At 44.5% G+C, this 72089-nt stretch overlaps 1 protein-coding gene across 3 annotated transcripts; it reads left to right on the top strand.

The window, feature by feature from the left end:
* Positions 1-14050: 14050 nt before the first annotated feature.
* On the top strand, positions 14051-65625 carry LOC140188300 (cathepsin L2-like). 3 transcript variants are annotated; one of them, XM_072244408.1, is made up of 8 exons: positions 14051-14347; positions 28376-28533; positions 33264-33386; positions 35636-35794; positions 36708-36932; positions 39814-39979; positions 54040-54145; positions 63500-63599. In XM_072244408.1, the coding sequence occupies exons 2-8, from the start codon at positions 28402-28404 to the stop codon at positions 63510-63512; spliced, it is 924 nt and encodes a 307-aa protein (XP_072100509.1). In that variant the 5' UTR covers positions 14051-14347; positions 28376-28401; the 3' UTR covers positions 63513-63599. The 3 variants fall into 3 exon arrangements, with proteins under 3 accessions (XP_072100509.1, XP_072100508.1, XP_072100507.1); XM_072244407.1 differs by lacking the exon at positions 63500-63599 and adding an exon at positions 55268-56654 and having other exon boundaries at positions 14053-14347; XM_072244406.1 differs by lacking the exon at positions 54040-54145 and adding an exon at positions 64732-65625 and having other exon boundaries at positions 14054-14347; positions 63500-63605.
* Positions 65626-72089: the final 6464 nt, after the last annotated feature.

Below are 72089 nucleotides of genomic sequence, written 5' to 3'. Positions count from 1 at the left end.
AGATTCTTGGATAATTGGGATCTCTTCTGGGGGAAGTATGACCTGTTCAAAAAGGACAGGTTACACCTGAACCCGAAGGGGACCAATATCCTGGCGGGAAAATTTAATAGAGCTGTTAGGGAGGGTTTAAACTAATTTGGCAGGGGGATGGGAACCGGAATGATAGAGCAGAAGAAGGGGAAAACAGAAATAAATCTAAGATAGTGAGCAGTAAAGATGTCAGGAAAGACAGGCAGGTGATGGGGCAAATGTGTAGCCATTGGGATGAGTTGCAGTGCAATAAAGTTGCAGTGAAATCAAAGCAAAAAGTATCAAATACTGGTCTTAAGGTGTTGTACTTAAATGCACGCAGCATAAGAAATAAGGTGGATGATCTTGTTGTACAGCTACAGATTGGCAGGTATGATATTATGGCCATCACTGAGACCTGGCTAAAGGATGCATGTCTCTGGGAGCTGAACGTCCAAGGATACACGGTGTATCGGAAGGATAGGAAGGTAGGCAGAGGGGGAGGCGTGGCTTTATTGGTAAGAAATGATATTAAATCATTAGAAAGTGGTGATATGGGATCGGAAGGTGCAGAATCTTTATGGGTTGAGCTAAGGAATAGCAGGGGTAAAAGGACCCTGATGGCAGTTATTTATAGGCCTCCAAACAGCTGCAGGGATGTGGACTACAAATTAGAAAAGGTTTGTCAGAAGGGCAGTGTTATGATAATTGTGGGGGATTTTAACATGCGAGTAGATTGGAAAAATCAGGTCAGCACTGGATCTCAAGAGAGAGAATTTGTAGAATGTCTACGAGATGGCTTTTTAGAACAGCTTGTTATTGAGCCCACTAGGGGATCGGCTGTACTGGATTGGGTATTGTATAATGAACTGGAGGTGACTGGAGAGATTGAGGTGAAGGAACCCTTAGGAGGCAGTGATCATAACATGATTGAGTTCACTGTGAAATTAGAAAAAGAGAAGCCGAAATCTGATGTGTCAGTGTTTCAGTGGAGTAAAGGAAACTACAGTGGCATGAGAGAAGAACTGGCCAAAGTTGACTAGAAAGGGACACTGGCAGGAAAGACACCAGAGCAGCAGTGGCTGGAGTTTATGCGAGAAGTGAGGAAGGTGCAAGACAGGTATATTCCAAAAAAGAAGAAATTTTCGAGTGGAAAAAGGATGCAACTGTGGCTGACAAGAGAAGTCAAAGCCAAAGTTAAAGCTAAGGAGAGGGTATACAAGGAAGCAAAAATTAGTGGGAAACATAGAAACATAGAAACATAGAAACATAGAAAATAGGTGCAGGAGTAGGCCATTCGGCCCTTCGAGCCTGCACCGCCATTTATTATGATCATGGCTGATCATCCAACTCAGAACCCTGCACCAGCCTTCCCTCCATACCCCCTGATCCCCATAGCCACAAGGGCCATATCTAACTCCCTCTTAAATATAGCCAATGAACTGGCCTCAACTGCTTCCTGTGGCAGAGAATTCCACAGATTCACCACTCTCTGTGTGAAGAAGTTTTTCCTAATCTCGGTCCTAAAAGGCTTCCCCTTTATCGTCAAACTGTGACCCCTCGTTCTGGACTTCCCCAACATCGGGAACAAACTTCCTGCATCCAGCCTGTCCAATCCCTTAAGGATTTTATACGTTTCAATCAGATCCCCCCTCAATCTTCTAAATTCCAACGAGTATAAGCCCAGTTCATCCAGTCTTTCTTCATATGAAAGTCCTGCCATCCCAGGAATCAATCTGGTGAACCTTCTTTGTACTCCCTGTATGGCAAGGATGTCTTTCCTCAGATTAGGGGACCAAAACTGCACACAATACTCCAGGTGTGGTCTCACCAAGGCCTTGTACAACTGCAGTAGTACCTCCCTGCTCCTGTACTTGAATCCTCTCGCTATAAATGCCAGCATACCATTCGCCTTTTTCACCGCCTGCTGTATCTGCATGCCCACTTTCAATGACTGGTGTATAATGACACCCAGGTCTCGTTGCACCTCCCCTTTTCCTAATCGGCCACTATTCAGATAATAATCTGTTTTCCTATTTTTGCCACCAAAGTGGATAACTTCACATTTATCCACATTAAATTGCATCTGCCATGAATTTGCCCACTCACCCAACCTATCCAAGTCACCCTGCATCCTCTTAGCATCCTCCTCACAGCTAACACTGCCGCCCAGCTTCGTGTCATCCGCAAACTTGGAGATGCTGCATTTAATTCCCTCATCCAAGTCATTAATATATATTGTAAACAACTGGGGTCCCAGCACTGAGCCTTACCTGCCATTCTGAAAAGGTCCCGTTCTTTCTCACTCTTTGCTTCCTGTCTGCTAACCAATTCTCTATCCACATCAATACCTTACCCCCAATACCGTGTGCTTTAAGTTTGCACACTAATCTCCTGTGTGGGACCTTGTCCAAAGCCTTTTGAAAATCCAAATATACCACATCCACTGGTTCTCCCCTATCCACTCTACTAGTTATATCCTCAAAAAATTCTATGAGATTCGTCAGACGTGATTTTCCTTTCACAAATCCATGCTGACTTTGTCCGATGATTTCACCGCTTTCCAAATGTGCTGTTATCACATCTTTGATAACTGACTCCAGCAGTTTCCCCACCACCGACGTTAGGCTAACTGGTCTATAATTCCCCGGTTTCTCTCTCCCTCCTTTTTTAAAAAGTGGGGTTACATTAGCCACCCTCCAATCCTCAGGAACTAGTCCAGAATCTAACGAGTTTTGAAAAATTATCACTAATGCATCCACTATTTCTTGGGCTACTTCCTTAAGCACTCTGGGATGCAGACCATCTGGCCCTGGGGATTTATCTGCCTTTAATCCCTTCAATTTACCCAACACCACTTCCCTACTAACATGTATTTCGCTCAGTTCCTCCATCTCACTGGACCCTCTGTCCCCTACTGTTTCTGGAAGATTATTTATGTCCTCCTTAGTGAAGACAGAACCAAAGTAATTATTCAATTGGTCTGCCATGCCCTTGCTCCCCGTAATCAATTCACCTACATTTGTCTTTACCAGTCTTTTCCTTTTTACATATCTATAAAAGCTTTTACAGTCAGTTTTTATGTTCCCTGCCAGTTTTCTCTCATAATCTTTTTTCCCCTTCCTAATTAATCCCTTTGCCCTCCTCTGCTGAACTCTGAATTTCTCCCAGTCCTCAGGTGAGCCACTTTTTCTGGCTAATTTGTATGCTTCTTCTTTGGAATTGATACTATCCCTAATTTCTCTTGTCAGCCACGGGTGCACTACCTTCCTTGATGTACTCTTTTGCCAAACTGGGATGAACAATTGTTGTAGTTCATCTATGCAACCTTTAAATGCTTGCCATTGCATATCCACCGTCAATCCTTTAAATGTCATTTGCCAGTCTATCTTAGCTAATTCACGTCTCATAACTTCAAAGTTACCCCTCTTTAAGTTCAGAACCTTTGTTTCTGAATTAACTATGTCACTCTCCATCTTAATGAAGAATTCCACCATATTATGGTCACTCTTACGCAAGGGGCCTCTCACGACAAGATTGCTAATTAACCCTTCCTCATTGCTCAAAACCCAGTCTAGAATAGCCTGCTCTCTAGTTGGTTCCTCGACACGTTGGTTCATAAAACCATCCCGCATACATTCCAAGAAATCCTCTTCCTCAGCACCTTTACCAATTTGGTTCACCCAATCTACATGTAGATTGAAGTCACCCATTATAACTGCCGTTCCTTTATTGCACACATTTCTAATTTCCTGTTTAATACCATCTCCGACCTCACTACTACTGTTAGGTGGCCTGTACACAACTCCCACCAGCGTCTTCTGTCCCTTAGTGTTACGCAGCTCTACCCATATTGATTCCACATCTTCCCGGCTTATGTCCTTCCTTTCTATTGCGTTAATCTCATCTTTAACCAGCAACGCCACCCCACCTCCTTTTCTTTCATGTCTATCCCTCCTGAATATTGAATATCCATGAACGTTGAGCTCCCATCCTTGGTCACCCTGGAGCCATGTCTCTGTGATCCCAACTATATCATAATCATTAATAACAATCTGCACTTTCAATTCATCCACCTTGTTACAAATGCTCCTTGCATTGACACACAAAGCCTTCAGGCGCTCTTTTACAACTCTCTTAGCCCTTATACAATTATGTTGAAAGACAGAGGATTGGGAAGTCTTTAAAACCTTACAAAAGGAAACCAAGAAGGTCATTAAGAGAGAAAAGATTAACTATGAAAGGAAACTAGCAAATAATATCGAAGAGGATACTAAAAGCTTTTTCAAGTATATAAAGAGTAAAAGACAGGTGAGAGTAGATATAGGACCGATAGAAAATGATACTGGAGAAATTGTAATGGGAGATGAGGAGATGGCAGAGGAACTGAACAAGTATTTTGCATCAGTCTTCACTGAGGAAGACAGCAGGATACCGGACACTCAAGGGTGGCAGGGAAGAGAGGTGTGTGCAGTCACAATTACGACAGAGAAAGTACTCAGGAAGCTGAATAAGCTAAAGGTCGATAAATCTCCTGGACCAGATGGAATGCACCTTCGTGTTCTGAAGGAAGTAGCTGTGGATATTGCGGAGGCATTAGCGATGATCTTTCAAAAGTCGATAGATTCTGGCATGGTTCCGGAGGACTGGAAGATTGTAAATGTCACTCCGCTACTTAAGAAGGGGGCAATGAAGCAAAAAGGAAATTATAGACCTGTTAGCTTGATGTCGATGGTTGGGAAGTTGTTGGAGTCGATTGTCAAGGATGAGGTTACAGAGTACCTGGAGGCATATGACAAGATAGGCAGAACTCAGCATGGATTCCTTAAAGGAAAGTCCTGCCTGACAAACCTATTATAATTTTTTGAGGAAATTACCAGTAGGCTAGACAAGGGAGATGCAGTGGATGTTGTATATTTGGATTTTCAGAAGGCCTTTGACAAGGTGCCACACATGAGGCTGCTTAACAAGATAAGAGCCCATGGAATTACAGGAAAGTTACATACGTGGATAGAGCGTTGGCTGATTGGCAGGAAACAGAGAGTGGGAATAAAGGGATCCTATTCTGGTTGGCTGCCAGTTACCAGTGGTGTTCCACAGGGGTCCGTGTTGGGGCCGCTTCTTTTTACATTGTACATCAACGATTTGGATTATGGAATAGAGGGCTTTGTGGCTAAGTTTGCTGACGATACGAAGATAGGTGGAGGGGCCGGTAGTGCTGAGGAAACAGAGAGTCTGCAGAGAGACTTGGATAGATTGGAAGAATGGGCAGAGAAGTGGCAAATGAAGTACAATGTTGGAAAGTGTATGGTTATGCACTTTGGCAGAAAAAATAAACGGGCAGACTATTATTTAAATGGGGAAAGAATTCAAAGTTCTGAGATACAACAGGACTTGGGAGTCCTCGTACAGGATTCCCTTAAAGTTAACTTCCAGGTTGAGTCGGTAGTGAGGAAGGGGAATGCAATGTTGGCATTCATTTCTAGAGGAATAGAGTATAGGAGCAGGGATGTGATGTTGAGGCTCTATAAGGCACTGGTGAGACCTCACTTGGAGTACTGTGGGCAGTTTTGGTCTCCTTATTTAAGAAAGGATGTGCTGACGTTGGAGAGGGTACAGAGAAGATTCGTTAGAATGATTCCGGGAATGAGAGGGTTAACATATGAGGAACGTTTGTCCGCTCTTGGACTGTATTCCTTGGAGTTTAGAAGAATGAGGGGAGACCTCATAGAAACATTTCGGATGTTAAATGGCATGGACAGAGTGGATGTGGCAAAGTTGTTTCCCATGATGGGGGAGTCTAGTACGAGAGGGCATGACTTCAGGATTGAAGGGCGCCCTTTCAGAACAGAAATGCGAAAAAGTTTTTTTAGTCAGAGGGTGGTGAATCTATGGAATTTGTTGCCACGGGCAGCAGTGGAGGCCAAGTCATTGGGTGTCTTTAAGGCAGAGATTGATAGGTATCTGAGTAGCCAGGGCATCAAAGGTTATGGTGAGAAGGCGGGGTAGTGGGACTAAATAGGATAAAATGGATCAGCTCATGATAAAATGGTGGAGCAGACTCAACGGGCTGAATGGCCTACTTCTGCTCCTTTGTCTTATGGTCTTATATAGGAAAGACTCCAATTGGAGTACTGTGCTCAGTTCTGGTCGCCTTGCTACAGGAAGTATGTGGAAACCATAGAAAGGGTGCAGAGGAGATTTACAAGGATGTTGCCTGGATTGGGGAGCATGCCTGATGAAAACAGGTTGAGTGAACTTGGCCTTTTTTCCTTGGAGCAACGGAGGATGAGAGGTGACCTGATAGAGGTGTATAAGATGATGAGAGGCATTGATCGTGTGGATAGTCAGAGGCTTTTTCCCAGAGCTGAAGTGGCTAGCATGAGAGGGCACAGTGTTAAGGCGCTGGGGAGTAGGTACAGAGGAGATGTCAGGGGTAAGTTTTTTACGCAGAGAGTGGTGAGTGCATGGAATAGGCTGCCGCCGGCGGTGGTGGAGGTGGATACGATAGGATCTTTTAAGAGACTCCTGGACAGTGGTACATGAAAAATAGAAGGCAATGGGTAACCTTAGGTAATTTCTAAGGTAAGGACATGCTTGGCACAGCTTTGTGGGCCGAAGGGCCTGTACTATGCTGTAGGTTTTCTATGTTTCTATGATCAGTCTTTTTCCCAGTGAGGAAATGTTAAATACTAGAGAGCAGAGCTTTAAGGTGAGAGGGTAAAGACTAAATAAGAATTGTGAGGGAAGTTTTTACGCAGAGTGTGGTGGGTGCCTGTAATATGCTACAATGGAAAAGTTGTGACAGGAACGTTTGAGAGGCAAATGAATAGACAGGGAATAGAGGGTTAAAGAGCGTGCACAGAGGGAATTCACCATGTCAGTACAGGGTGAAGGACCTGTCTCCGTGCTGTTCTCTGTTCTCTAACCTGAAAGATTAACGCTTTTTCTCTCACCACAGACACCACCTCACCCTGAATGCTTCTGGCATGTTCTGTTTTAATTTCCACTTTCTCGAAGTGACTTGAGGAGGAGTGAAGAAGTTGTGAGGTTCTAGCATGGTGGCAGCAGAAGCCAGGGTTGTCAGAAAAGGGTACTGGAATATGGAAGTGGCTAAACATTTAAGATTAGATTAGCTATGGTGACTAGAATGGGGAAATAACCTTCAAGCTAGTTACATTTCCCCTTCAAAATTACTTGCATTATATTTAGTAAAAGCTTAAAATATCTGCCAATGTAACCATTTAAAAGTTGTATCTAATTTTGCTTTCGGATGGAGAAGTAGACCCCGGTTTTCCCTAGTGCTGGGATGAATATTATCTACAGCTGAGAATACTGGTGTCGAGAACTTGAGTTCATCTATATGGACCTTGAGATGACACAGGGCACACTGAGAGACCTATTAGCAAACCAATTTGGTTCCATAGATAGAAACCTGTTATCTGACCATCTGGAAGGCCTGATGGCTGGGCCACTGGCTCAACAGGTAATGATTATGTAATCCTTTTCCACCATTTGTTCACAGGCCACCCTGAATCCCATACCCTCTGTCCACTTCCCAGGGCCCCAAATTTCCTGGCACTGTTTCCACATTGCCCTTAATCTTATCGGCTTCACTGAAACGTTACCGTGAAACCTCCTTAAACATAATTAAATGTGTGTAACATCATTAAAATCATAAACCTGAGATATTCCTCAGATGATGGAGGAAAAGCTGGAGGAACTCAGCAGGTCAGGCAGCATCTAGGGAAAAAAGTAAACAGTTGACGTTTTGGGCCGAGACCTTTCTTCAGCACTGGAAAGGGGTGGGAGGGGGGGGAAGGTGACAGAATGAAGAGAGAGAGGAAGAGGCCTAGCTAGATGATGATAGGTGAAGCTCGGTGGGTAGGAAAGGTAAAAGGCTGGAGAAGAAGGTATATCATTGGAGAGGAGAGTGGAACACATGAGATAGGGAAAGAGGAGAGATCTAGGTGGAGGTGATAGGCAGGTGAGAAGAGGTAAAAGGCCAGAGTGGGGGGTAGAAGTGGGGAGGGTGAGGGAAATTCTTTTTTAAATGAAGGAGAAATTGATAGTCATGCCATCAGGTTGACAGCAACCCAGATGGATCATAAGGCGTTGCTCCTCATCATGGCACTAGAGGAGGCCATGAACCAACATGTTGGAACTGAAATGGGAGTTGGAATGAAAATCTTTAGCCACCAGGAAGTTCCACTTTTGGCAGATGGAATGGAGGTGCTTGGTGAAGGAATCCTCCAATTTTCATTAAAAGTATGTTGCAGATTTAATTGAATAACATTTAATAGCCCAGAAAAATCCACTAGTCCATCACCATCAAAGTCTCAATTCTGCCAGATTAATGGAGTTTTACATTACTGAATATAAATTGGGTAAGTTATTGTGAATCTTCATAAAGGTCTGGTAGAGCACAAGGAGTGTATTGTGACAAGTTTTGGTCTCCACACTTGTGGGAAAATGTGAAGGTCTTTGAAAGGTGCAGAGGAAATCTACTCCAATGGTTCCAGAGGTGAGTGATATCAGTTACAGGGTTACACTAGAGGAGCAAAGGAGATGGGGGTGAGATTTGATAGATGATAGATTTAGGTGAAGGAGACAGAGAAAAGCTGTGCCATAGAAGCGCACAGGACAGACAGTTTTGGGCAAAGAGATGCAGAGAGGTTTGACGAAGAACTTCAACCACCTTGAAGAATCGAACCTGTAATTGTGATGGAGCAGGAGAAAAGGGCTGATGGGATTGCTCATAGAGAGCTGTCACGATCTGGTCTTATTCCGTGCCCTGATGACTCATCAGGTGGAGCCTCCTCACATGATCCAAGGCTGGAGAAGTGGTTTCACTTCTGTCACAAAGCTGACTTTGGAACAGGAAATGGTAGTTTGAATCAGCAATAAAAACTGATCGGTGACAAAATTTCTGGATCTGGTAAGGCAGAAAATCAGCAAAGGGCATAAACTATCTTGATTTGTTATCTTCAAGTTCCTCTCATTTTAAGCAAGACACCCACAAGACCTAAGATTGATTCTTTATTAGCTTGAAACATAGTTGGGAGAAGTGCAAGAGTCAAATAACAGGAAATGCCTACCATTGGTAGAGCTTTATGCAAGGTAGTTGCAAAAGGAAATTGAAAACAAGCTCAGTAGATCAATTTCACAAACAAGAGAAAATCTGTTTAATTTGATTAGTATCATCGAAATCTACTGCATATTACAGGCCCTTCAGCCCACAATGTGATGCTGACCATGTAATCTACTTGAAAAACTGCCTAGAGTTTCCCTACCGCATAGCCCTCTATTTTTCTAAGCTCCATGTACCTATCTAAGTGCCTCTTAAAAGACCCTATTGTATCCGCTTCCACCACTGTCACTGGCAGTGCTTTCCACGCACCCACCATTCTTCTGTGTGAAATACTTACCTCTAACATCCCCTTTGTACCTACTTCCAAGTACCTCAAAACTGTGCCCTCTCGTGTTAGCCATTTCAACCCTGGGAAAAAGCCTCTGGCTATCCACATGATCAATGCCTCTCATCATCTTATACACCTCAATCAGGTCACCTCTCATCCTCCGTTGCTCCAAGGAGAAAAGGCCAAGTTCACTCAATCTATTCTCATAAGGCATGCTCTACAATCCAGGCAACATCCTTGTAAATCTCCTCTGCACTCTCTCTCTATATTATCCACATCCTTCCTGTAGTGAGGTGACCAGAACTGAACACAGTACTCCAAATGGGGTCTAACTAGGGTCCTATATAGCTTTAACATTACCTCACGGCTCTTGAACTCAATCCCATGGTTGGTAAAGGCCATCACACCATACGCCTTCTTAACAACACTGTTAACCTGCACAGAAGCTTTTAGTGTCCTATAGACACAGGCCCCAAGATCTCGCTGATCCTCCACACTGCCAAGAGTCTTACCATTAATATTATATTCTGTCTTCAAATTTGACCTACTGAAATGAACCACTTCACACTTATCTGGGTTGAACTCCATCAGCCACTTCTCAGCCCAGTTCTGCATCCTATCAATGTCCAGCTGTAACCTCTGACAACCCTTCAGACTATCCACAACACCCATAACCTTTGTGTCATCTAGTCTACTCTTATACTTCCTCATCCAGGTCATTTATAAAAATCAGAAAGAGGAGGGGTCCCAGAACAGATCTCTGTGGAACACCACTCATCACCTCCTCTATGTAGAATACAAATAATCTACAACCACCCTTTACCTTCTGTGGACAAGCCAATTCTGGATCTATAAAACAAGGTCTCCTTGGATCCCATGCCTCATTATTTTCTGAATAAGCCTTGCATGGAGAACCTTATGAAATGCCTTACTGAAATCCTATAGACTACATCTACTGCTCTACCTTCATCAATGTATTTTGTTACGTCCTCAAAGAATTCAGTCAGGCTCGTAAGGCATGACCAGCCCCTGACAAAGCCATGCTGACTATCCTTAATCAGATTATGTCACTCCAAATGCTCATAAATCCTGTCTCTTAGGATCTTTTCTAACAACTTGCCCACCACTGAACTAAGACTGATTGGTCTATAATTTCCTTGGTTATCTCTACTCCCTTTCTTGAACAAGGGAACAACATTTGCAACCTTCCAATCCTTCGGTACTGCTCCCATCCCTATTGATGATACAAAGATTATCGCCAGAGGCTCAGTAATCTCCTCCCTTGCCTCCCACAGTAGCCTGGGGTATATTTCACCCAGTCCCGGCAACTTATCTAACTTAATACCTTTCAACATTTCCAGCACATCCTCTTTCTAAATGTTTATACACTGAAGCATTTCAGTCCGCTGTAAGTCATCCGACAAGATGTTATCTTGTTGGACTTTCTATATGGAAAGGTGGAGGGAAAGAAAGGAAGAGGAAGGCAAGGAACAACGTGGATGGACTACATCAAGGATTGGACCAAGCTGGACAAGACTAGGGATGTTGTGGACAAGTGTCGGGACAGAGCGGCGTGGAGGGAAATCGTCTGCCAACTGGAAATCCCAGAAGCGACCTAATGATGATGACGACGTAAGTCATCCCCACAATTGCCAAGGTCTTTTTCCCTGGTGAATACTGAAGCAAAGTATTCATTAAGTACCTCCGCTACCTCCTCCAGCTCCATGCATGTTTCCTCTATCACACCTGATTGGTCCTATTCTCACACGGCTCATCCTCTTGCTCTTCACATACTTGTAGAATGCCTTGGGGTTTTCCTTAATCTTGCTCGCCAAGGCTTTCTCATGTCCCCTTCTAGCTGTCCTAATTTCATTCTTGAGCTCCTTCCTAGCACCTATAATTTTCTGGAGCTCTAACAGTACCTAGTTTCTTGATCCTTTCATAACTTTTCTTTTCTTCTTAACTAGATTTTCTACATCCTTTTTACACTTGGTTCTTTTACCCTACCATCCTTTCCCTGCCTCAATGGAACATACCTATGCAAATGTTCCCTGAACATTTGCCACACTTCTGCCATGCAATTGCCTGAGAACATCTGCTCCCAATTTATATTTCCAAGTTCCTGCCTAATAGCATCATATTCCCCCACCCCAATTATATGTTTTCCTAAATTGTCTGCTCCTATCCATCTCCAGCACTATGGTAAAGGAGATAGAATTGTGGTCACTGCCTCCAAAATACTCTTCCACCAAAAAATCTAACACCTGACCAAGTTCATTTCCCAATACCAGACAAAGTATAGCCTCTCCTCTAGTTGCCTTATCTACATATTCGGTTAGGAAGCCTTCCTGAAAACACCTAACAGACTCCACCCCATCTAAACTCCTTGCTCTAAGGAGATACCAGTCAATACCAGGAGATATTAGTGGTTTGGATTCAGCTAATATAAAGATCCAAGAGACTGGATCAAATCTAATATCAAGAATGGTCAGAAAATTTGCCAGTGTATTGGTGATTGTCTTACAGAACAGCACTGGTTTCTACTGACTCTCACTGAAAGGAACTTGACAGTGAAGGTTACACACTTTTTAGAGTATGGTTCAGGTACATATACAAGAAAAAGGAAGAAAACGAACAAAGGATTTGAATGACTTGCAATGATTTTTGGGTTGTTGTAGCCCAGGTGACACTGTAAGTTCAAAGCACAAAGTAAGTTATTAATTAAGTACATATATGCCACCCATAGGGGTGGCGCAGTAGCATAGGGACGACATGGTACTGTAGTGGTTAGCGTACCGCTTTACAATGGCAGTGACTCGGGTACAATTCCCACTTCTGCCTGTAAGGAGTCTGCGCATTCTCCTCGTGACCACATGGATTTCCTTCAGGTGCTCCGGTTACCTCCAATGTACCAACGATGTTTGGGTTAGTAGGTTAATTGGTCACATGGGGTAACAGGCTGTCATGGGCTCGTTGGCCAGAGCGGCCTGTTTCTGTGCTGCTTCTCTAAGACTAATGTCACGATGCACTACCCTGAAGTTCATTTTCTTGTCAGCATTCACAGTAAATACAGAGAAGCACAATAAAATCAATGAAAAACTGCACAGAACAAAGACAACCAATGTGCAAAAGACAACAAATGGTGCAAATGCAAAAAAGAAAAAAAACCCAAAATAATAATAATAATAAATAAATAATTATTATTGAGAGCATGAGTTGTAGAGTCATTGGAAGTGAGTCCATAGGTCCATAGTAGACAACACTCCTTGTTGATGTGCTCAGTGATGGGGAAGGCTTTTCCTGTGATGGACTGGGATGTATCCACTACATTTTATTGTATTTTCTGTTCAAGGGCCTTGGTGTTTCCATACAAGGCCATGATGCAAACAGTCAGTATACTCTCCACTGCTGAGGACTGGGTCATGGACCTCCGGCTTCCTTCACCTGTAGTCAATAATCAGCTCTTTGGTTTTGCTGATGTTGAGTGAGAGGTTATTGTTGCTGTGGCTGCACTCAGCCAGGTTTTCAATCTCTCTCCTATACGCTGATTTGTCACCACCTTTGATTCGGCCAACAGCAGTGGTGTCGTCAGCATTCCAAGAGCCGGCAATCTTCAGCCACTCGGTACCCTCCTACACAAGTTTCAGCATGAAATTGCTCGTTAATTAATGCATAAAGTTCAATTCCATTTGTTATTCACAATTTCCCTTCTCAGTCAAATAACATTGCGGGTCTTTGAAGAGACTCCTGGACAGGTACATGGAGCTCAGAAAAATAGAGGGCTATGGTTAACCCTAGGTAATTTCTAAAGTAAGTACATGTTTGGCACAGCTTTGTGGGCTGAAGGGCCGGTATTGTGCTGTAGGTTTTCTATGTTTCCATATTTCTATCAATGTCAGTTGCTGCTCCTCCCTGCCTGCAACTTACTCTGTGAGAGCAAAGACTGTTGGAGTCCACGCATGGGGCCAGCACTGTCTTCACAAGGGAAGCAAAATACTATGGAGGCTTGTGGACTTAATCAGAAAAGGGTGGGGTGGGGGAAGTTGTGGAGAAATACTCAGCTGGAATGCTGTGTTTGGTGAATTTTGTTTGCTTCAGCTGTCGTCTGGTGAGGATGTTGGAAGCTATGGGTGAAAGATGGACATGTGGTAAATTTTACTGGGGCCTCTGCTCTTTTCTCCGTCTGTGCAATAGCCCAGGAACTAGAAAGTGCTGTTGAGAAGCCTTTTTTTAAATGAGAGATACACTGAACAGATGACTGGGTGAGGGAAGTGCCCTGTCACTCATGCTGTCCAATCAATGATTCCTTGTCTGTTTGGTGGGATCAGGAGCTAGGTAATTCAGTCGTCTGGGTAAAAACTCTTGAAAATCACGGGTGGGTTCCCTGCAGGTTAGTTGCTCAAACAACAAGGCAAGTGATCGGCGACTCAACAGAACCACCCACATAAATACTACCGTGGGTATAGCAGGGAGAGAGCTGTTTCTACCCCCTCAGATGCCGACTGTCCTGCTGAGAACTCACGACATTTTCTGTTATTGTTTTATATTCACCAAGCAGTTCCTGGGAACTCCTGCACTGGTTTAATGAGTCATTGCTCGAGGTTAGCTAATGGGAACACGTCCGAACACGGGGGAGGAAGTTCAGCAGGTATTGGTTTGTTGAGAACGTTTCCTAAAAGAGAAATCTGACGGCCATCGCATGAAGTGTGGAGAGGGGGAGGAGTCAGGCCAGTAATATTCCCCCAGAGGGGTGGAACATCGCCTCATCCTCACAGCCGTCCAGACCGCGTAAAGGGCTTCAAGGCTTCGGATCTAACTCCAATTACTCTTTGAAGTTTTGGGGCTGGGCATTGGATCTGAGATCCACCGGGAAGACGAGAGGAACCTGCCTGCATCGTGAGGAACTCGGGGGTCGGGAGGTGAGCGGAGCTCGGAATAAGTATTACCTTTCACTCAGGCTGCTGAATTTCGAGTCGATAAACTGCGCGGGTTGCTTCAGTAATCCGGTTCCAGGAGCCCGCGGCAGGTTTGGCGAGGCAGGAGCTCTTAGTTTCAGTTTAATATGGGCTCACGGTCGAAATGTAAATTCCTAATTCAAATTCTTGCTTGCAGTCGGATCCCCTTGAATCCACAGGTCGTCTCCGTGAATTGATCGCTGCATTGGGGGTTGGACACCTCCTCTCACTCTGGGCGCTTTAGGGTGGAGAGAGGGGGGAAGAGTGAAACCTCACTCGGGCATCGAAAATCTGCGCTGTTCACTAGACCGGTTCATTGGTATCTACAGTCTGGGCTGGATCATTGTAGGCTTTTACAGCCTGGGCTGGTTCACTGGTATCTATACTCTTTGGTTCAACGGTTGTTTACCGTCCCGGCTGCCTTGCAGTACATCCTTATCTGATTTACAACTGTTCTGATCCCTAAGGGCCGGTAGATCTACACATTTTGATAATTTCTGTTAGTTTTACTTTGCGACATGTTGAGGTCCACTGAATGGGCACAAACTCCTGGATATGGGCTGTGCATTAACCCCCGCAACACACACACAAAGCTGGTGAACGGAGCAGGCCAGGCAGCATCTCTAGGAAGAGGTACAGTCGACGTTTCGGGCCGAGACCCTTCGTCAGGACTAACTGAAGGAAGAGTGAGTAAGAGATTTGAAAGTTGGAGGGGGAGGGAGAGATCCAAAATGATAGGAGAAGACAGGAGGGGGAGGGATGGAGCCAAGAGCTGGACAGGTGATTGTCAAAAGGGATAGGAGGCTGGAGAAGGGAGAGGATCATGGGACTGGAGGCCTGGGGAGAAAGAAAAGGGGAGGGAAGCACCAGAGGATGGGCAAGGAGTTATACTGAGAGAGAGAGAGAGAGAAGGGGAGGGGGAGAAAAAGAGAGAGAAAACAAGATAATAATAAATAAATAACAGATGGGGTACGAGGGGGAGGTGGGGCATTAGCGGAAGTTTGAGAAGTCAATGTTCATACCATCAGCTTGGAGGCTACCCAGACAGAATATAAGGTGTTGTTCCTCCAACCTGAGTGTGGCTTCATCTTTACAGTAGAGGAAGCCGTGGATAGACATGTCAGAATGGGAATGGGATGTGGAATTAAAATGTGTGGCCACTGGGAGATCCTACTTTCTCTGGTGGACAAAGCGTAGGTGTTCAGCAAAGCGGTCTCCCAGTCTGCGCCGGGTCTCGCCAATATATAGAAGGCCACATCGGGAGCACCGGACGCAGTATATCACCCCAGCCGACTCGCAGGTGAAGTGTCACCTCACCTGGAAGGACTGTCTGGGGCCCTGAATGGTGGTGAGGGAGGAAGTGTAAGGGCATGTGTAGCACTTGTTCCACTTACAAGGATAAGTGCCAGGATCAGTGGGGAGGGATGGGGGGGACGAATGGACAAGGGAGTTACGTAGGGAGCGATCCCTGTGGAAAGCAGGGAGAGGGGAAGGAGGGAAAGATGTGCTTGGTGGTGGGATCCCGTTGGAGGTGGCGGAAATTGCAGAGAATTATATGTTGGACCCGGAGGCTGGTGGGGTGGTAGGTGAGGACAAGGGGAACCCTATTCCTAGTGGGGTGATGGGAGGATGGAGTGAGAGCAGATGTGCGTGAAATGGGAGAGATGCGTTTGAGAGCAGAGTTGATGGTGGAGGAAGGGAAGCCCCTTTCTTTAAAAAAGGAGGACATCTCCCTCATCCTGGAATGAAAAGCATCCTGAGAGCAGATGCGGTGGAGACGGAGGAATTATGAGAAGGGGATGGCATTTTTGCAAGAGACAGGGTGAGAAGAGGAATAGTCCAGGTAGCTGTGACAGAGCTGTATAGTAGACATCAGAAGATAAGCTGTCTCTAAAGATAGAGACAGAAAGATCAAGAAAGGGGAGGGAGGTGTCAGAAATGGACCAGGTAAACTTGAGGGCAGGGTGAAAGTTGGAGGCAAAGTTAATAAAGTCAACGAGCTCAGCATGCGTGCAGGAAGAAGCGCCAATGCAGTCGTCGATGTAGCAAAGGAAAAGTGGGGGACAGATACCAGTATAGGCTTGGAACATGGATTGTTCCACAAAGCCAACAAAAAGGCAGGCATAGCTAGGACCCATACGGGCGCCCATGGCTACACCTTTAGTTTGGAGGAAGTGGGAGGAGCCAAAGGAGAAATTATTAAGAGTAAGAACTAATTCCGCTAGACGGAGGAGAGTGGTGGTAGAGGGGAACCGGTTAGGTCTGGAACATCTGCTCTCACCCCATCCTCCCACCATGAGGGTTTCAGTGAGATCCCCCTCATCTTCTAAACTCCAGTAGGTGCAGGCTCAGAGCCAAAAAAAAAAAAATCCTCATACATTAACTCTTTCATTCCCAGGATCACTCTCATAAACATTCTCTGGACCTTCACCAATGCCAGCACATCCTTTCTTAGATATTCTTTGGATATTGGACCAAAATGATGCTGGAGAGGTAGTAATGGGGGACAAGGAAATAGCGGATGATCTGAATATGTATTTTGCATCAGTCTTCATTGTGGAAGACACTAGCAGTATGGTGGAAGTTCCAGGTGTCAGGGGTCATGAAGTGTGTGACCTTACCATTACTAGAGAGAAGGTTCTTAGGAAACTGGAAGGTCAGAAGGTCAGAACTGGACCAGATGATGTGGCTGAAGAGATTGTGGAAGCATTAGTAATGATCTTTCAAGAATCACTAGATTCTGGAATGGTTATGGAGGACTGGAAAATTGCAAATTTCAAGAAGAGAGGCAGAAGAAAGGAAATTATAGGCCAGCTAGTCTGACTTCAGTGGCTGGGAAGATGTTGTAGTCACTTCTTAAGGGTGTGGTTTCAGGATACTTGGAAGCACATGATAAAATAATTCGTAGTCAGCATGGTTTCAGATCATAGTCAGCATAGTTTCTTCAAGGAAGAACCTTGCCTAGCAAACCTGTTAGAATTCTTTGAAGAAAGAACAAGCAGGATAAACAAAGGGGATTCAGTTGATGTTGTGCACTTGGATTTTGAGAAGGCTTTTGACAAGGTGCCACCCATGAGGCTGCTCAACAAGCTGTGAACATAGTATTACAGGAAAGATTTCAGCATGGATGAAGCAGTGGCTGATTGACAGGAAGCAAAGACTGGGAACAAAGGGAGCTTTTTATGGTTGGCTGCCGGTGACTAGTGCTGTTCCATAGAGGTCCGTGCTGGGACTGATTCTTTCTACGGCATATGTCAATGATATAGATGATGGAGTTGATGGCTTTCTTGTAAGGTTTGCAGACGATATGAAGAAAAGTGGAGGGGTGGTACTTTTAAGGAAATAAAGAGGCTACAGAAGGACTTAGACAGATTAGGAGAATGGGCAAAGATGGAATACAGTGTCAGGAAATGTATGGTAATGCACTTTGGTAGAAGAAATGTAAGGGGAGAGAAAATACTTTTCTAAGCGGAGAGAAAATACAGAAATCTGAGGTGCAAAGGGATTTGGGAGTCCTTGTGCAGGATTCCCTAAAGGTTAATTTGCAGGTTGAGTCTGTGGTGAGGAAGACAAATGCTATGTTAGTATTCATTTCAAGAGGACTAGAATATAAGAACAAGGACGTAATGTTGAGACTTTATAAAGGACTGGTGAGGCCTCACTTGAGGTATTGTAGCAGTTTTGGGCCCCTTAGAAAGGATGTGCTGACACTGGAGAAGGTTAAAGGAGGTTCACAAAAATGATTCCAGGATTAAACAGCTTGTTGTATAAAAACCATTTGATGGCTCTGGGTCTGTATTTGCTGGACTTCAGAAGAATGAGGGATGACCTAATTGAAACCTGTTGAAAGGTGAAAGGCCTTGGTAGAGTGAATGTGGAGAGGATATTTCCTATGGTGGGAGAACTAAGACCAGAGAACACAGCCTCAGAATAGAGGGGTATCCTTTTTGAATGGAGATGAGGAGGAATTTCTTTAGCCAGAAAGTGGTGAATCTGTGGAATTCTTTGCCACAGGCATCTGTGAAGGCCAAATCTTAATGAATATTTAAGGCAAAGGTTGATAGATTCTTGATTGATCAGGGCATGAAGGGAGAAGGCAGAAGCTTGGGGCTGAGAGTAACATAGAAACACAGAAAACCTACAGCATTATACAGGCCCTTCGGCCCACAAAGCTGTGCCGAACATGTCCTTACCTTAGCAATTACCTAGGGTTACCCATAGCTCTCTGTTTTTCATATACCTATCCAGGAGTTTCTTAAAAGACCCTATCGTATCCACCTCCACCATCGTCGCCGGCAACCCATTCCACACACTCACCACTCTCTGTGTAAAAAAACTTAACCCATGACATCTCCTCTGTACCTACTCCCAAGCACCTTAAACCTGTGTCCTCTTGTGCTAGCCATTTCAGCCCTGAGAAAAAGCCTCTGACTATTCACACGATCAATGCCTCTCATCATCTTATACACCTCTATCAGGTCACCACTCATCCTCCGTCGCTCCAAGGAGAAAAGGCCGAGTTCACTCAACCTATTCTCATAAGGCATGCTCCCCAATCCAGGAAACATCCTTGTAAATCTCCTCTGCACCCTTTCTATGGCTGCCACATCCTTCATGTAGTGAGGCGAACAGAACTGAGCACAGTACTCCAAGTGGGGTCTGACCAGGGTCCTGTACAACTTTAACATTACCTCTCGGCTCTTGAACTTCACTCCCATGATTGATGAAGGCCAATGCACTATAAGCCTTCTTAACCACAGAGTCAACCTGTGCAGCAGCTTTGAGTGTCCTATGGACTCGGACCCCAAGATCCCTTTGATCCTCCACACTGACAAGAGTCTTACTATATAGGATACAGAATACTATATTCTGCCAACATATTTGACCTACCAAAATGAACAACCTCACACTTTTCTAGGTTGAACTCCATCTGTAACCTCTGACAGCCCTCCACACAATCCACAGCACCTCCAACTTTTCAGTCATCAGTAAATTTACTAACCCATTCCTCCACTTCTTCATCCAGGTCATTTATAAAAATCACAAAGAGTAGGGGTCCCAGAATAGATCCCTGAGGCACACCACTGGTCACCGAACTCCATGCAGAATATGATCCATCTACAACCACTCTTTGCCTTCTGTGAGCAAGCCAGTTCCGGATCCACAAAGCAAAGTCCCCTTGGATCCCATGCCTCTTTACTTTATCAATAAGCCTTGCATACTGTACCTTATCAAATGCTTTGCTGAAATCTATATACACTACATCTACTGCTCTACCTTCATCAATGTGTTTAGTCACATCCTCAAAAAATTCACTCAGGCCTGTAAGGCATGATCTGCCTTTGACAAAGCCATCCTGACTATTCTTAATCATATTATGCCTCTCCAATTGTTTGTAAATCCTGCCTCTTAGTATCTTCTCCATCAACTTATCAACCACTGAAGTAAGTCTCACTGGTCTATAATATCCTGGGCTATCCCTACTCCCTTTCTTGAATAAGGGAACAACATCGGCAGCCTTCCAATGCTCCGGATCCTCTCCCGTCCCCATTAATGATGCAAAGATCATCGCCAGAGGCTCAGCAATCTCCTCCCTTGCCTCCCACAGCAGCCTGGGGTACATCTCATCCGGTCCCAGCGACTTATTTAACTTGATGCTTTCCAAAGTCTCCAGCACATCCTCTTCTTTAATATCTACATGCTCAAGCTTTTCAGTCTGCTGTAAGTCACCCCTACAATCGCCAAGATCCTTTTCCATAGTGAATACTGAAGCAAAGTATGATTAAGTATCTCTGCTATCTGCACTGGTTCCATAAACACTTTTCCACTGTCACACTTGATTGTTCCTATTCCCTCATGTCTTACCCTCTTGCTCTTCGCGTACTTGTAGAATGACTTGGGGTTTTCCTTAATCCTGTACACCGAGGCCTTCTCTTTTCCTCTTCTGGCTCTCCTAATTTCATCTTTAAGCTCCTTCCTGCCAGCCTTATAATCTTCTAGATCTCTATCACTGCCTAGATTTTTGATCCTTTCATAAGCTCTTCTTTTCCTCTTGACTAGATTTACATCAACCTTTGTACACCACGGTTCCTGTACCTTACCATCCTTTCCCTGTCTCATTGGAATGTACCTATGCAAAACTCTATGCAAATATCCCCTGAACATTTGCCACATCTCTTCCGTACATTTCCCTGAGAACATCTGTTTCCATTTTATGCTTCCAAGTTCCTGCCTGAAAGCCTCATATTTCCTTTCTCAATCTTTTTATTAATATCAAATTCTTAAACATTACAAAGAATTGATAAAAAGCTATTGGGATTACATTGTTATATATAAATATAAACACAGTTAACACACAGATATTAAGCTCCCAAAATCTTACAGAGTACAAATATACTGTAATATATAGAAAAAAAATACAAAAATATCATGGAAAAAGAAAAAAAGAAAAAAATATATACCCCAATAAGAAAGAGAAAAATACCTTAATCTAATTCAACCTAATCAACTAAACTAAAAAAAGAAAAAGAAATGGGCTGTTATGTTACATCAGACAAAACCAATAGTGTCAATAGCTCCACTCCTCTCTCCATAGTAGCAGAATAGAATTGGAGAGGGTCAAATTACATCATACTGAATAAATGGCCTCCAAGTCTCTTCAAATTAGCCTCATATTTCCCCTTACTCCAATTAAACACTTTCCTAACTTGTCTGTTCCTATCCCTCTCCAATGCTATGGTAAAGGAGACAGAATTGTAATCACTATCTCCAAAATGCTCTCCCACTGAGAGATCTGATACCTGACCAGGTTCATTTCCCAATACCAGATCAAGTACAGCCTCTCCTCTTGTAGGCTTATCTACATATTGTGTCAGGAAACCTTCCTGAACACACCTAACAAACTCCACCCCATTTAAACCCCTTGTTCTAGGGACATGCCAATTGATATTTTGGAAATTAAAATCTCCCACCACAACAACCCTGTACTATTTTGAGGGAATTAAATGCAGCATCTCCAAGTTTGCGGATGACATGAAGCTGGGTGGCAGTGTTAGCTGTGAGGAGGATGCTAAGAGGATGCAGGGTGACTTGGATAGGTTGGGTGAGTGGGCAAATTCATGGCAGATGCAATTTAATGTGGATAAATGTGAAGTTATCCACTTTGGTGGCAAAAATAGGAAAACAGATTATTATCTGAATGGTGGCCGATTAGGAAAAGGGGAGGTGCAACGAGACCTGGGTGTCATTATACACCAGTCATTGAAAGTGGGCATGCAGGTACAGCAGGCGGTGAAAAAGGTGAATGGTATGCTGGCATTTATAGCGAGAGGATTTGAGTACAGGAGCAGGGAGGTACTACTGCAGTTGTACAAGGCCTTGGTGAGACCACACCTGGAGTATTGTGTGCAGTCTTGGTCCCCTAATCTGAGGAAAGACATCCTTGCCATAGAGGGAGTACAGAGAAGGTTCACCAGATTGATTCCTGGGATGGCAGGACTTTCATATGAAGAAAGACTGGATGAACTGGGCTTGTACTCGTTGGAATTTAGAAGATTGAGGGGGGATCTGATTGAAACGTATAAGATCCTAAGGGGATTGGACAGGCTAGATGCAGGAAGATTGTTCCCGATGTTGGGGAAGTCCAGAACGAGGGGTCACAGTTTGAGGATAGAGGGGAAGCCTTTTAGGACTGAGATTAGGAAAAACTTCTTCACACAGAGAGTGGTGAATCTGTGGAATTCTCTGCCACAGGAAACAGTTGAGACCAGTTCATTGGCTATATTTAAGAGGGAGTTCGATATGGCCCTTGTGGCTACGGGGGTCAGGGGGTATGGAGGGAAGGCTGGGGCGGGGTTCTGAGTTGGATGATCAGCCATGATCATAATAAATGGCGGCGCAGGCTCGAAGGGCCGAATGGCCTACTCCTGCACCTATTTTCTATGTTTCTATGTTTCTATTATACCTTTCCAGAATCTGTCACCCTATCTGCTCCTTGATGTCCCTGTTACTATTGGATGGTCTATAAAAAACACCCAGTAGAGTTATTGACCCCTTCCTGTTTCTAACTTCCATCCACAGAGACTCCATAGACAATCCCTCCATGACTTCCTCCTTTTCTGCAGCCGTGACACTATCGCTGATCGACATTGCCATGCTCCCACCTCTTTTGCCTCCCTCCCTGTCCTTTCTGAAACATCTAAAGCCTGGCACCCGAAGTAACCATTCCTGCCCCTGAGCCATCCAAGTCTCTGTAATGGCCACAATGTCATAGCTCCAAGTATTGATCCATGCTCTAAGCTCATCCAGTTTGTTCGTAATACTCCTTGCATTAAAATAGACACATCTCAAACCACCAGTCTGAGCGTGTCCCTGCTCGATCAACTGCCTATTCTCCCTCTCGCACTGTCTCCAAGCTTTCTCTATTTGTGAGCCAACCTCCTCTTCCTCCATCTCTTCAGTTTGGTCCCCACCCCCCAGCAATTCTAGTTTAAACTCTCCCCGATAGCCTTAGCAAACTTCTCCACCAGGATATTGGTCCCCCTGGGATTCAAGTGCAACCCGTCCTTTTTGTACAGTAACACCTGCCCCAAGACAGGTCCCAATGATCCAGAAATCTGAATCCCTGCTATCTGCTCCAATCTCTCAGCCACACATTCATCCTCCACATCATTCTATTCTTACACTCACTGTTGTATGGCACAGGCAATAATCCCGAGATTACTACCTTTGAGGTTCTGCTACTCAACTTCCTTCCTAACTCCTGGTAGTAAAAATGGATCAGCTGTGATGAAATGTCAGAGCAGACTTGATAGGCGAATGGCCTAACTTTGCTTCTATGTTTTATGGTCTAATGGTCTTATATAGGCCCCAAAGTGCTCACAATACTCCGGATGTGATCTGACCAATGCCTTATGAAGTTTCAGAATTACATCCTTTCTTTTATATTCTGGTCATCTTTAAATGAATGTTAATATTGCTTTTGTCTTCCTTACTACCGACTCAACCCGCAAATTAAGATTTAGAGAATCCCAGATTAGGACTCCCAATTCCCTTTGCACCTCTGGTTTCTGAATTCACTCTCAATTTAGAGAATAGTTTATGCCTTTAGTCTTACCAAAGTGTATGACCATACACTTCTCCATACTATATTCCATCTGTCAATTATTTCCCCATTCTCCTAATCTGTCCAAGTCTTTCTGCAGACCCCTTTCTTCCTCAACTCTACCTGCCCCTCCACCTATCCTTGTATTGTCCACAAACTTGCCCTCAAAACCATCAATTTCATCATTCAGATTATTAACATATTATTATTGTTGTTACTAGATTGAGGAAAGCTTTAAACATCTATGAAGAACTTGAATAAAGTCAGATTTCTGTAATTTATGTCATTTCTAACTTGGGAAGCCACTGTATAGATGAGTGATTTAAATTAAACCTTAATATGGGAGCAGATAAGGTTGCACATCATATAGAAATTAAGCACGAGTTTGACAGTGAGGAAAGCTATAGACTGCAGTGAGGTATTGATGGTCGGGACCATTGGGCAGATGGCATTTAATCATGTGAAGTGCAAGGTCATGCAATCAGAGAGGTGCAACAGGCAAGGGAATTAATTAAAGTATTAACTAAGGGTCTCGACCCAAAACGTTGACTGTACTTCTTCCTATAGGTGCTGCCTGGTCTGCTGCATTCCACCAGCATTTTGTATGTGTTCCTTGAATTTCCAGCATCTGCAGATTTTCTTGTGTTTGCATAAAAATCCATACAGAATGTTTTTCTGGTGGAACAGTCTATTAACTGAACCATAGAATCTAAAAGCAGGAAACATTGCTAGAACTAGTTAGGAAATTGAAAAAGGATCTAGTGTTTTCCTGGCACGTATGACTCTTCACAGGCTTCTAGCCTGGTACAGACGTCCATTTTAACTGACCATTTCGATGACAAACTCCGCCATCTTTATCAGGGATGATGCCTAGGCATGTCTAGTCCAGAGTATATGTACTTAATTCTGATTGTCCATCCCTCCTGATTGGTTAGTCCCCAACCAAAATTAGGTTTCTGCTGTCCCACCTTGTTTAAAATTGTATTCCTGACCTTGCTTAGAGTGAGACCTTTGTCTTTGTTAAAATTTTTATTCTCTAGTCTTATTTCAATGGTTTCCTTCACCAGGCAGTCCCAAAGGCCATTGGTGCAGAACAGTGGTTTTGTGCCATCAAAGTCAATAGTTAGGAAATTCTGAGTACTGCATAAAGTTTCAGTCACCAGATTACAGGAATAGTCTGGATGTAGAGGATATTTGCAAAGATATTGCTGGGGATATGAGAAAAGTTTGGATAAATTTGTATTGTTTTCTTTGTGTTGTATATGCACTTAATTGTGTATATAATTATGAAAGATTTAGATGGTATAAATCCCTCAGCAGGATGGTCTATGGTAATTTGTAGAAGGATTGAAGAAGGATAATCAAGAATCTTTTCATGCAGAGGTGGTGTGAGTGTGTAACTCACTGCTGAAAAGCTGATGGATACAGAAAGCCATGTCACACTTAAGCAGTCTTTGGGTGTGCACTGAAATAGTGACTTGTAGGAAGTGGCCACTTTTTTTCCGTCCCAGTGCATAGCTTAATCATCCAAAGTGAATCTCTTAACAGGTAAAAAAATAATCCATTATTGATCTATCCCACAGGCTGGAAACTTCCTACTCTTTTACTGCTCTGCTCCACCTTGCTGTACTTGCTCCTGTACCTCCTTTAATTCCCTGATTTCTTCCAATTTGTAGATGTAGCTGTCTCTTTGTGGGATGCTCAGGACAGTCCTTGCTTCAGGCTTGCCCAAGGCTCTTTCATTATCCCTTTTTCCAATACATTGATGTAGATCTCACACAGAACTCCGAAGTTTTATCACCTTTTCTTTTGTTTGTCCCTCCATCTCTGATACTTCTCTATCTCTGCCTCTATCTCAGGAGGTCCAGACTCTACATTAAAACACGACAGACTTCCACAGTTATGTTGACTACATCTTCTCCCACCCTTGACTCCATTCCATTCCCCCGATCCTCTATGCCGGTGTTTTGATGATGCCACCTTCCACAGCTGTACTTTCAATGAGTTTTCCTCTTCCCCTAACTGTGCATTCTCCTCAATAATAACTGATAACAATTTTTGTTCTTACCCCCTCTGCTCCTGCCCCAGAGCAAGGACAAGGTTCCCTTTGTCCTCACTCCCACCCACCAGTCTCCGTGTCAGATGGACCATCTTCTTTAACCAGGTACAGGAACGGGCAGAGCATGGAGGGATATAGACAATCTGCAGGCAGATAGGATTAGTTTAATTTAGCATCATGGTTGGCATGGATATCGTGGGCTGAAGGGCCTGTTCCTGTTCTTTGTAATTACTAGCATGTTCAATGTGATAACATCACCAGATATATTTTCCCCTTTGCTCTCCTCTTGTTGTCCTGAAGGGACTTTATCTGCTGTGGCTCCCTGCTTCAATCTAACATCTCTGTCAACAGCCACTGCCCTTCCAACATAAGCACAGGAGAAAATCCTTCTCACCGTCCAGGGCCTCAAGCGCCACTTTCACAGGTAAATCAGTGGTTCACCTGTACTTTTCCTGATGGAGTACACACCATTTAATGCTCATAGTGTGGTCCCCTGTGGAGAAACCATATGTGGAATAAATCACCACTTTGCTGGACATCTCTGTCCAGCCCACAGGGCTGCCCCTACTTTTACTCAGCCTCATCCCACTCCCACTCTGACCACTCATCCTGTCCCAATGAATCCCAGAATAAACATGCTGGAAAAACTGTAGCTGACCTTCAGCAGCTGATCCCCTCCGTCCCCTCCGTCCCCTCCGTCCCAGACTGTTGTCCCTTCCGTCCCCTCCGTCCCCTCTGTCCCAGACTGTCAACCCCTCCATCCCAGACTGTCGTCCTCTCTGTCCCAGACTGTCGTCCCCTCCGTCCCAGACTGTCATCCCCTCCATCCCAGACTGTCATCCCCTCCGTCCCCTCCATCCCAGACTGTCGTCCTCTCCATCCCAGACTGTCGTCCCCTCCGTCCCCTCCGTCCCAGACTGTTGTTCCCTCCGTCCCCTCTGTCCCAGACTGTCGTCCTCTCCATCCCAGACTGTCGTCCCCTCCGTCCCAGACTGTCATCCTCTCCGTCCCCTCCGTCCCAGACTGTCAACCCCTCCATACCAGACTGTCGTCCCCTCTGTCCCAGACTGTCGTCCCCTCCGTCCCCTCCGTCCCAAACTGTTGTTCCCTCCGTCCCCTCTGTCCCAGACTGTCGTCCTCTCCATCCCAGACTGTCGTCCCCTCCGTCCCAGACTGTCAACCCCTCCATCCCAGACTGTCATCCTCTCCGTCCCAGACTGTCGTCCCCTCCGTCCCCTCCGTCCCAGACTGTCGTCCTCTCTGTCCCAGACTGTCAACCCCTTCATCCCAGACTGTCATCCTCTCCGTCCCAGACTGTCGTCCCCTCCGTCCCCTCCGTCCCAGACTGTCGTCCCCTCCGTCCCAGACTGTCAACCCCTCCATCCCAGACTGTCGTCCTCTCAGTCCCCTCTGTCCCAGACTGTCGTCCCCTCCATCCCAGACTGTCGTCCCCTCCGTCCCAGACTGTCAACCCCTCAGTCCCAGACTGACATCCTTGGGAATTTAACAATTTCAGAAAAGTTGCCTTTTGTGTCAGAAATATGTTGTCAGCCTGTAAAGTAAAGTTAGTTTCTCTCTCTACCTGACCTACTGGGAATTTCCCACATTCTCTCTTCTTTCAGATCTTTAGTGACTGTATCCCATCATTTCCTCTGTCCACATTCAAACTCTTTTCATACAGATAACAATGCTGGGAAATCTCAGCATGTCAGGCAACATCTCCAGAGACAAAAGGTATCTGTTGGCATTTTGGATTGGGCCTCTGTGCTGATGCACAATCTGAACCCACTCTTCGAGGTACGACCATGCACACCAGTTTGTGGGAAGCAGGGGAGAGATCTCTAGGTGACCCTGTTCCAGGGTGAAGGGAGTTTAGTGAGAGCAAATGAAAGAGTCTCATTTAGGGTGAAGCAATCAGCTCTGTGACACTTGTTCTCCCATTCTCAGACACTTCCTCTGTTCCTTCCACCCCTCCCCCTTCCCTGTCCCATCACCCCTGTTATTCCTGACCTACAATGACTGTCCACCAAAATGTAAGAAATCCTAACCCTTGGGTCTATGGCTTTCATACTCTGGTTCTCTTTGATCTTCAGCAGCTGCTGCTGCCCCACTCAAACTGTGCAACCCCACACTCATGCACCACTGGCAGCCGAGCCTTCAGGCCTCCAGGTCTCTTACCCTCTCCTCCTCTAAGCTGCTGCTTAGAAACCTCTTGATGAAGTGTTTGGTCGAACTTAGTGGTCTCAGTTTTTTTTTAAACATAGTCCTGTGCAGTGCCTGGGAGTGTTAAAGGGCAAATTCAGGCTGCTGGAAACTTTCAAACTGTTGTAAACTAAGCCTATATGTCACCTGCAGACAATTTGGTTTCCTGCTGTAATAATGGATGTATGGTGTTTAAGCAGTGTTACACCGCAGTGTATATCTTACGATAAGTGAGAGTCGAGATATCCTACAGTGAGCCAGCCTCTAGTGTAATTTGTTCAAACCTTTGCAGAGGAAATGAGTATCTGAGAGGTTTCTTTCCTTGCTATCTTGTGTTAAGATCACCTTTGAAAGAAATCACCAGTGGTAAAAATGACGTGGCTTTTAATAACTCCTGTGGTTAAACTGAAGCTAGTTTAAATAGAATAAAGCCAGCAGTGGCAGGAATCAAACTCTGACCTTCCAGCTGGCACTGTAAACCAATGCACTAACCGTGAGAGCGCCACCCATGCTACAAGTGCAGAAGACAGGTCTTTGACCTCTTCTCTGCAACCATGAAGAAGTGTGTGTGGCCTCATCTCAGGTACATAATTCCAGTGAGTTGCTCATCATTCTTCATTGACCCTAGGTTGTTCATTCGTTGGGTGCTACAGGATGACATTTTCGTTCATTTCCGTCTGCGTGCTGGCGCCCTTTCTGGCTGCTGTCTTTGCGCACGTGCACGATCCTGCGTTGGATGAGGCCTGGCTCAACTGGAAGTCGTTTCACAGGAAGGAGTATGTGGGGGTAAGTTGTTGAAGCAAGCAAACTCAGGTCAAACCCGAGTCGGTAAATGTCCACGTCCCCACTTGTAACCATTAACTGTGTACAGCTCCCATTGTTTCTTACACAGCCATTGATGGTATCAGCTTCTATATAAACCTGTATATTCTGCTTATGTTGTTTTAGATTATTATTTTAGGTATGTCCAAGTTTCCTATGGCTGAGAGAGTATCCGTGTGGATACAATATCCTTTGGGCCAAACCAGTTCCCAACTGTGGGAATCCAATTTCGTTGTTCTCATTCAGAGAATTGGTGTGCCATCGTACATTTGATAAGCTTTCCACACAGCTAGGCTTTGTGTGGCCCACTCTAGTATCTGTCAGTAAATACACATGGAAGAGAATTACCGCCTTTAACACTCTGTACAAGTCACAAGCAAGAGAAAATCCACAGATACTCGAAATCCAAGCAACACACACAAAATGAGTTCTGATGAAGGGTCTCGGCCTGAAAGGTCGACTGTACTCGTTTCCATAGATGCTGCCTGGTCTGCTGAGTTCCTCCAGCATTTTGTGTGTGTTACTCTCTAGAAATTTATAGCTTTAGTCTTTCTCTCGCTCTGGAGGATAATATAAGGAATTCAGACCTTGCCATAGCAGTCTTTAATTCTCAGTTCTTTAAAGGGAATGCAACCTTACCATGGCACTTTATCAAACCAACCTGTAATTCTGCTGTGACAATTGATCACAATGATATTAATAAAAATTCATTTATCCTGGATACTGGCAATTGTTTCAGCACATATCTGCAAGATTTAAGTTAGTTCATCTAATTGACATGTTGCATTTGGTAGGGTACACATTGTTTTTTCTAAAGGCAATGTGGTTTTAAATTTAGGTTGCTTTATGGATCTCACAGATCTCATCCACTCATTGGAAACTCGCCTTTTGAATTTTATTGATTCCTGCGGGAGATTTAACCAAATATTGAACACCCTATTTCTCCGAGTTGCCTAACTGCTGCTCAAATTATACAGGACTATACAGTCCTGAATAGAATCAATTGCCTTCCCCAGCTCAGGTCACCTATTGCCTGTAAGAGATCGGGTTCTAAAATTTGTTACATCTGGCAAGAAGATTTATGCCAATAGGCCTTTGAGTAACTCATGTACCTTGGGAAACCCTGAACTTGATCTTTTCACAAGACTGCAGGAGAAGGAATAAATCCTTGTTGGCCAAGAAACTCATAAAGCAACTTCTCTAGTTACAGCCATGATCTTGTTGGCGTAAGTAAACTTCATGTCACATTGATACTTGCGGCCCACGGAATGCATGCTTGTCCTTTGCGATGCCAGTGTCAGTTCATTATTGTCTGTTAATTCTCAGGATGCACTGAGAAGACAAGTTTTTATTGGCAGTTCCTAGTTGAAGCAGCTGAATTACTACCCAGTACAGACCCAGGCTGTAAAAATAGTGGACAAGCTCTCCTCTACAGTCACTCTGAGCACTGGTGCCCCACAAGGCTGTGTACTCAGCCCCCTGCTGTACTCACTGTGCATGATTGTGTAGCCAAGTTTCCATTGAACTCAATGTATAAGTTTGCTGATGACACCACAATTGTAGGCCGTATCTCGGGTAATGATGAGTTTGAGTACAGAGAGGAAATTAAGAACCTGGTGGCATGGTGCGAAGACAATAACCTATCCTACAACGTCAACAAGACGAAGGAATTGGTTGTTGACTTCAGAAGGAGTAGCGGACCGCACATTTACCTTGGTGGTGCGCAAGTGGAACAGGGCAAAAGCTTTAAGTTCCTCAGGGTCAATATCACAAATGACCTGACTTGAACCAACCAAGCAGAGTTCACTGCCAAGAAGGCCCACCAGTGCCTTTACTTCCTGAGAAAATTAAAGAAATTTGGCCTGTCCCCTAAAACCATCACTAATTTTTATAGATGCACTGTAGAAAGCATTCTTCTAGGGTGCATCACAACCTGGTATGGAAGTTGTCCTGTCCAAGACCGAAAGAAGCTGCAGAAGATCGTGAACATGGCGCAGCACTTCACACAAACCAATCTTCCATCCTTGGACTCACTTCACACCGCATGTTGTCGGAGCAGTGCTGCCAGGATAATCAAGGACATGACCCAGCCAGCCAACACACTTTTCATCCCTCTTCCCTCGGGAGAAGGCTCAGGAGCTTGCAGACTCGTACAACCAATTTTGGAAGCAGCTTCTTTCCAACTGTGATAAGACTGCTGAACGGATCCTGACCCGGATCTGGACCGTACCCTCCAAATATCCGGACATGCCTCTCGGTTTTTTTGCACTACCTTACTTTCCCTTTTCTATTTTCTATTTGTGATTTATAATTTAAATTTTTAATATTTACTATCAATTTGTACTCCAGGGAGCATGAAGCGCAGAATCAAATATCACTGTGATGATTGTACGCTCTAGTATCAATTGTTTGGCGACAATAAAGTATAAAGTATAAAGTACAGTGGTTGAAGACCAACCCCCTCCCCCCGCTTCTTGGGAGACTAATGCCATACAGGCCAGTTATTTCTGTTCCTTAAGAGTGTAGTGGTTTTTACTGCAGTCCAATCCAAAATGGAACTCAAGTTCTTAAAATACCATGTGAAGAGTTAAACTCACATTCTCACAGCCATTTATTGAATGCAGTGTCTAGTAAACTACCACGAAGCTACTGTAGTTGTGTCAATATATAATATACCAATAATCTTCTGAAATTAATACATTGTATCCACCTATTTGCTTTCATTATATGTCTGAGGAAACATGAACGGTGACGGGGAGGGGATGTTCCTCCTCGGGTATTGGATTTTGGATAAGGTGACAGAGATTTGTTATCTGGGTTTGCTGTCCCGCCAATTGCCCTGGGCTGTCCTTCAACAAGTACTTGAGTGTCCCATCCCTCTTCTGCCTCCGTCACTGCAACATGGGGGCTGCACCCAGGAGCCCAGCAATGCCTCATCCCAGATCCACGATCTTTGCTACCAAGGTGAGGGTAACAGGTCTGTGGAGATAACACCACCAACAGAAGACATTCTGATTCAGAAATGTATCCTGGTTCCTTCGTTGTTGTTGGTACCTAGCTCTGGAGCTCGCTCCCCGCAGTGGCACTGCTGGAACAGCCACCACTGCACAGTTCAGTCCTGATCGCCAGTGCTGTCTGTGTGGAGTTTGCATGTTTTTTTTGTGGAGTTACCTCAGGTTCTTCCGATTCCTCATCCCAGAGTCGTGCAGTTTGGTAGGTTAATTGGCTACTGTAAATTGCCTGCAAGTTGTAGGACAAGGTGGGGGGTGGGGGTGGGACAGAATATGACAACATTAATGCAGATGGGTGGTTGCTGGTCGGTGAGCACTCTGTGGGCCGACAGGCCCGTCTCCATTCTGTATCTCTGATCTGTGGTTCGGGACGACAATAAAGGCATTGAACGCTGGCTTCTCAGCAAGGCAACTGAGAAAAAAGTCCTTGCACTACTCCTATGAACAGTACCTGAACTAAAAGGTGTCAGAGTGTTTTTGTGTGAATCACTGTTTGCTCCTGTTTGCCCATGGTCGATGACAAATGACCAGCATAATCACGTCATCTTCTGAGCAGTTTCGCTTACCTATACCCAGCTGGGTTTGGGCCACAGAACTCCTGATGTATGTTTCAAGCTCCCCACAACTGGGGCACTGCCAAAAAGAACAATGTTTGTGTGTTCAGAATAAAGTGAATTGCTGCCTTTTTTCCCTTCTCTGCCGGTGAAGCCTCCTGATGACTCAGGCTGGGATCCGAATGCTGACAGTGATTAGCATACAATGAGGACTAGTGAGTCCTGTGTTCCCAGGACAGCGTGCCAGTTAAGAGTGCTCAGCCTGTGCCAGCTTCCAGAGCAGTGGGTAGTACATGTCAGTAGGGGAATGGGTGTGAAAAGGAAGATATTAAAAGTTAAAATAACATGTCAGAGTGCAGTGCCAAGCAGGAAGTTGGCACTGAACTGGCACCTCACCCTGCCAGTCCTGAGAGTGGTATCAGCCAATCCTTCCTCAGTGATAGAATGACTGCAGGCAATGATTGTGATCATGTTCAATAGTTGCTTTTAATCAGACTTTATGAGCAAACCCTTTGATGTAGCAGCAGCGTTTGTATGTCTGTGCGCAGGATGCCACGTTTGAAACTTGCTCTAGGCTGATCAGATTTCTGGAATATCAACCCTAGGTTGTGGTATCTTTCAAAATCTTATGCTACTGTATCTGGGAGCAGGAATCCAGGTTGTCCTTGGCCTTGGGAGGAGTCTAATGCCAGTGTCCATTAGGCTAATTTATAAACCAGAAGCTGGACTGAGCTAACGAGTCCCTCCAGCGTTCAGTAAGATCTCAGGTGATCTGATCGACACCTTGAGTATATTTCTACCTTTCACCCCTTGCTCAACAAGAACCTCCACTTTAAAGATATTCACAGACTTTTCCACTGCCCGAGTTCTAGAGACTCTCCATCCTCAAAAAGAAGAAATTTTGCCACATTTCTGTCCTAAATAGAATGGTGTCTACCTCTGTGTCATCTTACCCAAGGAAGTGTCCTTTCCACGCCCCCCCTCCACCTCAGGATTTTACAATGTTCTGTCAGCTTCTTTCCTTTCTTCATAAACAGTGGCCGTTCCAAAAATGGTAATGGTAATTTTCAAGATGTTTACATGTGACATGTAATATGTGTCTAATTTGTGTTCTTTCTCTCTCTCTAAGGATGAAGGCAATTACAGGAGGACGGTGTGGGAGAAAAACTTGAAATTAATCGAGCTCCACAACCTGGAATATTCCATGGGAAAGCACTCATTTCAGATGGGAATGAATCACTTTGGGGACCTTGTGAGTGGGATGAAGTGTTGTTGACAGTTCAAACCATGCTCTGTTGTGGGTACCTGAGGGTCAGTATAGATTCAGTGGGCTGAAGGGCCTGTTCCTACACTGTGTGCAAGCTCCATGTTAGACTAAACTTCCAATCATCTTCTATCTGATCACTTGGAAACCCTGGTTTAAATTCACCAGAGTTTTTTTCCCATGCTCCATAAGACCATAAGACATAGGTGCAGAATTAGGCCATTCAACCCATCGAGTCTGCTGTGCCATTCCATCACTGCTGATCCCAGATCCCATTCAACCCCTTACACCTGCCTTCTCGCCATATCATTTGATGCTTTGAACAACCAGGAAATGACCAACTTCTGCCGTAAATATACGCATGGACTTGGCCTCCACTGCAGTCTGTGGCAGGGTATTCTACAGATTCACTACTCTCTGGCTAAAAAAGAATCCTTCTTACCTCTGTTCTAAAGGGTCACCCTCAGTCTTGAGGCTGTGCTCTCTAATCCTGGATACCCCCACTCTAGGAAACATCCTCTCTATATCCACTCCATCTCATCCTTTCAACATTCAGTACGTTTCAATGAGATCCCCCTGCATTCTTCTAAATTCCAGTGAGTACAGGCCCAAAGCTGCCAAACACTCCTCATATGTTAACCCCTTCATTCCCAGAATCATCCTCAGGACCCTCTCAAATGACAACGTATCCTTTCTGAGATATGGGGCCCAAAACTGTTGACAATACTCCAAGTGTGGCCTGACTAGTGTCTTATAAAGCCTCAGTCTTATCTCCTTGCTTTTATATTCTATTCTCGTTGAAATAAATGCCACTCTCCTTGTAAGTTAACCAGAGACTGATACTCACATTCCTTATAAACATGTGAGTCCCAGTTTCCAACATTTGTATAAATTCACCATTGCTCCTTATAATCCCAGCAGGGCCCCATTTTGCACTCCTTCAAACTCGTTAAATTTCTTCTCCATCTATAGCATTGAATCAGGTTCATAGGTCTGGTGAGTGAGACAGAAACACTGACTGCCAATAAGTATATTAATCATTTATTTTCATAGTAAAAATTCGATCAGACATTCATGTGCCCCAGGCTACAGAAACTACAAAGCTGAATGTTCAACAAGCATACTTAGAAGCATGTGCAGAGTAGACCTTCGCAATGGGTATGTGCATTGTGCCTTAGGCAAAAGGGAGAGAGAGAGATTCCTTGTGTGATTTTATACAGTACCCGGATATTTGAAACTGGACACCAGGCTGCTAACCTATGGGAGAAGTAGCTGCAATTTCTAAACTTACCAATCACAAGAGACGCAGCTTTCGACAAACAGAATAAGCCACAGTCCCCGCGGGACACCTTCACTCTGTTTAACCTCACTAGGGTCACTGAATAACTTACTGTATTCCTGCATAGCATCTTTGAAAAAGTGAATTAAATGTGTGTTGGGTACAAGTAGGGATATGTCTGATAGTCCAGTCGAAAGTCCCAGGGCTGTAGGGCTATCAGAGTTTTACTAAATGTGGTGTTCAGGACCAAACCACAATCTAAACTTGTTAGGGAGGTTAAGGGCCTGGTGTAATTGACCTCAAGGGTCCTTGGGCTCAGCAAGATAGAAATCCAACTGATCCACTAGCCAGTGATCCCTCTAAAGAGTGCCCATGTTTGGCACCCACCTGAGTGTTGATCTGCTTGGTGCTGGTGTTGACTGACCTCGTGGTTTGACTGTATTTAGATACAGCTGCCGTGCTGGTGGATGCAGAGTTTGACTGCGGTGGGAGTGCGCTGCTATTCTGTGACAGAACAGGTGGCTGACACAGGAAGGAGTTGACAAGTGAAGTGGAACAGTCAGCCACTGAAGTGAAACTCACAGAAGTTTTAAAACATGCTCAAAAACTCGAGGGAGTAAAGAGAAACTTCTCTTACCCTTCCTCGACTGCAGCTGAGACTTCAGTATCAGGCATGAACTTTGAAATGGAACAAAAGTGGGAAATCTAGTGCTGGGGAGAATGGCAGCCGCCTCCCTCATTCCAACAGCTGAATGTGGATGAAGTGGTTCTAGGTTTTATCCAGCCTGGCATTCCTGTTCCAGTTCCTGTTGCCAGACCAACCACAAGCCGAGAAACCATAACAGATTTTTCTGTTTTTAATTTTATGACTTGGTTTGTAGGAGTAAGGACTTTTCTGGGAAGGGTGGTGTGGGTGAAGTGGTTGGTCCTAGTATTAATTATCTGCTGCTTGTTACAGACAGCCGAGGAGTTCAGTGAACTTTGGAAACAATTCCGCACATTTGAAATGAAGAACTCATCTGGGAAAGAGCCGGCTTCAGGTGGACCCAATCTTTTCAAACTCCCTCAGAGTGTTGACTGGAGGACCAAAGGTTATGTGACAAAAGTAAAAAATCAGGTAAGGTGATAGATAGATACTTCATTGTACAGTGTCAAAGTGGCATTACAAGTGCACAGGTACACAAACATTAGAAGAGAAGTAGGAAAATATAAAAAAATAAGTTACCTCAAGTAGTCTAACAGGTGGGGACGGGGGGGTCATCACTTCCCCGGCTATAGGTGACTCATTATAGAGCCTAATGGGTGAGGGTAAGAATGACCTCATATAGCACAGTTTGGAGCAGTGCAGTTGACTTAGTCTGTTACTAAAAATGCTCTTCTTTTCAGTCAAGGTGATGAGAACAGTGGTTAAGGTATCCAAAGAAACCATCAACAGTGCAGTAAACCAGGGATCTGAAACAGCATTTGTTGATGATTTGCTTTTCCTTGCGGGGACTGGAACTCAGCTCCGAAGTTACTGATTCCTCCTCTTCAAGTCGGGCCTCCCCTGAAAATAAACCATCACAGCCCCCAAAACCATAAAGGCGTAGAATAATATAGCATAGAGACAGGCCATTTGGCCCAACTCACCCGTGCCGACCAAAATGCTCATTTAAGCTAGTCCCATTTTCTCGCCTTTTGGTGTGTATCGCTCTAAACCATTCTATTTATGTACTTACCCACAGCCACACACTTATCCACAAAAGAACCTGTCACCAATCCAATGACTCAGCACCAGCTCTGCAATTAGTTTTTCTCTGCCCCTCAGCCCCTAACTTTCTCTAGGAGCATCTTTGTCCCAATGTGCCTGAGATTCTGGCTAAAACAAATGTCAGATGAATTCCCACTGACGCTTGTCGGTTCTTGTATTTATTACCTTAGAGTCTTTCAATAGCTTATTATTTCAGACTATATAATTGCCATAAATCCCCGTCAAGCTGGACGTGTGGTGGAAGTGTTACTCTATTAACACCAGTTGTTGTCACACCTAGGGTCACTGTGGTTCCTGCTGGGCTTTCAGTGCCGTCGGTTCCCTTGAAGGACAAACATTCAGGAAGACAGGAAAACTCATCTCGTTGAGCGAGCAGAACTTGGTTGATTGCTCCAACTCCGAAGGGAACCATGGATGCAATGGTGGACTGATGCACTTGGCATTCAATTACGTACAATCTAACAATGGGATTGACACTGAGGAATCTTATCCATATACTGCTCATGTAAGTTTAATTTTTCACAATGCTGTCTTCTGCTGAATGTATTTCTTGATGTTAAAGTCCAGTTCCTTGGCTGTTAGCTGACCATTAGTTTGGTAATTCCAGATAGCAATAGCATTAGGGTGGCCCTATTAGTTTTTCATCATTTACCCCATTCAAGCTAAAACGCAGCAGAGTCAAGTTTGTTCCTTGAATTGGAGTCAAGCAAGGACTTATGGCTGCTTCACTCTCAGTAGCCCAGATAAAGTAGGAGGCAGTAGCAGAACCCATCATTTTGCCAGCTTGGCCAAGGAAAAACAATACGGGCAAAGGTCCTATCAGATCTGTATGGGTCTGTGTGAATCAGTAACACATGACATGATTCAATGGTTTACTGACTTTAAGATCCACAACTCCTCCAAAATAGTAGAGCAAAGAAATCCAACAAAAATCCTCACTCAGAGCTCATATACTAGGACTTATGGTTTTATAGGAGTAGTTTTAACTGAAGCAGTGTCATTGTCATAGAATTGTACAGCACAGAAATGTGCCCTGTGGTTCACAAAGTCCACGCCAACCTGCTTGCCCAACTAGAGAGTCCCATTTGTTGTGCCAGGCTGCATAGTAGATAATGTTGTCCAGAAACTGAGAACGTAGGCAACACCCACAAAATGCCGAAGGAACACAGCAGGCAAGGCAGCATTTATGGAGTAAATGTAAACTGTCGATGTTTTGGGCTGAGAGTAGAGCCTTCATCAGGACTAGAAAGGAAAATGCAGAATCCGGATAGAGGTGGGTAGAGGGGAAGGGGCAGGTGATAGATGAGACAGGTGAGACAGGTGAGGGGGTAAGGTGGGCGGGTGAGGGAGGATGTATGATGTAAGAAGCTGAGAGGTGACAGGTGGAAGAGTTAAGGGGCTGAAAAAAGGAATCTAATAGAAGAGAACTGCAGACAGTGCAAGAAAAGGAAGGGAAAGGGCACCAGAGGGAGCTAAAGGGCAGATGAAGTGAAGAGAAGAGAAGAGAAGAGAACTAGAATAGGGAATGGAAAAAGAGAGAAGGGAGAGGGGAGAGAAACTACTGGAAGTTAGAGAAATCGATGTTCATGCCATCAGGTTGGAGGCTGCTCAGATGGAATATGAGGCGTTGCTCCTCCAAACTGGCTTTGGCCTTGTCATGGGAGTAGAGGAGGTCACGGACAGAGAATTCAGTTTAGGAATGGGAAGATAATGGGAGATCCTGCCTTTTGCAGTCACCCAATGAAGCAGTCCCCAGTCTACGTCACAACACAGCAATGTAGAGGAGGCTGTACCAGGAGCACTGGATACAATTGGAGACCCTGACAGAGTCACTTGGAAGGACTCTTTCGGGCCCTGAATGATGATGAGGGAGGAGGTGTTGCGGTAGCATGTCACACTTGCAGAGATAAGTGGCGGGAGGGAGCTCGGTGAGGGGAGCTGAGTGGACAAGGGAGTCGCGTAGAGAACAATCCCTGTGGAAAGTGGAGAATAGGGGGAAAGAAAGGATGTGCTTTGTGATAAGATCCTGTTTAGAAGGTGGCAGTAACAGAGAGTCATGGAGGCTGGTGCAGTGGTAGGTAAGGACAAGGGGAGCACTATCCCTGTTATGGCGGCAGGAGGATGGGGCGAGGCAGATGTGTGGGAATAGGAGGAGATATGGGTGAGGGCAGCATCGAAGGTGGTAAATTGAGAACACAAGGAGGGAGAGAGTGGGTCTGTGGAGTTGAGTAGAGTAGCCATTCCTCTCAGTTTCAAAGGTTTCAATAAGTACACTTAATGCCAGAGAAATATACATCCTGAAATGCTTTTTCTTTGCAAACATCCACGAAAACAGAGGAGTGCTCCAAAGAACGAATGACAATTAAATGTTAGACCCCCAAAGCCCCTCTAGCTCCCCCACCTGCGCAAGGGCAGCAGCAGCAAGGCAATGACCCCCCCAATAGCAAAAAAGCATCAGCGCCCCCCACTGAACACTCAAGTGTGCAGCAAAGTATCAATAAAGACACAGACTTGCAGTACCCCAAAGACTACTCGTTCACCTGGTATTCGACATACCATAGACCCTCTCTCTCCCTCATAAGGGAAAAAGAGATGTCCCCATTTTACAGCGAGCGGGGAGACATAACAAACAACTCGCTGACTTACGATGTTAAAATTCTGTTGTGTTGCTTTTTCTGAGCTCTGTGCCCAAATAACTCGGGTCTCTGGGCACTCAGCCAGCAGCCAGCTTGCTGCTTTCAACCTTCCATCTCCTACGATACACCGATTTCCTGCAGAGACGCCAACCTTGAGTCCGCCCACCTCCAAATCCCAGAATTCCAAAGGTGAGCTAATCTTGTAGACCGCGTCCTTGGTATATTGAATAACGGCCAGTCGTGAGACCCTGCGAGCGGGTCCCATTCCCGCAAAGAACCGAAGTCAGCGTGTAACTCCAGGTCAGGGTCTTCAAAAGAACCCTGAAAGGGAAAAATAACGATATTAAAGAAAGAAATAGAGTTGTTTCTGAAGATGCAAGGAGAGGGGTCGCCGTTAGGGGCCACTGTCTCCTTAGAGCCTTAGATCTCCAGTTTCCACGCATTTCCCAAAGACAGGAGGCTTGGTAGCTTAACTGGCCACTCTGTGGGGTAGAATCTGGGTGGAATTGATGGGGAGAGGAAAAGGAATTGGCGTAGATTAGTGTGTAGCATAATTAGCTGTCATTTTTACTTGTTTTGTTATTTTTAAAATAATGCATTTAAACATGGTATCAGTCCTCAGTTGACAGTTGTACTCTGCCCTCAGTGACCAGTGGCTTTATCAGTCTTGTTACCACAAGCCAAAACTCTGAGATTCAAAAATCATGACTGCAAAGTTATATGTTTTCTTTATAATTTCCTCTCTTGTAGGAAGGCACCTGTAAATATAATGCCGAATGGCGTGGGACTACTTGCTCTGGTTATAGGTTTTTAAGCCATGGTAACGAGACCGCACTGGCAGAGGCTGTGGCCACAGTTGGACCAATTTCCGTTGCTATTGATGCAAGACATTCATCGTTCCAGTTTTATCGATCAGGTAAAAAAAGATGATCAATGATCTGACATTTTACATCTGTCTATCTCTTACTTCCCAGCTGCATTACCCCTGGCAACATTATCCAAAGACATGGAGTCTGGTTCACATGTCTGGCAAAGATAGAACTGGAGAAATAGAGGTCATCATTTAAAATAAGACTGAGAAGAGGCAAAGTTTATTCCCGCCAAGTGTTCAGTTTTTATATCTCTCTCCAATGACAGCGGAAGTGGAATGACTATGTTTAAGGTAGAGGTAGAGAGATTCATGATGTGTGAAGAGTGAGTGGAAGGGTACTTGGACTAGGCAGGACTGTGGAGATGAGGTTCCAATCTGAGCATGCTTTAAGGATTGAGTGCCTTACTCTTACTCTTTATTGTCTGTGAGGAATGGCTCAGACTTCCTGCCTCAGGACCACAGCTATGGGGATGGGCCTTCAACAATTTTGTGAACTGCAGCGGAATCCCATCACTCATCACTTCTTCCTCTCCTCTCTGCTCTGGGCAGGGGTCGCTCTGTCTGTGTGACTCACTGGGCTGCTCATCCCTCTCCACACACCCCTCCCTGACACCTGACACTTCCTCCCACAACTGTAACGTTTGTTTCTACACCTCCTCCCTCGCCGCTATCCAACCTAAAAGCTCTCAAAGCTGATTCATGTGCACCTTCTCCAACCTCATCTACTGTATTTGGTGAGGCCTCCTCCACATCAGCGAGACCAGGCACTGGCTGGGTCACCAGTTTGCAGGACCCTGCCCTTTGTCTGTGGCAGCCATCCTGAGCTCCTGGCTTCATGATATTTCAGCCCCTCTTCCCATTCCCACACTGACATCTCCAACCGACTATCTCCACCTCCAGGACGAGACCAAAAGTGAAATAGAATAAAACCCCATAGTCTGGCTAGGTAGCGTTGGCCAGAAAGAATTGCAATCAGTGAATAGGAATGAAGGCAGCCATTTTATGAAACTGTCCTTGCAGCCACCATTTGGTTTGATGAGCTGAATCTTGCTCTGGGATAACTTAATCAGAGCCATTGGATTTCTGTGAATGATCTATTAAACTTGAAACTGTTTTCAGATAAGAAGCTATTTATTTGGGAACCTGGCAGGGTTTGTAGAAGTAATCTTGTCATCTGGGCCCAGTAACTAGGTAACCCAGTTTGAACCAGTCAGAGCTGAACAGAAAAAAACAAAGTCAAGTCAGACATGGAGCTGAAGGTGAAGGCCATACAACAATACTGCTTGTAGCTGTGGGCTACATCCAATGGGAATCTGACACATTTCAATCACATGACCTCAAGCCAACAAAATTGAAACACCATAGATTGACCTGACGAGGAAAAGGATAAAGATAGAGGATTTTGGGAGCTCATACAGCAACAACGGTCTGGAGTCCAATCATTGTGGATGTGTCAGACATGTGGAGATCATATTGGGATCACAGGCCAGCATGACACTTCTTCCCACGTTTTACCTTTTCTGTTCTTTGACTGTTCGTGGAGAGTCAGAGAAACTCAGAAGGTGTGCACTCGGGCATCGGTTGTGTAAATTCACATGCTTGTTAACTGAACCAATGAAGGTACTTGTCATTAAATACGAATTCTCTCTGTGCCCAATTGAACATTATTACTAAACAATAATCCTTGTAACAGTAGGGTAAACTCAATGACATCAACATTACATTTTCCAATTGTGGTACGTGTATCCACGCACGCACGAACCAGTCAATGTTTCATTAAGGTGCCACGTTACAATACCCACTGGATGGCCACATTTTTTGGATACCTCCTCTACCAATAAAGTGGCCACTGAATATATGTTTGTAGTCTTCTGCTGGTGTAGCCCATCTACTTAAAAGCTTTGCATGTTGTGTGTTCTGAGATGCAAAATAACAAACCCTGAGGGGCCACAAAACAAGAGGTGCAGCTGGCAGCATAGGATGGTCCTCCATGCCCTCTTCCAAACATCCTGGCATTGGTGAACCAGGACCCTGGTGGATGGGACTTCCATTGTTGGCTCCTCTGCGGGGAACAATGGGAGTTGTTTAGCTATGAAGCACTTTGAAGAGTGACATACCTATAGCAGAGGACAGGTTTAGATTGTGGGACAGTTTGGCTGAGAACAGATATTTCTTCTGTGTGGAAGGGTTAGAGATGGCGAAGCATCGCAGGAACTTTCTCTGCTTACCGATTGGCTCCTTCTGACTAAATGTTTCTCTGTGGACAATAGCCAGAGGACAAGGTCACTGCAGAGGAGAGAGCAGAAGGCTCACCAGAAGTGGGAGATGAATTGTGGACCCGGGTCCGACAATGTCCTGAGGGAAGACATGGAGGTCAAATATATGTTGGAGAACCAGGCCCGCCATCTCAGGCTACGTCCACACTACGCTGGATAATTTTGAAAACAAAGCTTTTTCTCTTCGTTTTGACCTTCTGTCCACACTGAAACGACGTTTTCAGCCCCCCAAAATGGAGAGTTTCAGAAACGGTCTCCAGGGAGAATAAATCTGAAAACGCCTAATGTCCGTTGCAGTGTGTACGGGGTAACCGGAGCTTTTTAAGACCGCTGTCCTGACGTGCCGGAACAGATAGCCACAGCACAGCATTTCATTGTTTTCTTCTTATTCTTATTCTTCTTATTATTACTACTTTATTGTCGCCAAAGAATTGATACTAGAGCGTACAATCATCACAGAGATATTTGATTCTGCGCTTCACAGAACCTAACAATTTCAGAACAGACGGCAACGAGACTGAAACCAGAAGAGTTAGAAATGGACTCACCAAATACTTTGACCCATAGCTTACTGAATAAATAAGTATACTCACTTTGCCCTGTTTTCTGTCCTTGCTTGTATGAAGGTGTTTTACCTATTCATGCAAGTACTTCTCTGACAATAGATGTGTAACAGCCTAATGTAACATTGTATGGAAATACAAGATAACACTGATGCAGACATGTTTTATACATTTAACAAGGTGCTTTATTAATGCAACAGAGTTAGTCAGTTTTTCAATGTTCGTCGTCAGCCGGGTCATACTGTCCGTGAACTCCCTGTGGGTTGCCTCCATACGCTCCAGTATTTGTTTTTTTTAGTTTTAAGTCCTCCTGCACGAGAGCCAAGAGCAATTCCTTTTAAGTTTTTCTACTCTGTAACTGGACAAACGTGCACCAAGTATGGACAACTCTGCTTCCCACTCCCATTCAGATATGTCCATACATGGCCTCCTCTACTGCCATGATGAGGCTAAACTCAGGTTGGAGGAGCAACACCTCATATACCGTCTAGGTAGTCTCCAGCCCCTTGCTATGAACATAGAATTCTCCAACTTCCGGTAATTCCCTCCCCCTCCCTTCCCCTATCCCTATTTCACTCTGTCCCCTCCCCCAGCTGCCTACCACCTCCCTCTTGGTTCTGCCTCCTTCTACTACCCATTGTGTTTTCCCCTATACTTTCTTCACCTTTCCTGCCTATCCCCTCCCTGCTTTCCTTCCCCCACCCCTTTATCTTTCCCCTTACTGGTTTTTCACCTGGAACCTACCAGCCTTCTCCTTCCCAACCTCCCCCCACCTTCTTTATAGGGCCTCTGCCCCTTCCCTCTACAGTCCTGACGAAGGGTTCCGGCCCGAAACATCGACCGATCTTTTTCACGGATGCTGCCTGACCTGCTGAGTTCCTCCAGCATGTTGTGAGTGTTGCTTTGACCCCAGCATCTGCAGATTATTTTGTGTTTTTGTATAGTGACCTTGCTTCATTTCTAGTTGCCACATTCTGATTAATGTCATCTGCAATGCTCTTTAACGAATCGTGAATATTGGCATAATTTCCGCACAATGCCTGTGTGGCTTCCGCATGTGCAGCCCATCTAGAGAGAGACTTCAGAGTTTCAATGCGCTTGTTCGCATTAGGTTGAAGTCCTGCGGTCACCACCTCCCACATAGAGGTTGACTTCGAGCAGAAGTTGAACACATTCTGTGCGAAGCTGAAAAAAATCAGCTGTTTTAACACAACAGTTGACACTGTTGATTCCAGCGAGATTCAATGTGTGTGCTGCACATGGAACCCACTCAGCAAGTGGATTGATTTCCTTGATGTGGGATTGTAAGCCTTTGTTTGCACCGGACATATTTGCAGCATTGTCATAGCACTGCCCCCTGCAGTTGCTTATGTCAATATTCACCTCTCCTAAAACTTTTGAGCACAGACTCACATAAAGCCTCCCCTCTGTGGCTCTCAATGGGTTGAAATTGTAAGAATCGCTCCTGATTTTTTTCCATCAGTTGAAACACAACGTAAAATGAATGTGAGCTGATCTACGTGTGCAACATCTGTGCTTGAATCGATGCTAATGGAAAAGTATTTGGCCATTTTGACTTCACTGACGATCTCTGACAGAACTCGATCGCTCATGAGCTCAATAAACTCCTCAACATGTTTTAGGTGAAAGATATGAAGGGGTGCCTGATCCTGCATTTCAAAATTTCTGTATGTGAGCCTTCAAAAACGGGTCAAACTCACTTATTACCTCTAAAATACCCATGTAGTTGCCATTATCAGGCCTACCAAATATATTCCTGGAGCCTCGGACAGCCAGTCCCCTCTCGAACAAAAACTTCACAACCGCCACCACTCTTATCAACACGTCGGTCCAGTAGACACACTCTGGCTCGAACTGTTTTTGCAGTTCTGTATCTATCCTAACGCCGTCAGACGCTAGTGTAACGTAAATGCTAACGCTGGTGCTCGCACTAGCTGTTGAACAAGTCTCCGTTTGTCCACCGGTCTCAGACTGCGACAAGAGCAATGGTACTGCTGCATCTTCGAGAACAGGTTTAAAAAAATTCTGACAATTTCAATGTCTTTTTTAATGCTTCTTTCTAACGGTCCTCTTTTTCTTGTTTCTTTTTTCTTTTGTGTGCTCCACTCTTTTATTTTGTCCGCCATGATGATAGCTACCGATTTTGGGCCCCTCTGCAGCTCTGGCCCCTGGGCTGCAGCCCAGCCTAGCCCTGCCTAAAGTCCGGCCCTGGTTGGGTGAGTCAATAAGGAGGAAATGGGTGGACTCCTGGTGCTCTCTGATGCTCGTACACACAAACTGTGTGCACACTTTGACCATCCGAGACCCCGAGGGACGTCTGTCAATGGCTATGATGCAGAAATGGTGAGAAATAGGCTCATAAAAAATTCCTGACTTGTAAATACCTAAAAAAATTGTGCATTAGTTACATGGTTGTTATTAGCTAAATCATATTTATCCACCAGCTGTGAAAAAGACATTAAATAATCCTCTTAAAAACAAATCTAGAAAAGTTTTTATTCCCTTAGTTTTCCATGTTAAAAAGGCCTTAGTTAAAATTGATTTTTTAAAAAAATAGTTAAAATGGATATTACCAGAAAGAACAAAATTATTTAAGTCAAAAAATCTGCGAAACTGAAACCAAATTTTTAATGTATGTCTAACAATGGGACTAAGATCTTGTCTACCAATCTTAGAAAACAAAAAGGGAAGAGGAGCTCCCAGAAAAGAAGCCAAAGAGATCACCTTTACTGAGTTCTCCCAGTCCAACCATGAATGACAGTCCTGCATATCTATACAGTGAATCCAAAAAGTAATATAACGAATATTAATTGCCCAGTAATAGAATCTAAAGTTTGGTAAAGCCAAGCCACCATCTTTTTTTAGTTTTTGCAATAAAGATTTACTCACTATTATTCCACATATATGACAAGGTCATAGAATCTATTCTATCAAAAAACGTTTTCAGGACAAAGAATGGAACAGCTTGAAACGTGTGTAAAAATTTCGGTAGAATTTTTTATGCAATTTGTTACCGAATTACCCATGTGCTCATTTACCAAATATGATAGGTGTTATCTTTCAGCTTAAACCATTTCAAAAAGGATTGATAACCATTATATATAAATGGCTATTGAATTTACAAATGATATCTAATGATAAGGTTAAATGTGCTTGGGAATTGGAACTTCAAGAGTCACTTTCAGATAATCCATGGAATAAAACTTGTCATTTAGTTAATAATTCATCTATCTGTGCCCGTCACTCCTTGATTCAGTTCAAAGTAGTGCACAGGGTGCATAAGTCAAAAGATAAACTAGCGCAGATTTTTTCTAATGTAAGTCCTACCTGTGATAGATGCAACACTGAGGTGGCTACCTTAACTCACATCTTTTGGTCCTGAATAAGGTTAAATAATTTTTGGAGAGATGTTTTTAGAACATTATCAAAAGTCATAAGTTTGGACCTACAACCTAATTCATTTACAGCAATCTTTGGGATTATTGGAAAAAGGAGAGTGAGAGAAAGAATGTGTGTATAAAAATAAGTAACAGATGGGCTACGAGGGGGAGGTGGGGCATTAGCGGAAGTTAGAGAAGTCAGCGAGTCTGAGTCAAAATGTGGTCGAAAAGTTGAAGAGCCAAAGAAATTACAGGTGGGGAGCAGTGAGAGATGGTTTCACTGAACTCCCATCGAAGAGAGGATCTAAACTTCTTCGGTGTATCTGTTACTTATTTTTATACACACATTCTTTCTCTCACTCTCCTTTTTTTTCCCTCTGTCCCTCTGAATATACCCCTTGCCCATCCTCTGGGCCCCCCCCCCACCTCCTTGTCTTTCTTCCCGGACCTCCTGTCCCATGATCCTCTTGTATCCCTTTTGCCTATCACCTGTCCAGCTCTTGGCTCCATCCCTCCCCCTCCTGTCTTCTCCTATCATTTTGGATCTCCCCCTCCCCCTCCAACTTTCAAATCCCTTACTCACTCTTCCTTCAGTTAGTCCTGACGAAGGGTCTCGGTCTGAAACGTCGACTGCACCTCTTCCTACAGATGCTGCCTGGCCTGCTGCGTTCACCAGCAACTTTTATGTGTGTTGCTTGAATTTCCAGCATCTGCAGAATTCCTGTTGTTTGAGTCGGACGTTTGATACATCTTTTAAACTTGAGCAAACTTGGCGACCTTTTATTCAATATTTTCATATGATCTAATTCTTTTTACTTTTTCGGATAATTTTTTTTCTTCTCCGCGAAGTTTTAGATTTGACCAGAAGGATTTTTCCTTTTTTTCTTAGATTAGATTAGATTATGAGGACACTCAGTCCTCATTTATTGTCATTTAGAAATGCATGCATTAAAAAATGATACAACATTCCTCCAGAATGATATCATAAGAAAACACAGGACAAACCAAAACTAAAGCTGACAAAACCACATAATTATAACATATAGTTACAACAGTACAAAGCAATACCGTAATTTGATAAAGAGCAGACCATAGGCATGGTAAAAAAAAGTCTCGAAGTCCCGATAGACTCATCATCCCACGCAGGCGGTAGAAGGGAGGAACTCTCCCTGTCATGGACCTCCAAGCACTGCCAACTTGCCGATGCAGCACCATTGGAAGCACCTGACTGCAGCGGATTCTGAGTCCGTCCGAAAACTTCGAGCCTCCGACCAGCTTCTCCGACACAGCCTCTCCGAGCACCATCCTCCGCCGAGCGCTTCAACCCTGCCCCGGCCGCCGAGCAACAAGCAAAGCTGAGGACTTGGGGCCTTCTCCTCTGGAGATTCTGGACCACACAGTAGCAGCAGCAGCGAAGCAGGCATTTTGGAAGTTTCACCAGATATTCTCCCGTGCTCTCATGTCCGTCTCCTTCAAATCAGGATTGCGCACGGCACTCTACTTGACAAATAACAGACATCACGACCGGAGTGGCTGCTGCGAGCTGCATCGTGCTGGCATCTTCTCCTCCCACCTGATTTTTAACTGTATCCTCAAAATGGACTGCCCAGTCCCCTTTTTTTTGTTGTTTTAGGTTAGTTTAGTGGGTTTTTTTCTCAATAACAGAAATCTTGAGTTTTTTTTCTAGGAAATGTTAAGAGGAGAAGTGTTTCTTTTCTTTCTTTACATTTGCTGAATACTATATATGATTTTGACAGTATATATTCCTTTCTTTGTACTATTATTGAAATAGGTATTTGAGATAACCTCTCCTCTGGTTTGTATTTATCCTTAGTCTTTTAAATCAATAAAAAAGATTGGAAGTGAGAGATAGGCTCAGCAGGGAGTCCAAGCGGCAAATGGAGTCTGGTCCAGAAAGTTGTCTGCTGCACCGGAATCCATCAGACCCACCTGTGAGCGAAAGCTGTTGGGATGTGGAGGAGGACAGAGAGTGAGTTAACTGTGGTGCTAGGATAAGGGGCTGGAGGGAGCTTACCAGATAGAAGGCCCCTCACCTCTACCTTGCTGCCATTGCCCGGACGCAGTGGGAGATATTTGATGAGTTGGTGATCAGCGGCTCCGCAGTGAACACACAAGTTGTTTCTCCACTGGTGCTCACACTTTTGGAGGCTTAAGGTAGCTCCCTGTAAATCCGTGGAGGATTTGCTGATGAGAGTCCTGCAGCTGGAAATGGTTTTGGGAATGGAACTGGGGTTCTGGCTGATGACCTGGAGTGTCGTTCTTTAAGATGCTTGTCAAGAGTGATGAGGCTTTCGAGGTAGTTGGACATCTGTGCACACAGCTCATCTTTCAAGCCATGATGGTAATGAGAGAGCAGCACTTCCTCATTCCCTTGACAGAGGCAAACTTTCCAATGCACATCCTCCCTTCCACTTGCCAGTGGTCAAAAACCCAATGCACCTCAGAGGTAAAATCTTCACATTGGTTGCAAATGGGGGGTTTTATTGTCCCTGCTGGTGGCAGCCCAGGTCAGGGCCTGCCCAGTCAAGAGAGGAATGATGAAAGTAGTTAAGACTCAATCCACAACATACAGTAATAGCTGGAGCTTGAAGTGTAAGACACACTGGGAGAGGAATTTGCAGCATTGGGCTATATACCCGTCAAAACATTCAGGAACTGGAATCCAGGGCTCCAAGGGAAGATGCAACGTTGCTGTATTGAGACTGAGAGTTGGCTGAGAGTGGTGAACAGATGGTCAATAGCTTCCTGCTGCTCCTGGATCATGTGTTCCTGTTGATGGATGACCTCCTTTAGCAAGCAAACTCTGCTGGGTCAATTGTGGGTTCATCCATCCCATAAGGAAACATAGCGGAGGCTAGAACCAAAAGCAGTGGAGATGATTTAGTGGTGAGCAATAATTAATAATAAACTGCAAAATAGCAAGGCACAAGGGGGCACAAAACAGATACTTAACTCAACAAGGTAACTGGTCTGGTTGATGCAGCATGGTTCAATGGGTGAACAAGGATTGTAGGTGCGAGCTGGGTTTAAATAGGCTGCAGGTGATGAGTTGGAAATGAACGGCAGGTGACTCCTGTTAGCTGAGTGGAGACTGGGAAGTGCCTGCCTCTGCAGGCCTGACAGAAAGTAGTGGAATGAGGCTAATTGGATAACTCCTCCAAAGAACCAACACAGGCATGGTTTGCAGAGTGGGCTCCTTCTGTGCTGTTTCCATAAGACTAGGGGCAGAATTAAGCCATTCAGACCATGGAGTCTGCTCCACCATTCCATCATGACTGATCTATTTTCCCTCTCAATCCCATTCTCCTGCTTCCTACTGTGACCTTTGACACCATTACTAATCAAGAACATACCAGAATCAGGTTTATTACCACGGACATATGTTGTGAATTGTTTTGTTTTGTGGTGGCAGTGCAGTGGAATACATAAAAGATGCTATAACTTGTAATAAGAAACATATCGTGCAAAAAGAGGGCAGAAATAGTGAGGTAGTAGTTCATGCGTTTCATCATCCATTCAGAAATCTGACGGCGGATGGGTGAAGCTGTTTCTAAAGTGATGTGTGTGTCTTCACACTCCTGTACCTCCTCTCTGATGGAAGGAATGAGGAGAGGGCATGTCCTGGGTGGTGGAGGCTGCTTTTTTTGAGGCATTTCCTTTTGAAGATGCCTTTGATGGTGTGGAGGTTAGTGCCCATGATGGAGTTGGCCGAGCAGCTTTTTCCAATCCTGTGTAGTAGCCCCTCCGTACCACGTGTAAACCAACAATCTAGAATGCTGTCCTTGATACACCTATAGAAGTCTGCTGAGGTCTTTAGTGACATACCAAATTTCCTCAGACTGCTAATTAAGTATAGTTGTATTAATATTTCAAGCCCAGGATAAACCTTCTCAGATGTTGACAATAGAATGTTAAAAACTGCATGTGAAGATGCTGTGCAGTTATGGACTAAGGTGGTAGCCTGCCTTCATTCCGTGTTGCAGTCTACTTCAGCTTCTTGGGGAAGCGGCCATCAGAAGCAGAGTGTTCAAGCTCAGCAGTGCAGTAAGCGTGCTGGTATTTGAGCGAGACAAAGCAGATCCCTGCAGGCCAATGCCCCCAACAATTCTACTCGTTAACGTTCAATCACTAGAGAATAAGCTAGATCACCCATATCTGCGTCTGAACCAGTGGGAGATGAGGGACTGCTACACAGCACACTTGTCCTGACAGAAACATGGCTCCAGGATATCATTCCAGACTTGGCCATCCAGGTAGTAGGCCTAATCTCCTTTCAGGTGGACAGGAACACAGCAACCTTCGACAAGGACCACAAAGGAGGCCTATGTGATCATTAGGTTAACTGTGGAATTGGTCACTGGCTGCATAGGAAAATGCATTGAGGATGTAACTGCCAGGCAAACCAGAAACCATGGCTGACTGTGGATTCGTGCACTGCTTAGGGATCGGGGCACTGCCTTCTGATGGGGAGACAGGACAACTCAGCTCTCCCGTGACATCAGGAAAGCAAAACGCTTGTCACAGAAACCCAGACACCTTTGTGGCACCAGGGACACGCGGTGCATTCATAACTGATAACAGGTCCACCCTGCACGTCAATGATTCATTCCTGATAGACAGAATTCCTCCAGCGATTGAACGTTAACGAGTAGAACAGCTGGGAGCATTGATGCAATGGATAATGTGACATCGAATGTGAATGTGAAAGCCCCCTCTTCTCCTGAAGAACAGGCACTCTGCCTGGATGCAGCCGAGGTGAGGAGGATCCTAGCCAGGGTAAATCTACGAAAGCTGCAGGCCGGATAACACACCTGGCCAGGTACTGAAGAACTGTGTGGCCCATCACAGACAGCTTTAATATCTCTCTTAAACAGTCCACTGTCCCTGCAGGCTTCAAGGCAGTCACCATCTTTCTGGTGTCCAAAAGAACAATGGTAGCTGGCCTAAGCTATTACTGCCCAGTGGCTTTGACTTCAACAATCATGAACTGTTTTGAACAGCTGGTAATAGATCATATGAAATCCCACCTACCAGCTACATTGAATCCTTTCCAGTTTGCCTACTCAAACCAGTCCACTGATGATGCCATAGACTTGGCCCTCCACTCTGTCCTGTCCCACTTTGAATACAATGCCTCACATGCCAGGGTGTTGTTTATCGACTTCAGCTTGGTGTTTAACATAATCATCAGTCAGAGGCTGGAGGGTAAGCTGTCCTCGTTGGGACTCAACAACCCTCTCTGATACCGGACTTCTTGATAGAAAGTGCAAGTTGGCAGCAATTTCTCAGCTCCATCACTGTCAGCACTGGTGCCCCCCCACCCCCCATCCAGGGCCGTGTGCCCAGCCTGCTGCTGACTCGTGACTGCTGTCTGATCCAGCTCGAACCGCATCGTCAAGTTTGCTGATGATGCAGTGAGTCAGCAGACAGAGAGACCGTCGAGAGGCTGGTCAAATGGTGTGAGACAACAATCTGACTCGGTGTAGCAAGACAGAAGAGGTGATTGTGGAGTTCAGGAAGGCGCGGGTGACCACTCCCCATTTCACATCAGTGTCCCTGCCACAGAGAGAGAGGTGTGCATGAGTTCCTTGGTGTGTCTGTCATGGCTGATCTACTCTGGTTCCACACCTCCTCACTAGTCAAGAAACCAAAGCAGCGTCTACACTTTTTGAGGAAATGGAGACGTGCAAGGATCCCGGCGCCCATTCTAACAACTTTCTACAGGAGCACCATCGAGAGCGCCCTGTCTAGCTGCATCACTGTGTGGTATGGAGGCTGCAAGGCATCTACAGAGGACAGTGAAAACCTCCGAGAAGATCAACGGGATCTTTCCCCCCTCCCCCACCCATTCATGACATTTACAGGGAGCGTTGTGGTTGAAGGGCCCAAAGCATTGCTGAGAATGCCTACCACCTGCCCACACTCACTTTGACCCACCACCAGCAGGAAGGAGGTCCAGAAGCATCATGACTAGGACTGCCCGACTGGTAACAGCTTCTTCCCTCAGGCTGTCAGAGTAATGAATACCTCCCCATTTCCGTGGCCTCCTCACTGGGCCAGCGAGCTGTTTACCGTTTACAAGTGCCGTACACTAAATGCATTTTTAAATGATTTATTTTATTTTCTAGTAGCAATACAGTGCAGAGTAGGCCCTTGCAGCCACACAACCCCACTGAACTAACCTAATCATAGAACAATCCACAATGGCTGAGAGTTACAATGAACTAACCTAATCACAGAACAATCCACAGTGACCATTTAATCTCCCTGGGCTGTCCTTTGACTCTGGGAGGAAACCTAGCAATTCCAAGGACAGGAATGCTTACAGAGCAGCGCTGGGAATGAACTCAGGACTCCAGAATGCCCCAAGCTGTATTAGTGTTGCACTAACTGCCATGCTACCGTGTAATGATTTATGTGCTGCGTATGATAAATGTTTTGCGGGTGCACCGTGCTCCAGAGGAATATCGTTTCGTTTGATTGTGTATGTGTACAGTCAGATGACAATAAACTTGCACTAGAACTTGAGGAACTTGGCACTGCTCACCCTTTCCACTGCTGACCCATCGATAAGCACTAGTGTATGTCCTCTTGACTTCCCCTTCCTGGCATCTACAATCAATCCCTTGGTCTTACTAACATTGAGTGCAAAGCTGCTGCGGTGATCTCACTCAACCAGCTGACCTATCTGACTCCTTTATGCCCCCTCACCACCTTCTGAAACTCTGCCAGCAACTGTTGTGTCATCAGTGAATTTATCGAGCAGTTTTATAGTTTCATTTAATATCGGAGAATGTATACAATATACATCCTGAAATTCTTGCTCTTTGCAGACATCCACGAAAACAGAAGGGTACCCCGAAGTAGGAGTGACAGTAAAAACATTAGAACCCCAAAGCCCCCCAGACCCCCTCCCACACACAAGCATCAACCATCCCCCTCCCCCCTATATCAGCAGCCTCCACCCATTTGAGCTGTGTCCAGCCACACAGCCGTGGGTGTAGAGCGATGGGCTAAGCATGCAAGCTTAAGGTGCAACAATGTTGATGATCAGCAAGGAGGGGTATTTCTTCTGATCCGCATTTGTGGTAGTCTGTTGATGAGGAACTCAAGGATCAATTGTAGAGAGAGGGTCAACCTCCGTTGTAAATATACCAAATAACTCGGCTGTCACGGCTATTATTTGATCTGCCACTGAATGGAAGTCTTGCATTTAAGAATTTTTATTTGAGTTTAGGCTTGGTTCTGCTGTAGGAATATTTAGACCATGAGACAATAAGACATAGGTGTAAAATTAGGCCATTCAGCCCATCAAGTCTGCTCTACCATTTCATCATGGCTGATCCATTTCTCTCTTAACCCCATTCTCATGCCTTCTCCCCATAAACTTTCACGCTTTGACTTATCACCTCCACCACCATTAAAGCATCCAGTGACCTGGCCCCCACAGTCACCTGTGGCAACAAATTCCACAGATTCAGCACTCTCTGGATAAAGAGGTTCCCCCACATCTCTGTCCTTCTATTTTGAGATTGTGCCTCTAGTTTGAGACTCCCCCCACCAAAGGAAACATCCCCTTCATCCATTCTATCTAGAACTTTCCGTAGGCTTCAATGAGATCCCCTCTCATTCTTCTAAATTTCAGTGAGTACAGACCCAGAGCTGGTATCTTTCCTGTAATACCTTGTAAAGTAACAAAGATGTATTTGTTCCTTGGGGTGCATTTGACTGCTGATCAATTGTTTTTCTCTTTTGGCCGTGTACACACTGAGGAATAACAGAATATATGCTGAGATTGTGACATTGAAGAATTACCTTGTGATTTAAACTCTTTATCACTACAGGTGTTTACTATGAGCCTAATTGCAATAATTTTACGTTTAACCATGGAGTCCTAGTAGTGGGATACGGAAGCGAAAATGGAGAGAACTATTGGATTGTTAAAAACAGGTATATATATTGGAACAGCACACATCAAAGCCTAAACATGTGAACAATTATAGCCACTGCATAGAGAGAGGATAAACTATTCAAACAGTTCTTAGATTTGTCAAATGTACTTCAATGTTCCAGAGCGAAAAGAAATATTTCAATTTCTCCACTGTATATTTCCTCCTTAAAACACAGAGTGTGAAATAAATGTTAATTACATAATGAAGCCCATTTGGAAAAGGATGAGGTTACTTTTAAGGCAGGTGGAGATGGGCAACAGTGTATTATACGAATACAAAATATCGTAACAAAATCAGGCCATTCAGCCCACTGAGTCAGCTGTGGCATACAATGATGGCTGAATTTGTTTTCAGTCCAATTCCTCTGCCTTCACTCCATGAACCTTAACCACTTCTTACCAATCGAAAACTTATAAATCTCTGTCTTAAGTACACCCAATTATTGGCCTCCATAGCCATCTATGGCAATGGAGTCAGTTAAAGTCTAAAGACACTGCCAATGATTTTTGCCACAATTTGGTTTTGGTCTGCCAGATTGAAGTAGAAAATGATCTGTGATGTATTTTCACTCTCAGACACCACTCCCTTTCAAGGTTCCTTCCTGAAACCGTTCTTGTTTTGGATACTCAAAGAACCTCTGCGTTTGGCAGTTCTGATGTTCACATTTCGTATGAGCAGCACCTACTGTATCACACCATTGACTCTTGTATCATGATTAAATTGGAGAAATCAGCCTGGATTGGGATGGTGAAGTTCAATGTCCATTCTGTGATATAACAAGTAAATTGGAATCAAAGTCTCCATGTCCATGATTACCAAAGAAACATTATCATCCTATTGGTCTTGTGGAGTCCCACCTGCTAAATCCTTTTGTCCTCCGTCTTTCAATGTCAGTCTTGTAGGGGAATCCAGCCTTGATCCTGAAACAGACCCGTTCATTGGCATGGGAGCCAGTTCCATTATAAAGGGCACAAACTGAGACAGAGTGACTTGAACAAGTCCTTCCCCAGTGATTACTCCTCAGATTTAGACATTTAGGAAGGCTTGTACCGATTGTTTTATAAATAACAAATGCAATTTGGCTAGAATTGACTCAAATTTTAATTTATTTTATCCTCAGCTTTGGCATCTGGTGGGGAGACCATGGGTACATCAAGATGGCCAAGGACAGGAACAACAACTGTGCTATTGCTAACTATGCAGTTTATCCTCTGGTTTAGGACAGAGGGATTATCATCTTTGCAAAACAACACATATAGGACTTTCTGCAACATTTAAATGCTTCTGCATAATGGTGTTTGGATGTTCGTTTATTACCGTGAATCATGAGTAAATTCTAATTTCCAGCACATAGGCTCTGAATTATCCTTTGTCATTGCATTTGAATTATTTGTTTCAGTTTTGGTGTAACTCATATTGAGCCCATCATTAATTATGATATTAATTATTGACAGGCTGAGAACCAAATGACATTAAATACTGTTATATGATAATTCTACCTTGGACACCATTCTACCTAATCTGTGATGAAAAAAGTGCATCAGGTGCCATTTTGATTTTAACATTGACTTTGGGTTTTACATTGCCAACACTATTCCCAGACACATTGGAGATGTCGGGTTATCCAACCATCCACAAAGTTCACTGGGTACACTGTTGTTAGTAACTGAGATAATTTTATCTGCATAGTTGTCAAGAGCTACCCTCCACTCACTGCAGATTTGTGGAGAAATTATCCTGCTTTTCTTGGAAAATATTGCAATTTTTTTTGCTTTTATTTCTGTTTTCTCTAATTTTTAACTAGACCAGCTCCTTAGTATAAAATATCTGGGGTGACTGTGCAATTATCTGCTTTCTGCGAACACATTTGAAAAATTTGGCCTATCTTCAACTCCGTGGCTGACACTAATTGGTCCGTATTCAACCCCTTGTGGTCATTGACGGAATTTACCTCTCCTCCTGTGTAGCTACTTTCGACGAATGGTGTATGTACAGAGGATTAAAATGGGTTATTTGTCAAATACTTTCGAACCAAAGTGCTTAGCTTGGGATAAGGTAATGCATTTACCTTAAGATTCATAAGATTCCCCCAATATCCTTTACCGGTTTAAATTTATTTTTAAATTGATTAACCCCTTATGGGGCTTCACAGTCTGATGAGAAATGTTGAGGAGATTGTCAGTTGTCCAGTAGAGCTCTGTAAAAAATGTTTAAAAACCTGTGAATTAGGTCCTTTGTGGGAAATTTAGTATTGTAGTGCAACGTGCAGAGTAGCCTGACTGCTGATTGCTTGCCTACCCCTTTGCTGACTGTGGGATCTGGTTATCTATGAGTTACTTCTGCGCAAATGTAGTTCTACTTACACAATTAATTGAAACCAATATATTTACTGGATTTTGACAAAACAGTCCATAGAAATTCAAGATTTATTCAATTTGTCTTATTGAATTTCAGGGTTGTATATGGTGACTTATGTGTATATTGATAATAAAATTGACTTTGCACTTGCTACTAGCATTTTGCTTCGTTTAGCAACTAGCTTTTTACTTTTGATTAGCTACTAAGCCTGGTGGAATGGTTTCTAAAGCCAGGAGAAGGGGAAATATGTGTTACTGGTGCATTAAAACTTTGGGCAGATTGGGGCTTCTCAGCAACGGCTGGCAGCTCATCAAGGACAATGAAAATTCTGATGTCAAAGCTCTGCTGCCTTGCAGCCGTACCCACTCCTGAGGAAGTCTTTGGGAGTAAACCCTGAGGGGAAATCCAGAGCTGCACCTCTTAAGGAAGTCCTATAGTGAGTTCAACACTAACTGACAACTCTTGTGATGCTCTTGGTGCCAATCTGATTGGTCTCTGTTGCTCCTTTAGATTCCTCAGCTGTGTGGAGAGCGGCAGCTTGCCGTATGAGCAACAATTTGCTCTGCATATTGTACTGTCCAGGCTTGCATATCATGTAGACAGTTGAGACACAATATCCATGCTCGTCACCACCAATGTAGAGCCTCATTAACCTCCACTGTAACTATCTCCAGTGCCCTGGCTCCATAGATGTATGTGTCAATGAATTCCGCAGATTCACCACCATCTGACTAAAGTGATTCCTCCTCATCTCTGTTCTAAAGGAATTTCATAGTCATAGTCATACTTTATTGATCCCGGGGAAAATTGGTTTTCATTACAGTTGCACCATAAATAATAAATAGTAATAGAACCATAAATAGTTACATAGTAATATGTAAATTATGCCAGTAAATTATGAAATAAGTCCAGGACCATATTGGCTCAGGGTGGCTGACCCTCCAAGGGAGGAGTTGTAAAGTTTGATGGCCACGGGCAGGAATGACTTCCTATGACGCTCTGTGCTGCATCTTGGTGGAATGAGTCTCTGGCTGAATGTACGCCTGTGCCCATCCAGTACATTATGTATTGGATGGGAGACATTGACCAAGATGGCATGCAACTTGGACAGCATCCTCTTTTCAGACACCATCATCAGAGAGTCCAGTTCCATCCCCACAACATCACTGGCCTTACGAATGAGTTTGTTGATTCTGTTGGTGTCTGCTACCCTCAGCCTACTGCCCCAGCACACAACAGCAAGCATAATAGCACTGGCCACCACAGACTCATAGAACATCCTCAGCATCGTCTGGCAGATGTTAAAGGACCTCAGTCTCCTCAGGAAATAGAGACTGCTCTGACCCTTCTTGCAGACAGCCTCAGTGTTCTTTGACCAGTCCAGTTTATTGTCAATTCGTATCCCCAGGTATTTATAATCCTCCACCATGTCCACACTGACCCCCTGGATGGAAACAGGGGTTACCGGTACCTTAGCTCTCCTCAGGTCTACCACCAGTTCCTTAGTCTTTTTCACATTAAGCTGCAGATAATTTCCTTCTACTCTGATGCTGTACCCTCTGGTCTTAGAGTCCACTACTAAAGGAAACATCCTCTCCCTATCCTCTGTATGTATGGCTTTCTATATTTGATAGGTTTCAATGAGATCCTCCTTCATTCTTCTAAACTCCAGTGTTTACAGGCCCAGATCTAGCAAACCCTCATCATTTCTTAACTCTTTCATTTCTGGGATAATTCTTGTCAAACTCTGAACCATCTCCAATGCCAGCTGGAACTTGATAGAGGAACGTAGCTGCGTGCTGGACATTTGAGGTGTTGATTCTCTGCAAAGTTTTAAATTTTGTGTCCTGGTAGCCTACTGGAAATGAAGTACTGTTCCGAAGGTCAGAGTTAGGTCTTGATGACTGTAGGAAGCTGATCACAGGGAAAATAGAAACATAGAAACATAGAAACATAGAAAATAGGTGCAGGAGTAGGCCATTCGGCCCTTCGAGCCTGCACCGCCATTTATTATGATCATGGCTGATCACCCAACTCAGAACCCCGCCCCAGCCTTCCCTCCATACACCCTGACCCCCATAGCCACAAGGGCCATATCTAACTCCCTCTTAAATATAGCCAATGAACTGGTCTCAACTGTTTCCTGTGGCAGAGAATTCCACAGATTCACCACTCTCTGTGTGAAGAAGTTTTTCCTAATCTTGGTCCTAAAAGGCTTCCCCTCTATCCTCAAACTGTGACCCCTCGTTCTGGACTTCCCCAACATCGGGAACAATCTTCCTGCATCCAGCCTGTCCAATCCCTTTAGGATCTTATACGTTTCAATCAGATCCCCCCTCAATCTTCTAAATTCCAACGAGTACAAGCCCAGTTCATCCAGTCTTTCTTCATATGAAAGTCCTGCCATCCCAGGAATCAATCTGGTGAACCTTCTTTGTACTCCCTCTATGGCAAGGATGTCTTTCCTCAGATTAGGGGACCAAAACTGCACACAGTACTCCAGGTGTGGTCTCACCAAGGCCTTGTACAACTGCAGTAGTACCTCCCTGCTCCTGTACTCGAATCCTCTCGCTATAAATGCCAGCATACCATTCGCCTTTTTCACCGCCTGCTGTACCTGCATGCCCACTTTCAATGACTGGTGTATAATGACACCCAGGTCTCGTTGCACCTCTCCTTTTCCTAATCGGTCACCATTCAGATAATAATCTGTTTTCCTATTTTTGCCACCAAAGTGGATAACTTCACATTTATCCACATTAAATTGCATCTGCCATGAATTTGCCCACTCACCCAACCTATCCAAGTCACCCTGCATCCTCTTAGCATCCTCCTCACAGCTAACACTGCCACCCAGCTTCGTGTCATCCGCAAACTTGGAGATGCTGCATTTAATTCCCTCATCCAAGTCATTAATATATATTGTAAACAACTGGGGTCCCAGCACTGAGCCTTGCGGTACCCCACTAGTCACCGCCTGCCATTCTGAGAAGGTCCCGTTTATTCCCACTCTTTGCTTCCTGTCTGCTAACCAACTCTCCACCCACACCAATACCTTACCCCCAATACCGTGTGATTTAAGTTTGCACACTAATCTCCTGTGTGGGACCTTGTCAAAAGCCTTCTGAAAATCCAAATATACCACATCCACTGGTTCTCCCCTATCCACTCTACTAGTTACATCCTCAAAAAATTCTATGAGATTCGTCAGACATGATTTTCCTTTCACAAATCCATGCTGACTTTGTCCGATCATTTCACCGCTTTCCAAATGTGCTGTTATCACATCCTTGATAACTGACTCCAGCAGTTTCCCCACCACCGACGTTAGGCTAACCGGTCTATAATTCCCCGGTTTCTCTCTCCCTCCTTTTTTAAAAAGTGGAGTTACATTAGCCAGCCTCCAATCCTCAGGAACTAGTCCAGAATCTAACGAGTTTTGAAAAATTATCACTAATGCATCCACTATTTCTTGGGCTTCTTCCTTAAGCACCCTGGGATGCAGACCATCTGGCCCTGGGGATTTATCTGCCTTCAATCCCTTCAATTTACCTAACACCACTTCCCTACTAACATGTATTTCGCTCAGTTCCTCCATCTCACTGGACCCTCTGTCCCCTACTATTTCTGGAAGATTATTTATGTCCTCCTTAGTGAAGACAGAACCAAAGTAATTATTCAATTGGTCTGCCATGTCCTTGCTCCCCATAATCAATTCACCTGTTTCTGTCTGCAGGGGACCTACATTTGTCTTTACCAGTCTTTTCCTTTTTACATGTCTATAAAAGCTTTTACAGTCCGTTTTTATGTTTCCTGCCAGTTTTCTCTCATAATCTTTTTTCCCCTTCCTAATTAAGCCCTTTGTCCTCCTCTGCTGAACTTTGAATTTCTCCCAGTCCTCAGGTGAGCCACTTATGCTTCTTCTTTGGAATTGATACTATCCCTAATTTCTCTTTACAGCCACGGGTGCACTACCTTCCTTGATTTATTCTTTTGCCAAACTGGGATGAACAATTGTTGTAGTTCATCTATGCAACCTTTAAATGCTTGCCATTGCATATCCACCGTCAATCCTTTAAGTGTCATTTGCCAGTCTATCTTAGCTAATTCACGTCTCATACCTTCAAAGTTACCCCTCTTTAAGTTCAGAACCTTTGTTTCTGAATTAACTCTGTCACTCTCCATCTTAATGAAGAATTCCACCATATTATGGTCACTCTTACCCAAGGGGCCTCTCACGACAAGATTGCTAATTAACCCTTCCTCATTGCTCAAAACCCAGTTCAGAATAGCCTGCTCTCTTGTTGGTTCCTCGACATGTTGGTTAAAAAAAACCATCCCACATACATTCCAAGAAATCCTCTTCCTCAGCACCTTTACCAATTTGGTTCACCCAATCTACATGTAGATTGAAGTCACCCATTATAACTGCTGTTCCTTTATTGCACACATTTCTAATTTCCTGTTTAATACCATCTCCGACCTCATTACTACTGTTAGGTGACCTGTACACAACTCCCACCAGCGTCTTCTGCCCCTTAGTGTTACGCAGCTCTACCCATATCGATTCCACATCTTCCCGGCTTATGTCCTTCCTTTCTATTGCGTTAATCTCTTCTTTAACCAGCAACGCCACCCCACCTCCCCTTCCTTCATGTCTATCCCTCCTGAATATTGAATATCCCTGAGCGTTGAGCTCCCATCCCTGGTCACCCTGGAGCCATGTCTCTGTGATCCCAACTATATCATAGTCATTAATACCAATCTGCACTTCCAATTCATCCACCTTATTACGAATGCTCCTTGCATTGACACACAAAGCCTTCAGGCGCTCTTTTACAACTCTCTTAGCCCTTATACAATTATGCTGAAAAGTGGCCCTTTTTAATGCTTTTCCTGGATTTGTCAGCCTGCCACTTTTACTTTTCTCCATAGTACTTTTTGTTTCTACCCTCACTTTACACCCCTCTGTCTCTCTGCACTGGTTCCCATCCCCCTGTAGTGAACTAACCTCCTCACGCCTAGCCTCTTTAATTTGATTCCCACCCCCCAACCATTCTAGTTTAAAGTCACCTCAGTAGCCCTCACTAATCTCCCTGCCAGGATATTGGTCCCCCTAGGATTCAAGTGCAACCCGTCCTTTTTGTACAGGTCATGCCTGCGCCAAAAGAGGTCCCAATGATCCAAAAACTTGAATCCCTGCCCCCTGCTCCCATCCCTCAGCCACGCATTTATCCTCCACCTCATCGCTTTCCTACTCTCACTGTCGCGTGGCACAGGCAATAATCCCGAGATTACTACCTTTGCGGTCCTTTTTCTCAACTCCCTTCCTAGCTCCCTATATTCTCCTTTCAGGACCTCATCCCTTTCCCTACCTATGTCATTGGTACCTATATGTACCACGACCTCTGGCTCCTCACCCTCCCACTTCAGGATATCTTGGACACAATCAGAAATATCCCGGACCCTGGCACCAGGGAGGCAAACTACCATCCGGGTCTCTGGACTGTGTCCACAGAATCGCCTATCTGACCCCCTTACTATCGAGTCCCCTATCACAACTGCCCTCCTCTTCCTTGCCCTACCCTTCTGAGCTACAGGGCCGGACTCTGTGCCGGAGGCACGGCCACTGTCGCTTCCCCCGGGTAAGCTGTCTCCCCCAACAGTACTCAAACAGGAGTACCTGTTGTTAAGGGGCACAGCCACCGGGGTACTCCCTATTACCTGACCTTTCCCCTTCCCCCTCCTAACCGTGACCCACTTGTCTGCCTCCCGTGGCCCCGGCGTGACCACCTGCCTGCAACTCCTCTCTATCACCTTCTCACTCTCCCTGACCAGACGAAGGTCATCGAGCTGCAGCTCCAGTTCCCTAACGCGGTCCCTTAGGAGCTGCATCTTGATGCACTTGGCGCAGATGTAGACGTTCGGGAGGCTTGGAGACTCCAGGGCCTCCCACATCCGACACCGAGAACAGCAAACTGCCCTCACACTCATACTGCCCCTCTCCTCAAATAACAACAGAAAATGAATGCCAAACCTTCCTCGCCTGTTTCCGCCTAAGCCCGTTGAGCCGAAGCCCTTAAGTCTTCACTCTGCTCCCAGCTCACTCCGCAGCCCGCAAACTATGCTGCCCGCTCTATGAGGCTCTGTTCCTTTTAAATCTGCCGCACTGCACAGCCCGACGTCACACGCCTGCGCAGTCAAGTGACAACAGACTGGCAGCTTAGGATCTCTCTCACAGAGTGATGGAGGTGTCCTACGAAGGGGAATCACTCATTATGCCTTCATTGTCACAGTCTGAGCAGTGAGTACAATGCACCAATCTGAACGTTACTGGTTGAAGAAAAAATCATATGTGGTGTTTTGGATATCGAGGAAGGAGTGACGAAAGGGCAGGTATTGCATGTCCTGTGGTTGCACAATAGAATGCTGTGGGAAAAGAAATCATTATTGGTGGAGAGGAACTAGGGTTATGAATTGAACAATATCTTTGAAATACTGAAAGGGGAGGTCAAGGTATGAGTTGACTTGTGGAGCTACCATGTTGGATGTTTCAGGGGTAATCTGTCAAATAGGAAGGCTAGTTGTTAGGAAATTGAGAATCTTGGACAATATACCATGTTACTTCCTCACACTACCTGCCCCTCCACCTATCTTCATATTATCCACTAACGTGGCCCCAGAGCCATCAATTTCATCACCCAAATCATTGACATAGAATGTAAAAAGAAGCGGTCCCAACACAGATCAGTGTGGAACACCACTAGTCACCGGCAGCCAATATGAAAAGTATCCCTGCCAATCAGCCAATGCTCTATGATGCTAATATCTGCCCAGTAAAGTAACAAAGATATATTTTGCTCCTTGGATGCATTTGACTTCTGATCAACTTGTTTTATCTAAAGGCAGTGTACACACGGAGGAATAACAGAATACATGCTGAGATTGTGACGTCTAATAATAACCTTGTGATTTAAACTCTTTATCACTACAGGTGTTTACTATGAGCCGAATTGCAATAATTTTGAACCTAACCATGGAGTCCTAGCAGTGGGATACGGAAGCGAAAATGGAGAGAACTATTGGATTGTTAAAAACAGGTATATATATCAGAACAACACACATCAAAACCTAAACATGTGAACAATTATAGCCACTGCATAGAGAGAGGATAAACTATTCAAACAGTTCTTAGATTTATCAAATGTACTTCAATGTTCCAGAGCGAAAAGAAATATTTCAAAATCTCCAACGTATATTTTCTCCGTATAATGAAGATTGTGAAATAAATGTTAATTTTTTACAAAATGAAGCCCATTTGGAAAAGGATGAGGTTACTTTTAAGGCAGGTGGAGATGGGCAACAGTGTATTATACGAATACAAAATATCGTAACAAAATCAGGCCATTCAGCCCACTGAGTCAGCTGTGGCATACAATGATGGCTGAATTTGTTTTCAGTCCAATTCCTCTGCCTTCACTCCATGAACCTTAACCCCCTCTTACCAGTCAAAAACGTATAAATCCCTGTCTTAAGTACACCCAATTATTGGCCTCCATAGCCGTCTGAGGCAATGGAGTCAGTTAAAGTCTAACCACACTGCCAATGATTTTTGCCACAGTTTGGTTTTGGTCTGCCAGATTGAAGTAGAAAATGATCTGTGATGTATTTTCCCTCTCAGACACCACTCCCTTTCAAGGTTCCTTCCTGAAACTGTTCTTGTTCTGGATACTCAAAGAACCTCTGCGTTTGGCAGTTCTAATGTTCACATTTCGTATGAGCAGCACCTACTGTATCACACCATTGACTCTTGTATCATGATTAAATTGGAGAACTCAGCCTGGATTGGGATTGTGAAGTTCAATGTCCATTCTGTGATATAACAAGTAAATTGGAATCAAAGTCTCCATGTCCATGATTACCAAAGAGACATTATCAACCTATCGGTCTTGTGGAGTCCCACCTGCTAAATCCTTTTGTCCTCCGTCTTTCAATGTCAGTCTTATAGGGGAATCCAGCCTTGATCCTGAAACAGACCCGTTCATTGGCATGGGAGCCAGTTCCATTGTAAAGGGCACAAACTGAGACAGAGTGACTTGAACAAGTCCTTCCCCAGTGATTACTCCTCAGATTTGGACATTTAGGAAGGCTTGTATCGATTATTTTATAAATAACAAATATAATTTGACTAGATTTGACTCAAATTTTAATTTATTTTATCCTCAGCTTTGGCATCTGGTGGGGAGACCATGGGTACATCAAGATGGCCAAGGACAGGAACAACAACTGTGCTATTGCTAGCTTTGCAGTTTATCCTCTGGTTTAGGACAGAGGGATTATCATCTTTGCAAAGCAAAACATATAAGATTTTCTGCAACATTAAATGCTTCTGCATAATATTGTTTGGATGTTCGTTTATTGCCGTGAATCATGAGTTAATTCTAGTTTCCAGCACATAGTCTTTGAATTATGCTTTGTTGTTGCATCTGAATTATTCATTTCAGTTTTGGTGTCACTTATATTGAGCCCATCATTAATTATGATATTAATTATCAACAGGCCAAGAGCCAAATGACAATTAAATACTGTTATATAATAATTCTACCTTGGACACCATTCTACCTAATCTGTGATGAGAAAAGTGCCATTTTGATTTTAACATTGACTTTGGGTTTTACATTGCCAACACTATTCCCAGACACATTGGAGATGTCCGGTTATCCAACCATCCACAAAGTCCACTGGGTACACTGTTGTTAGTAACTGAGATAATTTTATCTGCATAGTTGTCAGGAGCTACCCTCCACTCACCACAAGCTTGTGAAGAAATTATCCTGATTTTCTTGGAAAACATTGCAAATTTAGTTTTGCTTTTACTTCTGTTTTCTCTAATCTTTAACTAGACCAAGTTCTCAGTGTAAATTGTTTGAGGTTGCTGTGCAATCATCTGCTTTCTGTGAACCCATTCAAATGATTTCCCCTATCTTCAGCTCTGTGGCTGACACTGATTAGTCCGTATTCCTTGATGGAATTTACCTCTCCTCTTGTGTAATTACTTTCAATGAACTGTGTATGTACAGAGAATAAAATGGGTTATTTGTCAAATACTCTTGAACCAAAGTGCTTAACTTGGGATAAGGTAATTTTTTTTTTATTTCAAAATATACTTTATTCAAAAATAAATATATACAATAAACCATTCAATAACTTTTCATCCTTTACATACGTTTCCATTATACTCAGTAAAATACCCGTGTTTATAGCCACCCACGTGGCACTCCAGTAGTTCTGCTCTTGGGATAAGGTAATGCATTTAAATACATTAAAATATTGGTATTTTCATAAGATTCTCCCAATATCTCTTACTGGTTTAATTTTATTTTTAAACCCACTAACACGTTACGGGGCTACACAATCTGATGAGAAATGTTGAGGAGATTGTCAGTTATCCAGTAGAGCTCTGTAAAAATGTTTAAAAACCTGTGAATTAGGTTCTTTATGGGAAATTTAGTATTGTAATCAAACATGCAGAGTAGCCCGACAGCTGATTACTTGTTGACTGTGTGATGTGGTTATGTATGAGTTACTTTTGCACAAAGGTAATTTTAGTTATACAATTAATTGAATGCAATATATATTAGAACTTTTGACAAAATAGTCCATAGAAATTCGAGATTTATTCCATTTTTCATATTGAATCTCAGGTTTGTATCTGTTGACATACAGTTCTATAAAAAGTATTCACCCCCTTGGATGTTTTCTTGTTATGTTGTTTTGCGACATTGAAGTACAGTGGATTTAATTTGAACACAAGGAAATCTGCAGATGCTGGAAATTCAAGCAACACCCACAAAATGCTGGTGGAACACAGCAGGCGAGACAGCATTCATAGGAAGAAGCACTGTCGACGTTTCAGGCCGAGATCCTTCGTCAGGACTGAAAGAAGAGTGTTACGTACCCCGTAACTGGGTTGCCAAACCAGCAGAAATGGATCACTCAGTTGGAGTCTGGATTACTAGAACTAAGAAAGTTTTATTAAAGAAACAAACAACACAGTAATCGAAAGGATAATAAACGCAACAGTTCAGCAATGATAAACACACATGTGCACAGAATTAAGATAACAGCATCAATCAAGCTCTATCGTTGTCTAGGGGTAAATGACCAATTTCAAAGTGACACAAAGTCCAGTTCAATTTAGTTCAGTTCGCAGTAATCGTTGCCATGGCGATGGACAACATGGGGGGAGAGAGAGAGAGAACGAGAACGACTGATCATTCAGGAACGACTTCCACTCACAGACCGGCGATATTGCTCACAAGCAGCTTTCGGGCGGGTCCTTTGTGATGTCACCTGAGGTCACCGACTGTGACCCCTCCTCCAGATGCGGTCGATCCTCTGCAGTGAACCCGGCACCCAAGCAAGGGCGGACACACACCGGGTTCCCGCTGATCGTACCTTTCCACCCTGTGCGTTGTCCGGTACTTCCCACCGACTCGTGAGAGGCGCACCGCTTCCAGGGTCTCGTTACCTCGGGTGTCGTGCGTGTCCTGCCTTAGCGAACCTGTCCCTTTTTATCCCCCTGCTGGGGTATCGCCTGTCCGTCACTTCAAACAGTTCAGGGTTCAAAGGGGGAGCCGATCTTGGCAATACCCAGACTGATGGCTCCTTCATTAACATCTCCACATGCTGCTTCATTGTTCCTTATCTCTCCTTCCCCCCTGAAGACAGGTGGCAGACCAACTGCTGATCTCACAGGACAGCTAACATCTTATCTATGTGTATTCTCCTCACAAGAGATAGTAAGAGATTTGAAAGTAGTGGGGAGGGGGAGGGATAGAGCTAAGAGCTGGAAAGTTGACTGGCAAAAGGCATACGAGGCTGGAGAAGGGAGAGGGTCATGGGACGGGAGGCCTTGGGAGAACGAAAGGGGGAGGGGAGCGCCAGAGGAAGATGGAGAGCAGGCAGAGAGTGATTGTGAGGAACAGAGAGAGAAAAAAAAGGAAAATAAATAAAAAATAACAAATAAATAAATAAATAAGGGATAGGTAAGAACGGGAGGAGGGGCATTAATGGAAATTAGAGAAGTCAATGTTCATGCCATCAGGCTGGAGGCTACCCAGACGGAATATAAGGTGTTGTTCCTCCAACCTGAGTGTGGCTTCATCTTTACAGTAGAGGAGGCCGTGGATAGACATATCAGAATGCGAATGGGACGTGGAATTAAAATGTGTGGCCACTGGGAGATCCTGCTTTCTCTGGTGGACAGAGCACAGGTGTTTAGCGAACCAGACGCAGACTGGGAGACCGTTTCGCTGAACACCTACGCTCTGTCCGCCAGAGAAAGCAGGATCTCCCAGTGGCCACACATTTTAATTCCACGTCCCATTCCCATTCTGATATGTCTATCCACGGCCTCCTCTACTGTAAAGATGAAGCCACACTCAGGTTGGAGGAACAACACCTTATATTCCATCTGGGTAGCCTCCAACCTGATGGCAGAACATTGACTTCCCTAACTTCCGTTAATGCCCCACCTCCCATTCTTACCCATCCTCATTTATCTATCTATCTATCTATTTATTTATTTATCTATCCTTTTTTTCTCTCTCTGTCCCTCTCACAATAACGCCTTGCCTGCTCTCCATCTTCCTCTGGTGCTCCCCTCCCCCTTTCGTTCTCCCAAGGCCTCCCATCCCATGATCCTCTCCCTTCTCCAGCCTTGTATCCCTTTTGCCAATCACCTGTCGAGCTCTTTGTTCCATCCCTCCCCCTCCTGTCTTCTCCTATCATTTTGGATCTCCCCCTCCCACTTTCAATACTATATGTTCTTAGTCCTGACGAAGGGTCTCGGCCTGAAACGTCGACTGTGCTTCTTCCTATGGACACTGTCTGGCCTGCTGCATTCCACCAGCATTTTGTGGATTTAATTTGAGTTTTCTGACATTGATCAACAGAAAAAAACTCTTTTTGTGTCAAAGTGAAAACAGAGCTCTACAAGTGATCTAAATTAATTACAAATATACAACACAAAATAATTGATTGCATGTTGTTACGTACCCCGTAACTGGGTTGCCAAACCAGCAGAAATGGATCACTCAGTTGGAGTCTGGATTACTAGAACTAAGAAAGTTTTATTAAAGAAACAAACAACACAGTAATCGAAAGGATAATAAACGCAACAGTTCAGCAATGATAAACACACATGTGCACAGAATTAAGATAACAGCATCAATCAAGCTCTATCGTTGTCTAGGGGTAAATGACCAATTTCAAAGTGACACAAAGTCCAGTTCAATTTAGTTCAGTTCGCAGTAATCGTTGCCATGGCGATGGACAACATGGGGGGAGAGAGAGAGAGAACGAGAACGACTGATCATTCAGGAACGACTTCCACTCACAGACCGGCGATATTGCTCACAAGCAGCTTTCGGGCGGGTCCTTTGTGATGTCACCTGAGGTCACCGACTGTGACCCCTCCTCCAGATGCGGTCGATCCTCTGCAGTGAACCCGGCACCCAAGCAAGGGCGGACACACACCGGGTTCCCGCTGATCGTACCTTTCCACCCTGTGCGTTGTCCGGTACTTCCCACCGACTCGTGAGAGGCGCACCGCTTCCAGGGTCTCGTTACCTCGGGTGTCGTGCGTGTCCTGCCTTAGCGAACCTGTCCCTTTTTATCCCCCTGCTGGGGTATCGCCTGTCCGTCACTTCAAACAGTTCAGGGTTCAAAGGGGGAGCCGATCTTGGCAATACCCAGACTGATGGCTCCTTCATTAACATCTCCACATGCTGCTTCATTGTTCCTTATCTCTCCTTCCCCCCTGAAGACAGGTGGCAGACCAACTGCTGATCTCACAGGACAGCTAACATCTTATCTATGTGTATTCTCCTCACAAGAGATAGTAAGAGATTTGAAAGTAGTGGGGAGGGGGAGGGATAGAGCTAAGAGCTGGAAAGTTGACTGGCAAAAGGCATACGAGGCTGGAGAAGGGAGAGGGTCATGGGACGGGAGGCCTTGGGAGAACGAAAGGGGGAGGGGAGCGCCAGAGGAAGATGGAGAGCAGGCAGAGAGTGATTGTGAGGAACAGAGAGAGAAAAAAAAGGAAAATAAATAAAAAATAACAAATAAATAAATAAATAAGGGATAGGTAAGAACGGGAGGAGGGGCATTAATGGAAATTAGAGAAGTCAATGTTCATGCCATCAGGCTGGAGGCTACCCAGACGGAATATAAGGTGTTGTTCCTCCAACCTGAGTGTGGCTTCATCTTTACAGTAGAGGAGGCCGTGGATAGACATATCAGAATGCGAATGGGACGTGGAATTAAAATGTGTGGCCACTGGGAGATCCTGCTTTCTCTGGTGGACAGAGCACAGGTGTTTAGCGAACCAGACGCAGACTGGGAGACCGTTTCGCTGAACACCTACGCTCTGTCCGCCAGAGAAAGCAGGATCTCCCAGTGGCCACACATTTTAATTCCACGTCCCATTCCCATTCTGATATGTCTATCCACGGCCTCCTCTACTGTAAAGATGAAGCCACACTCAGGTTGGAGGAACAACACCTTATATTCCGTCTGGGTAGCCTCCAACCTGATGGCAGAACATTGACTTCCCTAACTTCCGTTAATGCCCCACCTCCCATTCTTACCCATCCTCATTTATCTATCTATCTATCTATTTATTTATTTATCTATCCTTTTTTTCTCTCTCTGTCCCTCTCACAATAACGCCTTGCCTGCTCTCCATCTTCCTCTGGTGCTCCCCTCCCCCTTTCGTTCTCCCAAGGCCTCCCATCCCATGATCCTCTCCCTTCTCCAGCCTTGTATCCCTTTTGCCAATCACCTGTCGAGCTCTTTGTTCCATCCCTCCCCCTCCTGTCTTCTCCTATCATTTTGGATCTCCCCCTCCCACTTTCAATACTATATGTTCTTAGTCCTGACGAAGGGTCTCGGCCTGAAACGTCGACTGTGCTTCTTCCTATGGACACTGTCTGGCCTGCTGCATTCCACCAGCATTTTGTGGATTTAATTTGAGTTTTCTGACATTGATCAACAGAAAAAAACTCTTTTTGTGTCAAAGTGAAAACAGAGCTCTACAAGTGATCTAAATTAATTACAAATATACAACACAAAATAATTGATTGCATGTTGTTACGTACCCCGTAACTGGGTTGCCAAACCAGCAGAAATGGATCACTCAGTTGGAGTCTGGATTACTAGAACTAAGAAAGTTTTATTAAAGAAACAAGCAACACAGTAATCGAAAGGATAATGAATGCAACAGTTCAGCAATGATAAACACACATGTGCACAGAATTAAGATAACAGCATCAATCAAGCTCTATCGTTGTCTAGGGGTAAATGACCAATTTCAAAGTGACACAAAGTTCAGTCCAATTTAGTTCAGTTCGCAGTAATCGTTGCCATGGTGATGGACAACGTGGGGGGAGGGAGAGAGAGAACGAGAACGACTGATCATTCAGAACGACTTCCACTCACAGACCGGCGATATTGCTCACAAGCAGCTTTCAGGCGGGTCCTTTGTGATGTCACCTGAGGTCACCGACTGTGAACCCTCCTCCAGATGCGGTCGATCCTCTGCAGTGAACCCGGCACCCAAGCAAGGGCGGACACACACCGGGTTCCCGCTGATCATACCTTTCCACCCTGTGCGTTTAAGGCTGATCCCTCGATCAGCCGTCCAAGAGCTTCCCACCGACTTGTGAGAGGCGCATTGCTTCCAGGGTCTCGTTACCTCGGGTGCCGTGTGTGTCCTTCCTTAGCGAACCTGTCCCTTTTTATCCCCCTGCTGGGGTATCGCCTGTCCATCACTTCAAACCGTTCAGGGTTCCAAGGGGGAGCCGCTCTAGACAGCTCTCTCTCCCGTCCCTTCATTACACATCTCCAGATGCTGCTTCATTGTTCCTTATCTCTCCTTCCCCTGAGGACAGGTGGCAGACCAACTGCTGATGCAACTGATGCTAGCCCAGGCCAGCAAACATCTTAATTTATGTGTATTCTCGTCACAATGTATATTCACCCACTTCAGGTCAGTATTCAGTAGATGCACCTTTGGCAGCAATTACAACCTTCAGTCTGTGTGAATGGGTCTCTATCGGCTTTGCACATCTGGACACTCCAATTTTTCCCTATTCTTCTTTACAAAACCACTCAAGCTCTGTCAGATTGCATGGGGATCGTGAGTGAACAGCCCTTTTCAAGTCCAGCCACAAGTTCTCAGTTGAGTTGAGGTCTGGACTCCGACTTGGCCACTCCAGGACATTAGCTTTTTGTTTTGAAGCCATTTGTGTGTAGCTTTGGCTTTATGCTTGGGGTCATTGTCTTGCTGGAGAACATATCTTCTCCCAAGTCACTGTTCTCTTGCAGACTGCAATAGGTTTTCCTCCAGGATTTCCCCGTATTTTGCTGTGTTCATTTTACCCTCTACCTTCACAAGCCTTCCAGGTCCTGCTGCAGTGAAACATCCTCACAGCATGATGCAGCCCCCACCATGCTTCACTGCAGGGATGGTGTGCTTTCGATGATGTGATGTATTTGGCTTATGCCAACTGTAGCATTTA

This window comes from Mobula birostris, chromosome 26 (genome assembly GCF_030028105.1).
Source record: "Mobula birostris isolate sMobBir1 chromosome 26, sMobBir1.hap1, whole genome shotgun sequence".
Lineage (NCBI taxonomy): Eukaryota > Metazoa > Chordata > Chondrichthyes > Myliobatiformes > Myliobatidae > Mobula > Mobula birostris.
The sequence above is the reverse complement of the archived record's forward strand: the minus strand, read 5'-3'. Positions and strand labels throughout refer to the sequence as shown.

Coding starts and splice junctions, on each gene's coding strand:
- LOC140188300 (XM_072244406.1), top strand. CDS start 28,402: ATGACATTTTCGTTCATTTCCGTCTGCGTGCTGGCGCCCTTTCTGGCT. Junction 35,795..36,707: donor TGACAAAAGTAAAAAATCAG/GTAAGGTGATAG, acceptor TGTCACACCTAG/GGTCACTGTGGTTCCTGCTG. Junction 39,980..63,499: donor GTTCCAGTTTTATCGATCAG/GTAAAAAAAGAT, acceptor TTATCACTACAG/GTGTTTACTATGAGCCGAAT.